At 44.5% G+C, this 72,089-nt stretch overlaps 1 protein-coding gene and 3 long non-coding RNA genes across 5 annotated transcripts; all 4 read left to right on the plus strand.

The window, feature by feature from the left end:
* Positions 1 to 26,351: 26,351 nt before the first annotated feature.
* LOC131402184 (ral-GDS-related protein-like) lies at positions 26,352 to 27,810 on the plus strand. The gene is made up of 3 exons (XM_058537066.1): positions 26,352 to 26,443; positions 27,211 to 27,440; positions 27,795 to 27,810. Exons 1-3 carry the CDS (start codon positions 26,435 to 26,437, stop codon positions 27,808 to 27,810), a joined length of 255 nt encoding a protein of 84 aa, XP_058393049.1. The 5' UTR covers positions 26,352 to 26,434.
* A 49-nt stretch (positions 27,811 to 27,859) lies between these two features.
* On the plus strand, positions 27,860 to 28,478 carry LOC131402180 (uncharacterized). The gene is made up of 3 exons (XR_009218343.1): positions 27,860 to 27,973; positions 28,079 to 28,193; positions 28,390 to 28,478. It is a non-coding gene; the product is annotated as an uncharacterized LOC131402180 (long non-coding RNA).
* A 2,653-nt stretch (positions 28,479 to 31,131) lies between these two features.
* LOC131402179 (uncharacterized) lies at positions 31,132 to 32,434 on the plus strand. 2 transcript variants are annotated; one of them, XR_009218341.1, is made up of 4 exons: positions 31,132 to 31,166; positions 31,509 to 31,630; positions 31,831 to 31,928; positions 32,217 to 32,434. It is a non-coding gene; the product is annotated as an uncharacterized LOC131402179 (long non-coding RNA). The 2 variants fall into 2 exon arrangements; XR_009218342.1 differs by having other exon boundaries at positions 32,235 to 32,434.
* A 14,501-nt stretch (positions 32,435 to 46,935) lies between these two features.
* Positions 46,936 to 50,971, plus strand: LOC131402181 (uncharacterized). The gene is made up of 3 exons (XR_009218344.1): positions 46,936 to 46,998; positions 49,370 to 49,405; positions 50,927 to 50,971. It is a non-coding gene; the product is annotated as an uncharacterized LOC131402181 (long non-coding RNA).
* The last annotated feature ends 21,118 nt before the right edge of the window (positions 50,972 to 72,089 follow it).

Genomic DNA, 72,089 nt, shown 5'->3' on the forward strand with positions numbered 1-72,089 from the left:
ATTGTTAAAGGATCACCCTGGTTCCTGGTTGGCGAATGGACCAGAGGGGACTAAGCAAGAAAACACATGGCTACTGAAATGATCCGGTCAAGCAATTCTGAATACAGGATTTTCTTTTTTTTTTTTAAGGCTGAATAATATTCCATTGTATGGATACCCTAGATTTTCTTCATCCTTTCACCCACAGATTCACAATTAGGTAGTTTCCATCTCTTGGCTATTGTGAATAATATTGCAGTGCATTTTCTCAAACGATTTCCTGGCACTTAGTGGGTTTGAAAAAATTCTTCTTATACACATTAGTTACTGTAATGAACTACCTTTCCAAATGTCTAAAGTTTAAATATTTGTCATTCTACAGAAATACCTTGCCTAATCATGATTTGTGTTGTTATCAGTTCATGAATGATCTAAGATTTTTGTTACAAAAATTTGCTATAATGCCTTTTTTGCATGTATTTAGGAACTTTGCGTAATATGGGTATTCCCTGATTCTTTATTTTTGGTAGAGTTTTCTAGTAAGCCTTTAGGATAGGAAGTGTCTTCATAGATGTGAGGCAGAGAGCAGAAAAATAATAAAGTGACTGCTATATTTTATTATATCAAAAGAAAACTGTCGTTTTGCTAAATTGTTTTTACACATCCTTTGCTTATTTGTAAGAATGGCAAATATCATTTTATTAATGAAAAGAAAATTCAATAAACAATTTTATCATAAAACAAGATCTATTGAGAACTTATATGAAAATTTTAGCAATATGCTGTCACCAATTTCCTCAACTGCAAAATGGAGATAGATAATACCATCTTCCTTATGGGTTGCTGTGAAATTACTCAAGAGTAATATATGTAAAATGCTTATCACCATGTCGGTGGGAAAGGGATGCCCCATTCATTTTTCCACCGGGATGATGACAGCTTTTTTTATGCTTGAAGTCTGTAGTTTTCAAAATACGTTCTACTGTTGTAAAGTGAATCCTTTTTACAAATTCTTTGTAGAGTTAAATCATCCCTTTGGAATACAAATTCAGGCTCCCCTGTGTGTGCGTGTATGTGTGTCTATAAGCACATCTCTCAAATAATACTTTAAGCCTTATAACGAAAAGCTACCTTCCCCACTCTTGACTCTGGTTCCAAAAACAACTTCTTTAATTTTCTGGTTGAAAATCTATATTTCTAAATTAGCTACTCGTACAGCTTTTTCATTTTTCAGCTTTTGACTATTTATAGTTTCTTCCTTCTCTGAAAAATCCGGCATGAAGTGTTCTTACATATGTTAAAAACAGAATTCAACTTGCCCAATATAACTATTTAATGAATTAGGATAAATCAAAATTCAATGTCTACTCTTTTATGACATAAGTGTTTACCATTTTATAGCATGCGAATTTTATCCAAAGATGTGCTACATCAGATTTTATGAATATGTTTTCTTTCTCACTTTTTCCTTTGACCGTTTAAATGGTAAAATTATCTTGTTTCTTTGTTGTCTTCCTATGGAGTCATCACTGGTTTATCTCCTTCCACCACAAACTTAATTCTCTTATCAGTAACTTCTGATGCATGAGACAATTCATGGGCTTCAGGTTTTGCTTGGGGACATCCCTCTTGGTTTTGAACATATACACAGGCCCATATATACACAGTATGTCTGGAAGGATAGAGGAGAAAAGGATGTTTATCTCTGTGAAAAAGGACTGGGAGACAGTGGTAGAGTGAGAATATTTTACTGACTTTGTACTACTCTTTGAAGTTTTCCTATACGTGCATCTTCGACGTAGTGGCCTCCCTCTCCCCAAATTTTTAAAATTAAAATAGCGTTATATCCTTATCTATTGGCTTGGGACTGCAAGTTGTAGAGAAATGTGAATATATGATCCAATTTTTAAACAAAATTAAGAACAACAAACACGCACAAAAATTTAGAATTCTAAATATGGGCACATCATTCTATTAGGCTGTATAAACTTAGGGAAAGGATTGAAGAACAGCTGTTCAACATCCAGCTACCTGTACAGTCTACTGGTCCACGGAAAGCCCCGCCTCCAGCCCCGCCCCTGGAGCTGATTTTCTCCCCCTGTGAAGTCAGCCTGACTTATTCCAGCCCAATCTCCGCCTCTTCCCGCCCCTGGAACTGGTCTACGCCCACAACATTCAGGCCTGGCTCCGCCCACAGCCTGGCCCACGCCCACATCCTGGTCCTGGTTCATTGCCCGGCCCTTACCCTTGTTCCCGCCCACAGAATCGGCCCCCCGGGCCTGGTGTCACTCACACATTTGTCCCCGCCCACAGCCCACCCTTAGAACTGGTTCCCGCACACAGCCCCGCCCCTAGATTTTGTCCCTGTCCCTGGTGCTCACCCAGCCCGCTTTTCAGCTTCGCACTCACTCTAGAAACTAGACAGCTCCCCCGAGGCTGGGGTGCTCGGCCGACCCGCCTGCCGCCTCAACTCGCAGCCCCCAAACTTTCGTCCTCCTGGAATGCCCGCCCGAGACCGGAAGCGGAAGCGCTGGCGGCGCCTTGGATGGATGGGGCGTGTTTGCACGGTGTGTCCTGTCTTCTGGGCTCGAACAGGATTCCCGTGGACGTTCGCCCTCAGGGGCGGGGCGCGATGAGCAGCGGGCGGTCCCGGCTGGGTAGGGGTCCAGAGAGGGGCCTGGGCCATGGGCAGCCCTGTCAGACCCCGGCGTCCCTCCGTCCCCCCGCAGCCCCGTTTGACACGGTCTGTTTTCTCAGGGCGCCCGAGGTTGCTGTTACTCCTGGCTCCGGGTGACGCCGTCCCCTCCTCAGAGTCCCCGTCACTGTCCTCCGTGTGATTTTGTCCCCAGGGGGCTTTAGCTGCTTCTGGAGGCGGTGTTTGGGTTGTTACTAATGGGGGCTCTCCTGGCGTCTAGAGGGGGAGGCAGGAATGCTGCTCAGCGTCCTCCAAGGCCCAGGACGGCCCGACAGAGAATTATCCGGCCCCAAATGTCAGTAGTGCCAAGGTTGGAAAATCTGCTCCAGGGCCTGAAAATCTGCAAAGCCCTGAATGAAGTGTGGAAATGTTGACAATCAGCGAGTCACTTACAGGGTCCCTAAATGACAAACTTGTTTAAAGGGTCCAGAGTCACCAAAAAGTCTCTGTCCAGCCAAGTGAGTTGAGCGACTCAAGTGCACACAGCACGAAGCTGCTTTCTCCCATCTTGGGCAGCAGGTGGCTGGATAGGAATCTGGAAAATCCAGTCACAGCCAACAGTTACAATTAAATCAGTAAATACAAAAAAAGAAGAGTGAATGGTGTGGCCTTTCCATCCAACACCCTATAAAAGGCCTCAAAAGCTTGTATGCGCTTTTTTTTCCCCACTCAGACATGAAAAGCATCCGTCGAGCTCAAGTTTGAGGTGAAACCAGGCTCAGGGTCCACCCGTCCTCGCTGATCCATGGATTTCTCTGTGACCAGCTGAGTACCCTGTGGACCTGGTACCAACAGGTTCTGGCAGCCTCCGCTGTGCAGAAGACCTGCCAGTGGGGTTTCCTGTGCTCAGGTTGTCACCACATGGAGTCACTGAGAGTGAGGTTATCATGAGAAAAATTATTGATGTTTGATGGATGGAAAGATGGTAAGCTGTGTGTGGTTCTGTGTGGTAAATATTTCAGTAAGTACAGTTATATGCAAATAAGAACACATGAAACAAACGTAAATAACTGCAAATGTGTATTATAGTAGAAAATATAGATTTACTTGCATAATACTCAAAAGTCAGAATTTATATATAATATAAATACAAAAATGTTTTGCTTGTGTATGTAGTATTAGAAGACATCCCATTAAATATTAGCAGGGATACTCAGCAACATTCCTTAGACCCATTCAATTTGACTTCTAAAGTCCTATAAATCCTCCACAAAAATTTGAATTAAAGGAGCATTCAGGGAAAAAGATGATTGGAACTTTGTATTAATAACAAATTTAAAATTGAATTTGCCAGTAGCCAGATTTATTTGGAGCATTTTTTCCTTTATGACATTTCAAATCATTTGGAGGAATACTAAGCTACACTGTAGATTGAAGGGAAGGGCACTAGTCTCCAAAAAGACTGTCCTCTCTACCTTGACTTCTAAAGGGAATTAACTTTGTTTCTTGAATCTTTTCTGGAAGAACAGTCTGGTGATTCATGTTGCAGAGAATCTTGTTAAATGATTTTGTATTTAGTTGTTGGCCTCTACTAATTGTGTTTGTGTGTGTGTGTGCCTTTTTCATTCTAGCTTTCCTGTGACGTTCTTGAGGGGAATGTGTGCTTGTCATGAAATAGATAGTCTTTGAGTGTATAATTTATGGTGACCCACCATCCTCATTTATTCAGAACGGATGGGTTTTCCAGGATACAGGATGTTTAGTGTTCAAACCGGGGCAGTCCTAGACAAACCAGGATGTTTCCTCATCTCATAAGCCAGGCCCTGGGCCACATGCATGGGTTCCTGGAGAACCAGAGAGACCTTGTCCCACCTCCATGGAATTTATATTGTATTTGGGAATTTGGATTTTAGACAGTTAATGATGAGATTGATGTGGGAGTTTGGCACAAGGTGACTCAACCTGAGGGGGCAGGGAAGCCCTCTTGAGAAGGACTGCTATTTAGCTTGAGAGCTAGAGTTGGGACTGGATTTAGCTGGTCTGAAGAGTAGTCTGGAGTGAGGGTGTGGGAGTGTGTTCAAGAGAGCGTTTCAGGCAGAGGGACCTGCATGAGGACACCCCTGAAGCAGAGAGCCTGTTGTGTCCATGAACTGAGAAGAGGGATGGATGAGCAGAGTCAACACAGGGGGAGAAGTGTGAGCCAAACCAGCGAGGGAAACAGGCTGGACCAGGTCAGGCGTGACTTGGGACTCTGTTCTAAGACCAGTGGGAACACTCTGGAGAGATGCGAACAGATGGCTGATGTGATTGGCGTTTGGTCTAAGAACTTTGGTTAAAATGGTCCTAATGGTTAAGATTGAATAATTAAGAGGCAGATAGGAGGTGTTGGGAAGAAGATTCGAGTAAGATGATTGTTCCCTAGGTCTGGGTGATGGCTGTGGAGTAGGAAAGAAATAGAAAGAAAAGACCTTGGAGTGTAGGACCGAGAGAATGTAACGGTAATATCATGCCTGCATGGTACAGATGGCACAGGGCACTGACTTTTCTCCTCGCTGCTGTCCGTGTAGAATGCAGGCGCCCCCTCACCCAGGTCTGCGTGTTCACCCCACTTGGCCAGTCACAGGACCCCTTCCGCATCCTAAAAGAAGTCAGGCCTTACTTGTGAGGGGGTTGTCTCAGACAGGAGACACCGAGGAGAGCCCCTCCACACATCAGAGCAGCCCATTCAGCCTCTCCCTCAGCCTCCTCCCTTCCACTCTCCCACTTTTCACAGCCAGAAGGACACCTGCTCAGTATTGCACAGCCCCATGTTCTTCCTCCATCAGGCTTGAGAAGGGTGGGGCAGCCAGCGGGGTGGACACCGACTGCACCTTCCACTCTGAGCCCCGCCGGTCCCGGGATGGACAGAGAGCGACTCTACTGGGAGCTGAGCCATGAGAACATGGGCGTCACCCACCTGGTTTCCCTCACCCTGGACAGGGACAGCATCTACGCCAGTGGTGAGGGGCTGGGCTACAGCCATTCTCTCTCTGCCAGTCAAAGTTCTGTGTTGTCTCCGTTGCTCTAAAGTGAGTTTTGATCCATCTCTCTCTCCTTCTGGTCGGGGTTCAGTCTTCTCATCACGGTGTGACCGCTGGGTTCAGCCACCTTCCACCTCGTTGCCACCCCCCTGAACACCCCTCCCCTCTTCCCTTCTGCTTTTCCTTCTGCTTTTCCCACAAATGTCCCTACATCCTCCCTCTCCCTTAATCCTTTATGTTCACCCCAACCCTCGTTCAGCTCCTCTCGCCTTCTCTCCACAGGTTACACTAATGGAGCCGCAGCCCCGACCTCCACCAGTGAGTATTCCTGGCCCTGATGTCCTGGGTCCCATCGCATTTGGGGTTGGAGAGCACTTGTTCTCCTTCACCCTCTGTCCTTGGTGAGGGAAGGACCTGGAATGGCCTTAACTCATCTCTTCTCTCTCTCGTGGGTTCTGGTGGCGAGTCCCAGCCCAGGGTGAGAAAGCCTTAGACACAGACATGTTCTCCACCACGTTCTGACCCCACATGGTTTTCATTTTTATTCTCCTGAACCCCACACTTGGTCCTCCTTGATCAGGTATCCCATCTGTCTGTCCAGTTTTCTGCCTGTCCATCTTTCTCTCCTCTGTGTTAAGTCTCTCTTATTCACCCATCTCACTCTCTTGGGCTCCTATCATCCACAGGCTTGCTCATCCCTCTACTCACACAGTGACCCGTCCCCTCACTCTCATTTATGCTTCACCTGTGAATGGTGGTTCTGGGACAGGCACTGCTGGAGCCTGGGTGAGTTTTGGAGCTCCTCCCACTCTGTCCCTCCCTGATGACAGCCCTCTCCACAGCTCCCTAGCCAGCTACCACAGCCCTGCATACTTGATCATCTCCTGTACAACCAGAAGCCACCACAGGTATGTGGGGGTGACTTTTCCTTCCCAAGAGAAGCTCTCCAGCCCCTACCAGCCGGTTGTGATCCAGGAGCTGGGAAGCCAGGGTGTGAAATTCTGGTTTTAGGACAATCATGCTGATCACAAAGATTATACCAATGATTCAGTCTAAGACCAGCCCTCAGAGACCCCCTAGTCTTGTGAATTAACACACCATTATAACACAATGTGGGAGGTTTCGGGGAGTGGCACCTGGCATAATTTGGAGGAGAAGAGCTTGCTAGAGAAAGTTTCACCTGAAAGGAGTCTTTAAGAATGAGTAGGACGGACTCTGGCAAATAGAGGATGAAGAGTTTTCCTGGCAGAGGGGATTCCATGAGCAAAAGCTCCAGCCAGAAACAACATGCCGTATGGGGAGAATTGAAATGAATTTGGGTTGCGTGAAGCATGAAGTTTAACTCCAAGTAGATGGATAAAATGAGACTGAAAAGTCAGCAGGAGCCAGATTGAGTAGAGCCTTGTGTGCCAGGTCAAGAAGGTTGAACTAAACACTGAAGGCCATAGGGAGCCATGGATGGTACTAGAGCAGTGGTGGCCCTATTGGGGTATTCATTTCAGAAAGATTCTTCTAGTAGTCCATGTAGAACATCCTTTAGACAGAGCATCCAGTGTGCCTGCTGGGGTGTTGGTCTGGGTGAAGGAAGTTAAGACTTGAGTTGGGACAAGGATGGAGAATATGTGAGGAGGAGTATGCAAAGTGAATGGATGTTACTGGGAGGGAGTAGGAGCTGAGCAGATATGCTGGTTCTGACTTGGGTGACCACACGGGTGGGTGGTGGTGCCACTGTGAGAGAAGACGACAGATGATAATGAGTGCAGGACTCTGGTGTGGTCTCAGGCTAGCTCTCAGTGATGGCCATCGCTCTCCCTCTCATCTTGCAGCTTTGGGGCACAACCTGAAGTCCCTCACAGTCAACGTCACCATCTCCACCTTCTGGTATTCATCAGACAGGAGCAACAGCTCAGCCACGTTCAACTCCACTGAGAGGGTCCTGCAGAGCCTGGTGAGACCCTGGTCCCAGCAGCTCCCGGTGGGTTAAATCCCACCCAGCCCCTCCCCCAACCCCTGTCCCTCCTGCTCATCCTCCTCCTCCTTCTTCCCCAGCTGGATCCTTGTTCAAGATGAGCAGCCTGGGCCCCTTCCCCTTGAGTGGCAGACTGGTCTACCTCAAGTAAGACCCTGCCTTGAGCACTTGCCCCTAATGACCACTTTTGTAACCACCCCTCTCTCAGTTTCCCCACTCACATCCCATTTCCTCCTTCCTGTTCTGGCCCAAACCCCAGAGGTTTCAGGACCTCTCTCTAGATTCGCCACGTCCCTCTCTCCCCAGGCCTGAGAAGGATGGGGCAGCCACCAGTGTGGACGCTGTCTGCACCCACCACCCTGACCCCGTGGTCCACCATGCCTCTGTGCTGAGAGCTGAGAGTCTCCAACTGTCTGCTCTTCCTCTCAGTGGCTCCAGGCTCTGCACCCTGGAGTTTATGCATGCAGAGAGAGCACCAGCTGCATTTCTGCAGCATCAGCTCGAACCTCAGCAACGCGGAGCCTGCAGCCTCGGAGTACACCGCCCTCCTGAAGGGACAGCCAGGACCAGGTTGGGTCTCCCCTTTCCCATCTCTCCTTGCCCTGAGAGCACCCTCATTCCTCTGCCTGACTTACATCTGTTACATTATTGTTTCAATCCTTCACTTTCCCTGCGTGTCTGGGTTCTCCCACTTTCCAGAGGTGATGTCCTAGCTGCCTTCCCCATTTCTCACGTGGGTAAACTGAAGCTCAGTAAGGGGAGTATTGTGCCTAAGGTCACACAATGAGTTAGGGGCAGAGCCAGGATTTGAAGTCAGGTCTCCCTTGCCCCAAGGTCTGTCATCTTTCACTGGCTCCAGTGGCGCCCTGCATCCCCAGGAGACATCCATCTCACCCACTCTCCCTCCCATTTGTTCTTGGTCACCAAGCTCTACAGAGGCAGCCAGCTGTGAGACATATTCCACTCCTGCCTGGTCACCGACTTGATGTAGGTTGAGGAGATTGGAAGCATTGGTTGAGCTGATGGCTGATGGCTCTGAGCTCCCATGACACATCCTTGATCTGGAAGTCACTTACATGGTGCCCATTCTCCACCACATCCCTGTCAGCTAATCCTACCATCTCCATCCATAGGTTTTTGGGGGTTGAGAAAAGCATTAACATTTGAGGCCACCAACCTCCAGCATCTTCCTCCTCCTCCTCTTCTGGAGACTTTCAACAAATATCAGCAGTCTAACTGTGCTTTCCAGTAGTGAAGCCACTAACCACACGGGGTAATTTAATTTTTTTATATACCTGTTGGGATACGATTCACATTTTTTGTGTGTGGAGGATTGTATTTTTTAGGTTTTTGTATATACAATATCTTCTCCTCTGCAAAATAAATAGTTTTACCTCTTCCCTTCCAATCTGGGTTTCTTTTATTCCTTTTTCTTGCCTAATTGTCCTCATTAGAACCTCTAGTACCTGTTATTAACATATGAGATGAGGGAATATATCATTGTCTTGTCCCTGGTCTTAGGGGGAAATTTTCAGTCTTTCACATTGAATATGGTGTTAGCCTTGAGTTTTTCATCGATGCTATTTATAAGTTGAGAAAGTTTTTTTCTATTCCTAATTTGTTGAGTGTTTTGTTTTTTAGGCATGAAGGGCCTTGTATTTTGTGAAATTCTTTTCTATATATATGGTTGAAAATACGTGGTATTGACCCTTATTCTATTAATATGGTGTATTACATAATCAAGTTTTCAGATATTAAGCCAACCCTTCAACTAGAGGTGACAGATTAAGATGTTCTCAAGTCTGTCCTGGGCCTGCCACACCCCTGAGCCTTTGTGGCTTTCTAGATGCCCACAAATACACTGCAGCTTTTCAAAGCCACCTGTGGACATCTCATTCCCCCAATTTTTCTTCTATGTTTTTGGCTCACCTCTTACCTGCCTCAGCTGGAATCACTCCCTCAGGCCACTAAAATAGAAAACAACTAACGCTGATTGTTAATTGTTAGACAAGTGCCTTGGGGACCGACTTTCCACCCTGGGCAAGTTCTGTGTCAAACAACGACAAGCCCTGAACATGGGTCTTTTTCAGGGAGCTGCCTGGCAGGTCAGCTAGTGACAGTTCAATGGGGATGGTTCTTTTCAGAGCTCCAAACCCATTATGGCTGCTTGGCTGCTGGTTGTCTCAGCTACCATGGTTCTTAGACTGATGGTTATCAAAGATATGGTGGATATTGTGAGCGCAGGATGGGAATAGTGAAAGTTATAGTGCCACAAAATTTGCTACCTTTATCAAGATTCCACCGTGTGTCTTCACTAAACCCTCCTCAGAGTCTTACAAGCTTTTGATTAATTTCTAGGCTTCTGAAAAGTTGATTTTGACCATTTTTACCAGTGTTCTCATTGTTTTTATGCATTTTCAAAAGTCCTTACTCCAAAGTTTCAAAAATGTTTTCCCTGTGGTTATTTATTTATAAATTACGTACTTGAAATTAAATTACATGAGAAATTCAGTTCCTCACTCACACACACTAGCCACATTTAAAGTGCTTGATAACAATATGGGGCTAATAATGAGTGTATTTGGTAGTACAGACAAATGTTTACATTACTGCAGAAAGTTCTCTTGGACAGGACCCAGAAGCAGGGTATCTAGAATCAGGGTAGAATTCCAGACACCCTTGTTCATCCTTTGTGCCCTTCCAGGTCTGTCCCCCACAGTAACCACACTGGAGTGGACTCCCTGTGTACCTTGCCACCTTGGCACAGAGGCTGGACAGAGTTGCCATCTATCAGGAATTCCTGTGGCTGACCCAGAATGGTACCCAGCTACAGAACTTGACCTTGGACAGGAAGAGTGTCCTTGGGGATGGTAAGGCTCCCTGGTCATTGTGAAGGGAAGTGAGGCCTTTCTGGGACTCTGGATGACTGGGGCTGAGAGAGCATTGAACTTTCTCAGGCTGGCATGTGGTGGCACAATCCTCCAGTCCTCCCCCACCATTGAGAGAGAGAAAAGGACACCAGTGTAATATAGGTGGTCCTCACCTTCTCCTAGACAGCTCTGTGACCTCAAGCTAGTCACTGCCCCTCTCTGGACATTTGTTTCCTTATCTCTGCACTGAAAGCCACTGGGCCAGATGGTCAGTGAGGGCCTCCAGCTGTGTGTGAAGCAGACTTACAGGTTTGGGGGTGGATGTGTTTCCTGATCCACAGGCTATAGTTTGCCAAGTCCCACTCTAGATGAGCACCAATGCTCTAGAACTTTCTGCAGTGGTGGAATGTTCTATATCTGTGCTGTCCAGTGCATAGTCACATGTGGCTGTTGAGTGCTCGAAGGATGGTATTGTGACTTGTCTTTATTGTTACTGATTTTTAATGTTACTGAGGTACTAGAATTTTTATTTTATTTAACTGAAGTTAATTTTAATTCAAAAAGAGACTTGTTGCTGCTGCATATCAGACAGCACACCTCTAAGTGGTTGTCTGGATAGAGGTACACATAGGGGGACCTGCACCCTTGCCCCCATGCCCACTGGGTGCTGTGTGTCCTACCCTCCTGGAATTTATGTTGTAGCTGGCAATAACAAGAATAGAGAATTGAAACTTATCAATTATTTTATGTGAACAAACTCATACTTGCAGGCGGAAATCAGGAAAGACTTCCTGCAGGAAATTACATTGTAGGTTAAACCTAGAAAATGAGTATTAAGCAAATAGACAAAGGAGAAGGGGATGATGTGTTTCTAGGCACGGAAGAACACTTTTCAGTGTGAATTTACAAATTTAGAGAGATCCCATATGCTTGCCAACTGTGATGACCCATTCTCCCCCCGGCCGTCAAAAGAAAGTCCATTCAAATCCAGTCCTCTGTGCCCAGAGGTATGAATTTGGTTTAATTTATTACACTTTTGTTCTGTGATAATGGCCTTGGATTTTGTAGCCAAGTGTGCTCACTTTTTAGAGATGGAACTAAAATGGGGTGAAACATCATGATGTCTACTTGACTTTAATATTTCACTGAATAAGTGGGATGAATAAAGTGTGGCAAGTGTTAATTTATACATTGATGAAATATTGTTTTAATTGGATGGAATATACATTGGTAAATCTAGATGATTGATGTTTATGAGACTGTTCCCTTTAGTTTTCTGTGTGTCTAAAAAGTTATATTAAAAAGTGTGAAACACTCACATGCATTCTCCATTTCATTCACTTCCAGAATATTCTACCAACAGAGATGACACCTTGATTGTGAAGCCTGGTAAGCCTGCAGGAAGCCCCAGCCCAGGGTAGGAGGCGAGTATCTTGATGCTGTGCCTCATCGAAGAGAACAAGGTGAACAGGTTTTTGGATGATGAGGAAAGTTGGCCAACCCTTGTCAAGGATGGTTGAGGCACAGTGGGGTCAGCAGGAACTCTGGGACGATGACAAGAGGTGGTTCACCCCACCACTTGTCTCCCCAGACCTCCTTTTCTGGGCCCTCATCCTCATCTTCTTGGCGGGACTCCTGGTGCTTATACAGGCCTGACCTGCTGTCTCCTGGTAAGCCGTGACGTGTTGCTTGTCTTCTTACTATTGGTTTGTAAGAGCTCTTTATATATTATAAATACACGTCCTTTTCTAGGGATATGTTTTGCAGATGTTTTCTCCCAGTCTGTGCGTGGCTTACCTTCTCCTTCACAACATGAGTCATTGGGGAAATGTAAGTGACAGTCATCATGAGATTCCACCACACTTGAGAATGGCTATAATTAAAAAAACTGACTATAGCAAGTGTTGTTGAAGATGTCAAGTCACTGAAACTCTCATCGAGTGCTGGTGAAAAATAGCTTGGATGCGTCTTTAATAATTCCATACGTCTACCCAGCCATTCCTCTCTTAGGTATCCATCTAAGGGAAATAAACCCATATGTCTATACACAGACTTGTACACACGTGTTGATAACAACCTATTTATAGTAGACAAAAACGGAAAACAACCCAAATGTCCATCTACTGGTGAACGGATATGCAAAGTGTGGTATATCCCCACCTTGGAATACTATTCAACGATAAAAAGAATGAATTATTTTTTTCTTTTTTAATTATTTTATTGAAATTATAAAGGGTTTTAACATTGTGTAATTTCGGGTGTTCATTATTATTTGTGAATTTCTGTATAGACTGCATCGTGCTCAGCACCAGTAGTCTAACTTTTATCCATCACCATGCATATGTGCCCATTTAACTCTTTCACTCAACACTCATCCCCCTTCCCCTCTGGAAACCACTAATCTGTTCTCTTTATTCCTGTGTATGTTTATCTTCTACATATGAGTTAAATCATGCATATTTGTCTTTGTCTGGCTTATTTCATTTAACATCATACCCTCAAGGTCCATCCAGGTTGTTGCAAACACGACGATCTTGTCTTTTTTTTCTGGCTGAGTAGTATTCCATTGTATATAATACATACCACATCTTCTTTATCTATTCATCTGTAGCAGGGCACTTGGGTTACTTCGATGTCTTGGCTATTGTGAATAATGCTGCAGTGAACGCAGGGGTGCATAAATCTCTTTGAATTGTTGATTTCAATTTCTACAGATAAATAGCCAGAAGAGGGATAGCTGGAAGGTATGGTATTTCTATTTTTATTTTTTTGAGAAATCTCCATACAGTTTTCCTTGGTGGCTGCACCAGTTTGCACTCCCACCAGCAGTGTGTGAGGGTGCGCTTTTCTCCTTATCCTCTCCAACATTTGTTATTTTTTGTCTTGGGAATTATGGCCATTCTGACAGGTGTAAGGTGAACTCTCATTGTAGTTTTGATTTGAATATCCCTAATAATAAGTGATGTTATACATCTTTTCATGTGTCTGATGGCCTTCCATATATCTTCTTTGGAAAAATGTCTGTTCATATGCTCAGACCATTTTTAGATTAGATTGTCTGTTTTTTTGTTGTTAGGTTGTATGAGTTGCTTATATATATTGGAGATTAACCCCTTGTCAGATATATGATTTGCAAATATTTTCGCCCAGTTGGTGGGTTGTCTTTTTGTGTTTTCTTTTTTTTTTTTACTTTTGAGGAAGATCAGCCCTGAACTAACATCCGAGCTAATCTTCCTCTTTTTTTCTGAGGAAGACCGGCTCTGAGCTAATATCTATTGCCAATCCTCCTCCTTTTTTTTCCCCCAAAAGTCCCAGTTGATAGTTGTATATCATGGTTGCAAATCCTTCTAGTTGCTGTATTTGGGACGTGGCCTCAGCATAGCCGGACAAGTGGTGAGTCTGTGCGTGTCCAGGATCCGAACCTGGGCCGCCAGTAGAGGAGCGCGCGCACTTAACTTTTAAGCCACGGGGCCGGCCCTGTCTTTTCGTTTTGTTCATCATTTCCTTTGCCTTGCAGAAGGCTTTTAGTCTCATGTAGTCCCATTTGTATATTTTTTCTTTTCTTTCCCTTGCCTGAGTAGACATGGTATTGGGAAGGGTGCAGCAAAGACCGATGTCAAAGACTGTACTGCGTATATTTTCTTCTAGGAGTTTTATGGTTTCAAGTGTTAGATTCAAGTTTTTTATCCATTTCGAGTTAATTTTTGTGTATGGTGGAAGATAATGATCTACTTATATTCTTTTGCACGTGTCTGTCCCGTTTTCCCAACAGCATTTATTGAAGAGACTTTCCTTTCTCCATTGTATGATCTTGGCTCCTTTGTGAGAAATTAACTGACTACAGATGTGTGGTTTTCTGTCTGGGCTTTCAGTTCTGTTCCATTCATCTATGAGTCTGTTTTTGTGCCAGTACCATGCAATTGTGATTACTATAGCTATGTAATATATTTTCAAGTTAGAATTGTGATGCCTCCAGCTTTGTTCTTTCTTCTCAGGATTACTTTGGCTATTTGAGGCCTTTTCTTGTTCCATATATATTTTAGTATTCTGTTTTCTATTTCTATGAAGAATGTCATTGGGATTCTGATAGGGATTACATTTGATCTGTAGATTACTTTAGGTAATATGGACATTTTAACTGTGTTTATTCTTCCAATCCATGTGCATGGAATATCTTCCCATTACTTCAGATCATCATTGATTTTTTTCAATAGTGTCTTATAGATTTCATTGTGTATGTCTTTAACCTCTTTGGTTAAATTTATCCCTAGACACTTTTTTCTTTTTGTTTCGATTGTATTCTTGAGTTCTCTTTCTGTTAGTTCATTATTAGAGTACAGAAATGCAACTGATTGGGGTAAGTTGATTTTGTACGCTGCAATTTTGCTGTAATTGTTGATTATTTCTAATAGTTTTCTAATGGATTCTTTAGGGTTTTCTATATTTACAATCATGTCATCTGCAAACAGCAAGAGTTTCCTTTCTTCCTTTCCAATTTGGATTTCTTTTTTTTTTCCAGCCTAATTGCTCTGGCCAAAACCTCCAGTATTATGTTGAATGGTAGTGGCTAGAGTGAGCACCTTTGTCTTCTTCCTGTTCTCAGATGAATGGATTTAAGTTTTTCACCATTTAGTATGATGTCGTCTGTGGGTTTGTGATATATGACCTTTGTTGTGTTGAGGTACTTTCCTTCTATACCTATTTTATTGAGAGTTTTTATCCTAAATGAATGTTGTATCTTGTCAAGTCCTTTCTCTGCATCTGTGGAGAGGATCATGTGATTTTTATTCCTCATTTTATTAATGTTGTGTATCACATTGATTTGCGGATGTTGAACCATCCCTGCATCCGTGGTATAAATTCCACTTGATCATCTAATATGATCCTTTTAATATATTGCTGTGTTCGATTTGCTGATATTTAGCTGAGGATTTTTGCATCTGTGTTCATCAGTGATATTGGCCTATACTACTCCTTCTTTATGCTATCCTTGCCTGCTTTTGCTGTCAAGGTGATGTTGGCCTCATAGAATGAATTAAGAAGCGTTACATCTTCTTCAACTGTTTCGAATAGTTTAAGAAGCATAGGTATTAAATCTTGTTTGAACATTGTGTAGAATTCTCCATAGAAGCCATTTGGTCCTGGATTTTTGTTTTTTGGGAGTTTTTTGATGACCATTTCGATGTCTTTACTTGTGATTGGTCTGTTCATTTATTCTATATCTTCTTGAGTCAGTTTTGGGAGGTTGTATGAATTTATCTATTTCTTTTATGTTATCCAATTTGGTGGCATGTAAGTTGTTCAGTGTATTCTCTTACTGTCCTTTGGATTTCTGTGGTATCTGTTGTAATTTCTCCTCTTTCATTTCTAATTTTATGTCTTTGAGCCTTCTCTCTTTTTTTCTTAGTGAGTCTGGCTAAGGGTCTGTCAATTTTGTTTCAATCTTCTCAAAGAACCAGCTCTTTGTTTCATTGATCCTTTCTACAGTTTTTTTTAGTCTCTATTTCATTTATTTCTGCTCTAATTTTTATTATTTCCCTCATTCTGCTGACTTGGGGCTTCATTTATTCTTCATTTTCTGGTTCTATTAGGTGTAGTTTAAGGTTACTTATTTGGTATTTTTCTTGTTTGTTGAGGTGCGCTTGTATTGCTATGAATTTCCTTCTTAGAACTGTTTTTGCTGCATCCCATAAGAGTTGTTTTGTTGTCTTTTCATTTTAATTGTCTTCAGGTATTTTTTGATTTCTCCTTTCATTTGTTCATTGATCCAATGTTTCTTCAGTCGTGTGTTCTTTAATCTCCACGTATTTGTGCCTTCCCCATCTTTTTTCTTGTAGTTGATTTCTAGTTTCATAGTATTGTGGTCAGAAAAGAATCTTGATATGATTTCAATCTTAAATTTATTCAGGCTTGCCTTGTTTCACAACATATGGTCTATCATTGAGAATGTTCCATGTGCACTTAAGAAGAATGTGTATTCTGCTGTTTTGGGAAGCTATGCTCTCTCTATATCGATTAAGATCATCTGATCATATGTTTCATTTAATTCCACTATTGTTGCCTTTCTCTGCATGATCTATCCATGGATGTAAGTGGGTTGTTCAGGTCCCCTGCTATTATTGTGTTGCTGTTAATTTCTCCCTTTAGGTCTATTAATAGTTGCTTTATATTCTTTTGTGCTGCTGTGTTAGGTGCATACATCTTTATAAGTGTTATGTCCTCTTGGTGGAAAGTCCCCTTTATCATTATATACCGCCCCTCTTTGTCTCTCATAGTCTATTTTATCTTGAAGTCTGCTTTGTCTGATATAAGTATGGCAACACCTACTTTGTTTTATTTTGCCATTTGCTTGGAGTATTGTCTCCCATCCCTTCATTCTGAGCCTGTTTGTTTTTAGAGCTGAGATGTGTTTCCTGGAGGCAGCATATTGTTGTGTCTTGTTTTCTAATCCACCCCACCACTCTGTGTCTGTTGATTGGAGAATTCAATCGATTTACATTTAGAGTGATTACTGATACATGAGGACTTAATCCCACCTAATCTATATTTCCATTGTTTCTCTTCCTTTGTGTTTCTGACTACCATTTCATTTTGGGGGTTTTCTGTGGAGGTTTTCTCTTTTTTTATGATCTATGGCTCTGCTCTGATTTTTTGTTTGCTGGTTACTGTGAGGTTTGTATGAAGATCTCATAGATAAGATAGTCTATCTTATGATAGCCTCTTATCTCCATTAGTCTAAACAGGCTCCATCCCTCTCCTCTTCTCCTTCTGCGTTATTGTTGTCACAAGTTATTCATTTTTGAGTTGTGCGTTTGTGACTAAGTTGAAGTGTTTATAGTTACTTTTGATGCTTTCCTTCCCTTCCTCTTTTAAGTTATAACTAAGTATTTGCTACCCTTTTGTGAAACACAGCTGTAGCTTTCTCATTTTGTCCGTCTATTTATCACTCTGGTCAAAGCTTTGTAGACATTTACCTTATTTTTGTTTCAGGTATGAGGCCATTCTTGATCATTGCTTGTATGGGAGATCTAGTGGCGATGAAATCCCTCAGCCTTTGTTTATCTGGGAAAACTTCCATTTCTCCATTGTATCATAAGGATCATTTCACTGGATACAGTATTCTTGGCTGAAAGTTTTTGTCTTTCAGTATTTTTAATATATCATTCCATTCTTTCCTTGCCTGTAAAGTTTCTGCCAAGAAATATGCTGAAATCCTGATAGGGGTTCCTATGTAGGTTATTTTCTTCTGTCTTGCTTCCCTTAATATTTTTTCCGTGTCATTGGCTTTTGTCAATTTTACTATTATATACCTTGGAGAAGGTCTTATAACATTGATGTAATTAGGCGTTCTCTTGGCTTCATGTACTTGTAGGTCCGGTTCTTCCCCAGGTTTGGGAAGTTCTCAGCTATTATTTCTTTGAACAAGCTCTCTGCTCGTTTCTCCCTCTTTTCTCCCTCTGGAATACGTATAATTCTTATGTTGCTTTTATAATTGAGTCATATATTTCTCCAAGAATTCCTTTATTTTTTAAAAATCTGAGTTCTCTCTCCTCGTCCACTGGAAGCATTTCTATATTTCTATCCTCTAAATCACTAATTCTTTCATCCATAATATCAGCTCTATTTTTTAAGGATTCTAGATTCTTTTTTATCTCATTAATTATGTTCTTCATATCCAGAATTTCTGCTTGTTTTTTTTAATAGTTTCAGTGGGTTTAATGAAGTATTCATTTTCCTCATTAATTTTATTCCTGAGTTCATTGAACTGTCTGAACATTCTTGTAACTTGGTGAGTTTCTTATTGACAGTTATTTTGAATTTTCTATCATTTAGATTGTAAATTTCTGTGATTTCAAGTTTCATTTCTGGAGATTTGTCATTTCCTTCTGCTCTGACTTGTTAGTGTAGTTTCTTATGGTGTTTGATGAACTAATCTTTTGCCTGCATATTTGTGGTAGTATCGGGTCACAGATTCCACCTGCTACCGCTGTGGGGGAGGCATGAGCTGTGTCTCTGATCCCACCCCATATGCTGGAAGTTGTGTGGGTACAATGGCTGTTCCCACCCGCTGGGAAAGCATTCCCAATGGGCTCAGAGCTGCCTCTACACAGAGACACATACCCAGTTGTGAGACCGCAGCACTACTATGGGTATTTGTGCCATCTCAGAAAGCATTTGCATGTGCACGTATATTTGCTGCTGCCTTTTCTTATGCTCATGCCAGCCTCTGTGCTCGGCGAGTGGGGCTTCTTCAAGGGTTCTGAGCATTCCCCAATCATTGGGACTGCAGTGGCACGGTGGGCCTTCCAACCATCCAGGAAAGCATACATGTGCAGGTCCAGGGCTGCTGCCAACCCCTCCTAGAGTTGCACCAAGATGCATTCCTTCTTTTGGGGATGCAGCAGTACTATTGGCTCTCATGCCAACCTGGGAAGCACTCAGGCGTGTGCACAGTGCTGCCAGGGAAGGGTTGGGGATAGGAATGAAGTCATAGTACATGCAATGACAAGCATAAATCTCAGAATAATTATGTTGAGTGAAAGAAGCCAGTAGAAAATGAGTACATAGTATATGATCCCATTTATAAAAATTCTTGGAAAATACAGGAAAATCTATAGGGACATATACTGGATCACTGGTTGCCTGGGAATGAGAATGTGTTTGCAAACGGCAGGGAAGGAGGAATTAAAATGAGCATGAGGAAATTTTGGATGGATGGGTGTTCCTTCTCCTGATTGTGGTGATGGTTCAATAAGTTATAATCAAAATGTATCAAATTGTTCACTTTAAATGTATGCAGTTTACTGTATGTCGTTAATACCTCAATTATGCTAGAACATGTAAGGGAAAGAGAGGGAGAGAGAGCCAAAAGAGGGAAAAGGGGAGGTAAAGAGTACTGAGGGTGAAAATTAAGTGAAAAAAAGGAAGAGGGGGACATAGGAGGCATCGGGTCTCTGTGGCTTTGGCATCTCCTTCCCCTGGATTCTCCCATACTGGGCAGCTGAATGGACCATTGTGATGCGCTCTCCTCACCTCACAAGTCACTGTCTGTCAGTGGAAGAAGGAGGGCAACTGTGAGGTCCAGGGACGACACCTGGGCTTTTACCTGCCTCATGGCGACCTATGGAAGCTGCGATGACTAGATGTGACTAGGTCTGATGTCCGCTTTTCCCAGCTGGTGTCCAGAGGAACTTGACTGGAACACAACGAACCTACATTGGACGGACACAGGCTCCGAGCCTTTCTAGACTTGGCCCCTAACTGGCTAACAGGGGACTATGCTGAAAGATTTCACCTTCCTTAAGTCCTGAAAATGACTAAAATTTCTGTCCTGTTGTGTCACACCAGTTCATCCTTCAGGGACACCAGAATTGGTGAAACCAGCACAGATATTGCCATCATGTAAAATCGATTCCCCACTTCAGTGCAAGGTTCCCTTTTTAGGAATCTTTGAAGCATCCCTCCCCTTGACTCTGTGCAGCCATCACACCCCTCTCAGTTCCTCCATTTTCCTCCCCCGCTGAAGGCCTGGCAGTCTCAGGTTCCCCTTTTCTGCTTCATTCTCTGAAGCTCAGATTCACCAGGACTTCCAGATCAATCTCCCTCGATGGCTTCTCTCCCCACTCATGGGTCCTCCATGATGGGAAACAGGCTAAGTTGGGAGAAGTGGGCGAGACATGACTCTGCAGTCACCTTGGGCCTTGGGAGCTGAAATGACTAGGTGTCTGGGAACCCTGAATCTCAGAGTAACACCAAGGGTCTAGGAAGAGAGTATCTGTTCTGGATGTAAAAGTGAATAAAACCCGGGGGGAGAAAACTGAGGGAAAAGAAAAAGTCTTTTTTCATCTTTCTCTGTACAGAGTCTAATTAGCCTCACAGCAGAGGCTCCCCAACAAGCAGTCTAGAGCATCCCAAGCATGAGGCAGGCTGCGCTGTTCTGCCGTGGGTCTGTGGGAACAGATTACATTATCTGTACACACTGTGCAGACGACCACAGCTGAAGATACCGAAGGGCTGAGTATTAAATTCACAGTGATGCCACTCTCTCATACTTTTTGTGTGTGAGCTTCACATTCTCAATCTTAAGCAGTGATTCTCTGAGAATTCACACTTGAAGATTATAATGATTAATAATATTATTAATTGTTGCATACATTATATGTTATACACTGTACATTATAATTATAAATTAATGTTTAATTATTATTATACATTAATATATTATTATATATTACATTATTATAATAATATCATTATAATTATTAATAATAGGTATCATTATTGACTAATTTCTGCTAAACAACATGACTGGCAAGCTCTGCGTGTATTATCTCAGTTACAGTCACAATTTTTAGAGTTTTATTCCCACTTTAAACTAAAGATATGGAGGCTCAGAAATATTAAATAACTCGACAAAGAAAGAAAATAATTACTACAAAGCTTAAATAAACTCCTATTCAAACTATTTGTCAAAGAAAGAAAGACGTTATCTGACCTACTAACAGACTCAAAGTTGGCCTCCCACAGACCTGCAGTGAAAGAAGCGGTAAAGAATGTACATCAGGAAGAAGAAATGTGAACCCAGGAAAACCTAACAGGAGTCACGAGGAAAAAAAAAAACAGTCTGTCTAATTTAGTATTAGTTTTAAAACAAGACATTAAAAACACATTCGAACCAAAATTCCAGATGATTACCACATGGAAGAATAGAGGAGAGAAGATTTAGCTAAAAAATAACTCATTTTTTAAGGAAGATATAAATACTAAGATACTCTATTATTGTTTAAGGCACTGCTCTCAGAAACTGATAAATCTGTGGGACAAAAGTAAGTAATGATAAAGAGGATTTGAAGAGTGCAACATACTCGATCAGGCAAATAGACAAATCCCAACACACTGGCTTATTGTGAGACTTGTGATGCTGAAAACAGTCGTTCTCCTGACAGCATGATACCGCAATGGCATATCAATTTTCATGAATCAAATTTCCAACACATATAAATCTAAAAAAAGGGAAAATCCAGTATTTCATTACGTGCGGCTGTGATTCAACATGCAACAAATACCAGAAAAATAGAGACCCAGAAGTAAGTGTCTTTTTTGAGAAGACAGATATAACAGCTCTTTAGTGAAATATTATGTTGGAATCTATTGGAGGAGGAAATCATGTAATGCTCTTCTGGATGTGATATTTGTGATGGTAGAGACTGTGCTAGGAGATTCTGAAAGGCTGCCCTGAGGCATTTCAGAAGTTTGCTGTGACCAGAATGACAAGTGTAAGCACCCCTGCGTATATCTGGGAAGAGTTAGTGTGTCAAGGAGAAGGCTCCCTGGTGCAGAGACTCACAGGAAGAAGCGAGTTTGACCAGGGAAGGTCAGAAATGTGGCCAGTGTGGCTGGAGGGAGCCTGAGAAGAGAGAGAAGTGGAGAGAGGAGGGTGATGAGGCTGGATCCTGGGACATGGTAGACTGTTACTTTCTGTTCCTCTGTGACAACATTACTCCAAAACATGCCACATATAAAGTACAAATATTTAACATCTCACAATTTCTCTGAGCCAAGCATCAGGCATGGCTTAGCTGGGTGCCTCTGTCTCAAAGTCTCTGTGAAGCAGGGGTTGTGGTCTCCACAGGGCTCCAATGGGGGAGGATTTCCACCCAAGATCCCTCACATGGGTTTTGTCAGCATCCATTTGGACCAAGAGTCTGAGCTCCTGTCTGTCTGTTGGCTGGACACTCCCTCAGTTCTCTCCTATGGAGATTCTACGTAGTGCAACTGAAAACATCAGCACTTGCATTCCCAGTTCTGGTGATTTCATAGAGAGTGAGAGAGAGAGAGAGAGATGGAAACAGAAGGAGGGAGGTAAGTAGGGACCCCAAGTAAGTCAGTAAGTGGGAAGTGACAGACGTTTTGTAATTAAAACTTGGAAGTGACATCCCATCACCTTGGCTGTGTTCTGTTGTTCAGAAGCCAGATACTGACCACTTAGTGGTCACACAATGATGTGCACTTCAGGAGGCAGGGAGCATTGGGAACGTTGTGGAGGCTCCCACCACACAGGTCAACATGAGGGTCTTGGGACTGATTCTGAGTAAAACAGGGGACCGTGGAAGGGTTAATGCCAGTGGATCACAATGTCTATATTTCCTCTAATTTCCACCCATTCAGGATGCAGACCTGAAAATGAGGCTCAGAGCGGCAGTGACTTACCAAAGATCACACATCTGGGACCCAGAGAAGTTCTGACTGGTATTCTATGTGATGTCCTATTCCTTGTACTTCCTCCATCTCTAAGTGAGTATATTAGACACATGTGACACCAGCCCACAGGTGTTGTAGGTATTATCGCATATACACCTGATGAGGTCCCTAGGAAGCTCTTTTTAGCGCAATCCTCATTGTGCAGCTTGGGAGACTGGGGAGATCTTGAGAGGCACAGAAGCTTTTCCAGGACACAGAACTGGTAGGAAAAATGAGGTCTGAACTCAGCTCTGTCTCATCAAAGCTGGGGCCTGGATCCACTCCCAACGAGCTGTGGGGAGGGTGGTGATGGGTATTTGTGTACAGTGATGGAGATGACATGGGCAAGGAGGGAGAGCAGCCAACAGCCTAGCGGGGGATTTGGGTGGGTCTCATTGAAGGAAGGGCCTAAGTAATAGAACCTTGATGAAGTGACCTCACTTCCTTGGTGACAGCCCCCAACAGATCTTAGAACTCTGGTTACCAGGCACCTACATTGTAATCACAGCCTCCTGTCGACTTCATTTGAGTGGAGACCCTCAACACAGCAGGATGTTCTTGTGTGGTCAGAGGCTCTGGCTCCCAGAAAGCCCAGAATGAGAGCGTGTTAAGTCACTTTAGACGTTGGCTCAGCCCTCACCTCGAATGTGTGTGGCCTTTTAGCAGGAGGAACCATGAGTTAACAGTTTAGGCCAGGGCAGGACACTCTAGGTCAGGCCAGAACTGTGATCCCAAAAGGACAGCCCCACACCCCTTGACCCTCATTGTGTGTTTTTGGGGGGGAGGTGGAGTTAGGGAAGTTGGGGATGAGGAGGATCCAGGCTGGGCAGGAGCAGGAAGCTAGATGGTGGAAGTCGGGCAGTGTGTCATGTTCGTACTCAAGATCTTGACTGCAGGAGAGGAAGGTGAGTGCTTGGGACCAAGCTCCTCTATCCGCATGTGAATCCAGGACCTCAAGGTGACTCGCATTCCTTCCCTGGTGGAGTCTGTGCAGATGCCGCTCTGTGCCTGATCTGTGTTGGGGTTTCCCACTGTGGCAAATTCCAGACAGGCCCCTGATCCCCCATGGCCTGACTGCTGCGCACTGTCACTTCAGAGCTGCACCCATGAGATGGTCGAGGAGATGGTGGATGCTTTCTAGTTTGCCATCTCCCTGGAGTGGACACAGGTGCACCAGTCCATCAATGACCAGGGCTGGTCTGAGGTGAGTGTGGGTGCAGAGGGTTCGTCGCATCCAGGACCCTGAGATGATCAAGGCAGTACTAGAATCCAGACTCAAATCTGAGATTCCGCTGGGAACCGCTGCCCGAGAATTTTCTCACTAGAGTGCCCCACAGTACCACTCCCAAAGGAATCCGGACATCCACTCCTCCCCACAAGCTTCACAGGAGGGTAGAAAGTCACCTCAGTCCTCCTGGTGGTTCACCATGATGTCGCTGACTGTATGTTCCTCCTCTTCTCCCCCAGTGTGAGCATGAGTCCACTGTGAATTTAAATGAAGCCTGCAGGATATGTGCCCTCCAGGCAGCATGATGAAGAATCTGACAGAGTCCACGGCACCAGCTTTCCTGAGTAGGAACATCTCCAGCTTCACCATCTTCATGGTCAACTAATCGGCCTCAAACACATCCCACTGGGTCCTGGACCAGCTGTTTACTAGGTGAGCAGCCACTCCCTCCTCAGCACAGTGGTGACTCTGCCCTCTGCCAGCTGTGTACCTTGGGCAAATCCCCGCATCTCTCGGAGCCTCAGTTTGCTCTTCTGAAAAGTGGGGGGGGGGTAAATTTCATGGTGATCTTGTAGGGACTAATGGGATGAGCAATGGCAGGTGCTTACCTGGTGCCTGGATCTGCAGAGAGGGCTGTAGACATGCTGTGGTTTTTCATGATTATTATTTCTCTCTTTGTCATGAAAAGTAGTCTGCCTCACCCTTTTCTGGGATGTGGCCTTTCTGAGTTTGGAAAAGCACATGGACACCACCCTGTCAAGGAGGTGGAGATTCTGTCCAGCTGGTCCTGGTCGTTTTCCCTGTGGTAGCCAATCAGGGATCTCTGTGGCAGCAGAGGGGCCCCAGTCCCACTCAGGTGTCTGGGATGGTTCTGGTTGGACTTCACTCATGCAACCATTTAGATTAAGCACCTACTACATGCAGGACTTTTGGAGACACTTAGTAAAACTCAGTGAATAAAGGAGATACAATCGCTGGGCCTCAATTGTTGTCTGAGAGTCAGACAGTCACATTGGACATCATTCGCAGGTCCTGTCCTCCATCGTACATCCCAAGTGGTGCCCTGATAGCCTCCTTTACATCTAGAGGCATCTTTCCTTATTCCAGCCAGGAGGGCAGAGCGCAGGACCATCTGAAAACGTGAGTGGTCTTTGGGTCCCGAAGAAGGGCTTCCTGTCTCTACAAAACAATGTGTGAAGGGAGAGATGGGGGCTGTGGCTGGGGCGGGCCTGTCAGAACACACATCTCACGCATCTTTTGATTTCCATGGGAAGGCCTAGGTCTGGTGGCTTCCAATCTAAGAGGACAGGACTCAAAGAGCTTGGATGGGTGTCAGGACCCCTGGGAATCAGAGCGGTGGCTTGTCTGAGTTGTCCCCAAGAGACCCATTCCCACCACAGACCCATCAAAATCTGCCTCACCACATCCACCGCTTCTGAAATCAACCTCCAGGCCCAAGATAGGAGATGTGTGAGCAACTTGCTCACAAATCTGCCTCAGTGCTCAGTCCAGTTGTACAAGTGCATGGAGGGCTGGGCTGGGCTGTGTCCCAGCCCTTTGGGAGAAGAGTGTCAGCGAGAAGAGAGTCACGACAGAATCTGTGTTCAACCTGCTGTATAAGCAGGCCTGCCACTTCCAGGATAACCTCACAGGAACCACTGCTGCTGTGGGTCTCTCCCTTGGATGGGAAGAGGCAGGCATAGGGGCCCAGTCCCAAGCCAGGTGCCTTGGGGGAGAAGTGTGGAGGGAAAGGCCAGGCCTCTGACTCTGTTGCCAAATTGCCTCCCCCAGTGCCATTTCTTCTCTGGTATGAACCTGCCTGGACCCAGGGCAGGATTTCTGGGAGCCCCTGCACTTTCCCTGCTTCAGGGTGAAGTTGGCCTCTCTGTGTGTCAGCTTGCGTGGCTCGGGGCTGCAGGGCCATGCCTACCTTCTCCAGGTCCAGCTGGAGCATCCACGGCCCATTGAGGCAGAGCTGGAAGGTGAGGTGACTGCAGTCTGGGAAGAAAATTTGCTGCGTGTTCAGAGGCTTTGTTCCCTTCAAGGCAGTGGGGTCTTTCCTGTCTTTGACAGGCACAGGGGAAGTCAGCTACTTGAGTGACACTGTTTCTTTCTCCTGCTGCAGTACCATCTCAAGAGCTCCCCACCGCTCCAGAGCCAGAGCAAGGGCCAGCTCCATGGCTAGATCCAGCTCCAGCTCTAGTTCTACCACCTGTGCTAGAGCTGGAGCCAGTGTCACCTCCATCAGTCCATCCAGGGCCAGAGCCACCACCAACATCAGCTCCAGCCCCAGTGCCATCTCCTCAGCAGGAGTCAGATGGACCATTGGCTCCAGGGAGAATCCTCCCTCCACCTGGAGAGATAACAGCAGAGCCAGATCCAGCCCTAGAACCCACCTGCCCCTGGTACGTGACCACCAAGAACCTTCTGTGGGAGGAGAAGCCTGACTTCTTGGAGTTCCCTCCCTGGCTGGTGGCAGATCAGTTGACACTGATGGATGTGGTGAGCAGTGGGGCTCTCAGGGCAGGTGGGGCCGGCCTTCCCTGTGCCATGAGCTTCCCCACATCTGCCATTTCCTGATCCAGAATCCCATGATCTCAGTCCAACTTCCCTGCTTACCCTCATGTAACCTGAGCAGCCTTCTTAACTCCCAAGCCTTTGCTGTCCTCATGTGGACAGTAGAGATGGACACTGAGAGCAGCTGCCATGCAGAGTGTCTGTACAGATGGATGAGGTGGAGCAGAGAGGAAGTTGGGCAGAGTCTGTGCTTTGCTGAGGGAGGGGTACACACTGAAGTGCTGTCTGGTCCTTGGGGAGTTTACTCATTTGCCCAGGAGGCCTCAACAGGCTCAGCACTTATTAGGCACCTCTTGTGTACATGACTGCATGGCAGACAAACAAAGCCCGTGGTTCTTGCTCCCTTGGGGGAATGTGCATCTGAAGGAGGAGTCAGACCCCAGGATGATCAGAATGGGTGGAAGCTGCCCCTAGAGACGGTCAAGCAGGAGCCGAGTTCTGGTGCTTGGATGAAGTGAGACTGGGCTGTGAGCAAATGCCACTTCCCTGGGCCACAGTATTGGGTCCTGGGTCATACTGTGCTGGGTACCCTCAGGGGACACAGGCAACACCCAGGGACTCCCACAAGCCTCAGGCCCACATTCTCAGCTTCCTGAACTCCAGCTCTCATCACTGACCCGGCATGGGACTGGGGGTTGTGGACGCTGAGCTGGGCTGTGTCAGGGCTGCGTGACACTCCCTGTCCTCCCCAGGAGCTCTTCAAGAAAGTGATACTCCATGATTTCCTGGACTCCATCTGGTCCCAGTGGGACAACAGGGCCAATGAGCACCTTACACCCACCATCCATGCCATCATGACCCACTTTAGCAGAGTGGTCAAATGTGTCATCACCACCTGCCTCGGGGACCCGAGCATGACGGCCCAGGACAGGGTCAGGGTGGTGGAGCTCTGGATCCAGGTGGCCAAGGTAAGATGTGGGAGGCCCTGAGAACCCCTCTCTGGAGTCATGGGAACCGTTCCTTCTCCTTACTCAGTTCTCAGGATTGAAGTTTGTGGTCTGAGCCTTCGCACAATCCTTAGGCTCCTCCTGCCAGGGCCTTGATGACCTGACTCATGGTCCCAGTGGTAGGAAGCTCACCCCATCCTGGGCTCCTTCCTTGGCTTGAGCTAAAATCCTCCTCCCTGGGAGTGTTCCTCATCAGGGTCCAGCTGTGCTCTTCCCGGGTTTCCTGAGCCTCTGTCTCATCCAGGACAGGAGACGTCCATGAGGGGACAGGAGCCAGAGGAAGCAGGGCTCCAGCTCCCAATCACAACACATTGTCTTCCCTTCCCCAGAAGTGCAAATGCCTGAGGAACCTGTCTTCACTCCATGCCATCCTCTGGGCAATTCAGAGCCCCTCCATTCAGCGTTTAAATAAGACATGGAGATGGGTGTCCAGGTGGGTAGGTCTCTCTCCATGAGAGCACCACCTGGGTGGACCAGACACCCCCCACAGGACTGCCATTGCCCTTCAGTAAGCTGGAACCTCCTGGGAGACAATGAACCCTGGGGACAGGGTCTGACCTGGTTGGGAGGCATGGAGTCTTTCTGGAAACTTAGGCCAGTGGTTCTGCTTCAGGAATCAGTTTCCCGAAGTGCCAGACCCTGACTTGAACTAAATTGAAGATTTTCAAGTGTTTGCTTTGCAGCAACAGAACTCTCTGTCCACCTGAAATCAAGAATCTTTAAAACAAGTTTGTTCAGTAGATAAGAGAATGAAGGCCCCAGGTGACAACAAGAGAGACCCCTCCCCAGTCCCAGAGACCTCTGGGCTCAGAGGACACACTGAAAACGCTCATCCATGCTGTCTGGATAATTCTGCGTTTTGAAACAAAAGGGATTTACCTTTAAACCATCCCACAGTGTTTCATTCCTTTTTTCCCTCCTCAGGAGGAACTGCAAAAAATTTAAAACCTTGTGCAGAATGGACCAGTGGGAGAGGAGGAAGCTGCTCACGGAGATGAGTGGAGGCTCGAGATCTGGAAGGAGAGAAAGTGAGGGGGGAGGAGGGACCAGGCAGGGTGTTCTTTGGTAAGATTTTGACTTAAGGTTCCCTGAGAAATAACGGTGTGTCTTGTCAAGCTTGACAGGCAGCGGGGGGTGTGAGCTGCAGGAGCAGGTGGGGACTGTTGGACGTAGGAAGTCGGTGTCATGGCGTAGAGTGGTGTTGGTTGGATTGTTCCAGGAGGTGAGGAGCTGGCAGAATGAGCAGGTCTCTAGCTTCCATGCGGGCCCATCAGTTGGCCCTCATCTTTCTCCAGGCTGGCGGGTGGATGGAGTGGGTGGGGTTTCTTTCTTCCTAAAGCAGCCCAGTCTGTCTTCAGGAAGCCAGGCCCCTGTTGCTCCTTCGGTCTTCACTGCACCTCGCAGGGAAAAGCACCTTGCCTGCCCCAGGGACGGGCACTGTGTGGTCACACGGTCCAGGTGCACACACGGGCTGCCCAGCCTTGGAAGTTATGGTGGATCTGGGACAGAACTGTGTGCTCTCTGGGACTCTGCACTCTATCCCGATAGTGGTCATTGCTGACAACCCAGTGAAAGTCTACCCCGGTGCCTTGTTGAAAAAGATACGCCCCAGATGGCAATGGGAATTATCGGGGAACCTACAGATTCTGAATGGACCTTCCTGGCAGGACATTAGAAGTTTCCAAGTAAAAAGGGATGCAAATGTCACCATTACACAGCGCCCTGGTCACCCCCTACACTGTCACTCAGATGTGGCAGAAGGGGATCCCCTTCCTGAGTGAATGAAGGAGGAGTTCTGTGCAGGGACAATCCTGGGGGGATCCTAAGGAGCTGAAGCATTTGGCATGACCTCAGGTCCAGCCTGGAGTCAGAAAATCCCAGGGGGCTGGGAAAGGCAGAATCCACTTGGATATGACCCTGGGACACCTTTTGCCTCCCCATCCATACCTCAGCCTGACTAAGGGCCTAGACACACCCCGAGAGTCCAGAGGAGAGGACTTTGGTCAGAGGTGTGTTTGGAGGAGGAGTGAAGGCCGGGGGACAGGGCCTCTGGCTGGGAGGGGGAGCGGTCTCTCCTCTGTGGGCCCCTGAGCAAGTCACCGCCCCTCTGTGGGCCTCGGTCTCCTCATCTGGGAAATGGAGGGAGATGATCTGTGGTGCAGGCCTCATAGGGGTGGGTGATGAGGTACAAGGGGGAGAGGAATGTGCAGGAGCTTTGTGCTCCTCCTCCTCGAGGGGCAAGGGGAGAGTACTTGTGACAGTCAGATGACACTGAGTCCTCAGGGGACCCTGAGAGACATGGGGAGTCCTCCTCACACTTTTCTGATGAGGAGAGAGGCTTAGGGGCCTGGGAAGGCCTGAGGGCACAGAGGAGGGAGTGTTGGAGCTGGGATTGACTAGAATCAGAGCACTCTAGAATGGGAACAGCCATAGACACCAGATGTCCAGGGTCCAAGTTCAGGGGCCTGGGAGACACGGGGAAGGGAGCATGGCCTCCGGAGCCTGTCCTTGACCCTGCAGGATGTGACCTCTGTGAGGGCCACCCTGGAGATGGACCCCCAGGGAGGCCAGGAGAGGCAACAGCAGGTGAGGGGGCCTGAGGGGGAGGGTCCAGGCATCAGAGGAGGGGGTCTCCTCCCTCACGGCTGGAGGCCTCCCAAAGAGAGGGGTCTCTCCTCCTCCAGCCCAGCTCCTGGAGCCCCAGAGCCTGAAATGCCTGCCCTGGAAGTGACCAGGAGGAGGCCTCCAATGACTGGGCCGAGGATGGATTTGTGGGGGGAGTGGCAGGGACCGCACAACCTGGGATTTGCCAAAAGCCACCCCTGGGAGCTGACGGGGGACGTTGGGTGGTCCTGGAGGCGGCAACTGGGAGGAGGCTGCTGAGGGTCCTAGGCTGCTCTCTGTGGGAGTCTGTGGTGGGCAGGAGGATGGGGTGAAGTGATTTGGGGGACGGTCCATGGGGGCATCTGAGAGCTGGGACTCATCACCCCTCCCACCCTGATTTCACAGGGTGTCGTCCCCTTCCTGGGCATGTACCTCTATCACCTGAAGCTGCTGAACATTGGGATGGAGGATGATCTGGAAGTGAGTGAACCTGGAGGTGGGGCCAGGGAACAGGAACCTGAGGTTTGGGAGGAGAAAGCCCTGCACTGGCCCCTGAGCTCTCAGTACCTGGCAAACCTCCTCTCATGAGAGCCCCATGGCCACCCCTGGGAGCTGGGGAGTCAGGCTCATCTTAGCGATGCGGGAACGGAGGCTCCACGTAAGCCCCCCACGAGGCTCCCTGGCCTGGGGAGTCTCAGAGCTGCCTGCCTGCAGAGCTGCAGGAGGCTGTGTCTGAGCTGCACTCAGCCTCCCCTGCCCATGGGGGAGTACCATCAGCTCCTGCAAGTCAGGAAGCACATCTGTGGTCCAGCTGTCCCTTCTTGCCTGAGGCCTCAGTCTTTCCGTCTGTCATCAGAAATGGGTGGGCTACAAGGTCTCTGGCTTCAGCTCCCCTGTCCCTTCTGCTCTGGAGCCCAGAGCCTGGCCCAGTGTCAAGTTCTGTTTGTGGAAGTTCTGCCCTCTGCTGGGCACTGACAATCCTGCAGCCTGAGAAGGAGTGGGATGGGGGTTGGTTATGGGCTTGGGGGGCTGTTTCTGATGGACATTCGCTGTCTTCTTTCCAAGGAAATCTGGTGAACCTCCAGAAATGGCGTGAGGTGAGCAGCTGTGGGGAGGGTGGGAAAGTGGAAATCACAGACCACACGTGGTAAGATGTTTCGTGTCCTCATCCCTCGGGTCTTACATTTATTGGATGAGTTAGATCCACAAAGCTGGGAATCCCATCACGTTGGCGGGTGCGGGAGGGGCTGGCATCAAGGACACCTTCCTGGATGAGGAACTAATTCAAGGCAACTGTGAGGACAGGCAAGTCCTGAATGGAGAGGGAAAGCAGGAGGGTTCCCGAGATAGCACAGACCCCAGACCGGATCCTCACTCCCCACAAGTTCCTGGCGGGGTTCCCCACCCAAGCCCTGTCTGCACCCTGTCCTTCCTCCCAGAAATGCAAAGTCATCAGGAGGATCCAGCTGCTCCAGCAGGCTGCAAATAAGTATGACCTGGAGCCCGAAGAGCGATTTGGGGCCTGGTTCCAGGCCATGGAACCCCTCAGTGTCGATGAGAGGTGAGGGCACAGGAGTTGGGTGAGGTCAGGCCAGACTCACTCTGATGGCTGGTTTCAGAGCGTGTGGCCTGGCTCCCTGATCAGCCACAGACCTCAATGCATGGTGACCCATGGAACACCGGGACTCAGCTGCTGGCAGACTCTGGGAGGGACACCTGAGGTGCGGCTCCTGGTAGCTCACAGGCCGCTCTGTCCTGTAGCTACTGCCTCTCCTGTGGGCTGGAGCCCACACACCATAAGGCGAGCAAAATGCGGCTCTTCAAGAGAAAGAACTGGCCATCCTCCAGTTAAGGGCCTAGTGAGTGTTGGGACCAGCAGCGACTGAATCCAGGGGCTCAGTATATCTTCGGGTTAAGCATGGGCCTGGATCCCAGCTCCACTGCTGATCAGGCTTGTGAAAGGGTGCTCCCCTCTTCTCTCTGGGACTCGGTTGCCTCCTCTGAAATGGGTGATGCTCAATGATGCCTCCCGCATCAGGGACAAACGGGGTGCTGTTGATGGACTGAGCACTCGGCACAGGGTTTGGATCAGAGTGAAGGGGAGCAGGGAGGTGTGCTGTGAATCCCAGGGAGGCACCCCAAAATAGTCTGTTTCTTCTCTTCAGCCACCGTGCCCTTGGCAAAGAGCCATAACACTCCGGAGACCACAAGTTCAGCTCCTCCTGAGCAGCGGGGACACTGACGCCCTCGGGGTGCACCGGGCCAGCTCTTCCCACCTGAGTGAAGGAAGACATCCTAAGACTTTCCCTGGTTTCCCCTAAAGCCCCAGAGGGAGGGCCCCACCCCTTCCAACTCCCTGACATCTGCACCCTGGCGACTGTTAACCCATTGGTGAGGAGCGATATTATTTCTTTAATAGTAAATGGTAGATTTGACTCTTACATTATATCCTGCTTCTGTCACAGCCTGGGTGTTGTGGTGTGGTTCTTTCACTGCTTATGCTCATGTAAACAAGACACAGAATCTCACTTTCCTCCTTGAATTAAGAACTCGTGTATGGTTACAGCTTATTGTATGTGGCAGAAGGGAGGGGGGAGGACCAGTCTCCTCCCTGGCTACTGAATGACACCCTCAAGTCCCCTTCCTCAGAAGACAGGTGCATTTCAGTGTGGTTCAGCTGGACCAGGAGCAGAGACAGCCCCTCAGATCTCCCTGGAAGTAGAGGTTGGAGGGACTTTCCCAGGCAGAGCAACAACCAGTGAAATGTGGGTGTTTTTCAAATAACACTTACCAGGACCATGTCCTTCCCTAGGATAGTGGCTGTCTTTCTACAGCTTGCAAGGAAGAATTAATGTTTTTACTTATCTTGTTGAGGTTTCTTTTGATCAGATTTTGGAACTTGCCATTTTCTAATCAGTCTCCGGATTTGCATCTACACTAAATGAGTAAAAAAAATAGAAAGAGAAAAGTTTGCCTGTGGAATGGACAAGGCCAGAGGAAGACCATGTGCAGATAGACTAAGGGCCGACAGGACATCCCCCTCAGGCCACCTCTAGAGCTCCCTGTTCACCCTTCGCCTCGATTGGAATCCTCCTAGGATCCTGCCCCATGCACTTGGAAGTCCTTTTCCTCCTTGTTTCATATCCAGAGGGAAAGATTGACGATGCAGATTTTAAAGGTACAATCAGACTTTGTTCCATAAACCTCACTGCTCTCTGTGAACTAGGATTTACAGCATCCCCGCACTTCCTTGTATGATTCTCTTTGCACAGAAATTCGCTAGAAGGCCCCCAGCCTCTCTGTCAGGTACATCGTGGCCATTCCTCACCTACTGTGCCTGACGGATCAGGGGTGAGCTCTGGTTTGCCAGGACAATAGACCTTAATCCTGTCCACTGAATGACCCACACCATCCCTTGCTGCCCAGGGTGACGTCTGGGCCCTTGTGCTTCTGAGGTCCATGGTCTCAGATCATCACTAGTTTACACACTCAGTCATGTTGTTGCTGACTTGTCCCAAAGGGGCAGTTGGGCCTGAGCGCATAGAGCACATAGCCCCTGGGACATCTGTGTTCTTTTCTCCAGTCTGTGCTGTGGTTATGAGGATTTGTGTTACAGGGATATGAAACTTTCCTGTTGGGAGTTTTGAAAGATGAGGCAGGAGAGGGGCAGGTATAGAAGTGGGTCCAGCAGGGGAATATCACCAATCTTAAACACCACAGACACAACAGACACAACATTACCAATTAAAATACTGAAATGCTCCCCACGTGGGTGATGAACAGACACTGCTCAGAGCTCACCCCAAGAACCCACCCCACGACCAGGAGCTAAAGTGTTACCACCCAGCATTTTGAACATCATGCCTGGAAACACCCTGTAAGACAAGGGCCATTGTATTGACTTCCTTGGTACCTCTTCCCCCTCCTTTCTGATGGCTGCAAGTGTCACCCAGGGAGGTCTTTTCAGTTCAGCCAGAAGCAGAGTAGAAATCCTGGTTCCCAGAGAGCAGGCTCTTCTTTCCAGGGCCCTGTCATCCGGGAAAGAAAGAATTCACACTTCGGTGTAGACACACAAACACACACACTCATATCCCATCCAAATCCCAAGATGCATGAACTACTAAGAGATTAAAAGTGACTTCAGAAACAGATCAACAAATTGCAAAAGAAGGGTTTCATTAAGATCCTGACTCAAATAAAATGTAAAACCAGGAAATAACCTTGACAAAACTGGGAGACTTTGGATACTGACTAGATAGTTGATTATCCGAATGACATTTTTATTTTTGTATGTGATAACTTTATTGTGTTTGTGTTCAAAAAATCCCTGAGCTGTAAGAGAAACTGAAATATTTACAGCTGAAATGATGTGCTCTCAGCCATCTCAGCTGGTTAATTCTTAGGGTCTTGGTGTGAGGATAAACAAAGTCAGATGGTATACGAGTTGACAATCTTTGAAGCAAGTAACAGGTTCACAGAGATTGATTTATCTCTACTCTGAGATTTCGAGATTTTTGAAAACCTTCAGAACACACTTTTGATAAAAGTAGTATACTTGGTGTTCACATTGCAATGTTAGAAACTAAACATCACAAATATAAAGGAATACTTCTCCATGCTGACATAAGGAAGTTCTCTCTCAGTCTGGCTTCTGTGAATGACCTGATGATGCCACCAATTTTTCACTTATCCCATGTTTGTTGAGTAATTCATATGTATTCTGTGCTGTGTGCAAGGCAAACTCATTTCCAGGACTCTGGATCTAATGTGGGAAGGAAGGCAATGAGCCTGCTGCAAGGTTCTCTGAGTGGAACATAATGTCCCCAGGGGGTATGCTCATTCTTTAGATTCCAAAATCAAAGCTACACAAATTTGCCAGGGAACAGAGAAGAGATACTTAATTCATGATATAGAAATCACCTATGTCTGAATTACCAGGTGACAATGAAGAAAAAGATTGACCGATTTTATGTTATAATTAGATGCAAAATCATAGTGCTGGCCCCTGGCCGAGGGGTTAAGTTTGGCATGTTGTGCTTTGGTGACCCAGGTCCAGTTACCAGGCACGGACATACAATACTCATTAGCAGCCACGCCGTGACGGTGACCTGTATAGAAATTAGAGGAAGACTGACAACAAATGTTATCTCGGTGAATCTTTCTCAGCAAAAAAAACAAAAAACAAAAAAAACAAAATCACAATAAAAATGTATGGAATCGGATTTAATATACATTAAAAGACAAATCTCATTCAAGTAGGTATCATCTCTTCATTGAGTGTAAGTTCTAGAAAAAAACAAATGTAAGTTCAAAACACTAATTCCTCAGCTTCAATTATCCTATAAATTTTAATATAAAAAGGAGAAAACTCAGCAAGTATACTCAAATAAATAAATATTGAGGTTTACCATGAAAGGTCAAAATCATGATGGACGTTACAAAGAGATGCTGTGAGAGTCAAGCCTGTCTCATGCGGAATTTCTCAACGGCACCACTCACCTTTTCTTCAGCACTGAAGCTGCTCTCCTTACTGTGTTTTCAGGATGCCTTTCTTGGCTCCTTGCTCTGTCTTCCTACCCGGCAGTCTCGTCTGTCCTCGAGACCACAGTCTCTCGCATGCTTTTCTTCACTTTCTGTGTCTGTCTCCTGATATCTCTAGAAGATGCCTGTTGCCTGCAGAGTGTCTGTGAGCGATCCAGACCCATTCTTGGACTTACCTCTGCCCAATATGGACAGTGGGCTGGGGTGGGATCAGGGCTGGTGTGCAGATCCCTTGGCCCCTACATGGTCCAAGGATTCACATGGACCAGCCTGTGTGACTGTTTCGAAGGTATTTGCGACTCCAAAGATCTTAAGAGTTCTCCTTCACTGCTGCAGGCCTGGAGTACCTTCAGTCTCCTGTATCCACAGACTTGCTGCGGCTTCTCCAAGGTCTCATCCCACTGACTCCCTCTGACCTCACCGCCAGGTTGGGAAGTTATTCCAGTAACTGGCCTCTGGAATATGCAGCTCCTTAGGCTTCAGGGTGCATAGAACTTCAGTTTTCTGATTGTGCTTAGTTTCATGGTCTTACCGTTTCCACTACGAAGTCGGGGCATATCTTTTGATCTTTCATTTTCAAAACAAAATAAAATGTGAAATTTGAACAAAATGGAGGATGAAGATTACCATCCACGGAGAATGTTCTCAGCTCAAGTGGATATTCCACTTTCTTTCTATCCCTGGAGACGTGTCTCAAATCACACTGTGCATCACAATCATTGGAGGGTTTTTAAAACTCAGATTGCTGGACATCAACCCTAGTAGGTCTGGGGAAGGAATGGAGCATTTTCATTTCTAAGAGGTGATGTTGATGCTGCTGGTACAGGGACCACACGTGGAGAACAGGATTCAGTGACACCATCAAGCTGATGTGAGACAAGGACAGAAAGCTCAAGGTCATTATCCAGTGTCAAATCCAGACCAGCTGCCGTCCGCCATCTTGCTTCAGTTCGTTCCTCTCCTCCTCTCTCTGTCATGGACAAATACACACATGCTGATGCCCCACAGCCCACTGTTATTGGGACACACGAGTTCCAAGGTCTCCATAGCTCCTTTTAGTGCCTCATCTCTAATGACATTATTCACTACTCCATCCCTAGTCATTCACTTCCACACCTCGAGCCTATCTTCACCCAAAATTCTCCTGCTTGCAAATCAGTAATTCTGAAACACCGTATTCCCAACACAAATTTCCACATTTCCAGTTTTTACACAAAGAACTCCACTCTAAATAATCATTCTTTAATAAACTAGATTACTCCAGCAGGAATATCTTCACAAGCCTCTCTTTCTTTTCTTCTTATACTCTTGTCTATTAAGCTCAGTTTCCACAGTCCATCATTTCAATCATCCACTGACCATACGCCCAGATTCCTTATTGCCATCATATCCACCCTGCACACTTCAGATGATTTCAAATACATGCCATGCCATGTTGACACTTGCACTGAACAGAGAATGCACCACAAGTCTGTGTATCCCAACAAAGAATCAACAGCAACCAATGGACCTATATGCATTTCTCTAATGCTTCCTGAATGCTCTACTCAATTCTTTCCATTTCTTGAGTTCCATAAATCTCTATAGTCCGACCTCCTCCATATTTCACAGATAAATTGTTAACCCTCAGACAAGAACTATTTCACTCTCTAGTCATCAGGTCTACAAATATTCCTCATGAGAAATTCATTTCTCACACCTTTTGTTATATGCAAAGAAATTGATTTCTTGGTTGAAACCACTCTGATTTTTATCTTTTCCTTCCATTTCAATGGCATTATGCCCTCAATATTTATTGTGCTTTCCATAACTTCCCTACTTGAATCATCCCTCAAGTTTCAAATATGCACAAATCTCTACCATCTACAAACCAATCTTTCATCCAGCATTCTTAATAGTACTCACCCTCCACACACCTCCTCTCCTCCTCCTGCCAGGGATCCATTGTGAAAAGTTCACATATATCCCAATGTCTCTGTTTCCACAGTGCCCACCCAATCCCACTCAGATTCTGCAGATGCTTCTCTTGCTAACCTCACAAGCCATGTCTCTTACTAATCCACTAGGGACTTTTGATGATTGATCTGACACGCTCTGCAGTAACACGTGATATTGCGGACTCCAATGTCCTTTTAAAAGACCATTTGTCCTTGGGCTTCACCACCCTACACTGTCCTGCTCTTGCCTGTCTCAACTTCCTGAGCAACTTCCTGGCTTCTCTTTATGACCACCCCACAACGACTGATGCTTCCCAGAAGTCAGCACTGCTCTGACAACTGTTCCCCATCTGCACCCTCCTTCTGGGGCAACCCCATCCATTTCTCTGGCTTCAAATACCACTAATGAGCCAAACATGTCCAAAGAATCAACAGAGACTTAACTCTGATCCCCAGACCCATTTATCTACCTGCCCACTCACCAAATCAGTGATGACACAACTCACAATGACCAGGTCCCAAGTTGAACAAATCGCTTCCCCAAATAATTTGCTTCTGTCTCGGTGTCCTCAAACTCACTTGTTTGTAGTAATAACCTGTCTACCCCTGGGTGTCACTCTGGACAACCTTCCACCCCACACTCACATATCAATGAACCATCCATCCACCCTTCTGAATCTACCTACAGGTCATCCACTTCTGATTTATTTCTAAACACCTTTCAGGTCTCCTATAAATTAGCATTTCCACACAGTGAACTCTCTTGCTCTAGTAACCTAAATTACAAAGCCCCATTTTTCCTCTTTGGTGATCTTTTTTCTGTTTTAGTTATATGTGCATTATTATCTATTTCTTTCAAGATTTGGTTCTTTCTCACTAAATTAGATATTCCATGATGACAAGACTAATATGGATTTTCCAAATTTTCCCACAATAGTGTTCACATATGGCTTTGCACACAAAAAGGGCTCACATATATTATGTGCACAATATATATTTTATATTTATATACATATAAAATTCAAACACTAAAACTTTGCTTCATGAAATATTTTAAATCCATCCACTTAACTAATCTTTTTTTTTTCCCAAGGTAGATCAGCCCTGAGCTAACATCCATGCTAATCCTCCTCTTTTTGCTGAGGAAGACTGGCTCTGAGCTGACATCTATTGCCAGTCCTCCTCCTTTTTTCCCCCAAAGCCCCAGCAGAGAGTTGTATGTCATAGTTGCACATCCTTCTAGTTGCTGTATGTGGGACACGGCCTCAGCATGGCCAGAGAAGCAGTGCATTGGTGTGCACCCAGGATCCGAACCCCAGCCACCAGCAGCAGAGCATGCACTTAACTGCTAAGCCACCATGGGGCCGGCCCCTCCACTTAACTACTCTTGTGCAAATATACCACCTTTATAGTGGTACACTGCAATAAATTAGCAAGAGTAGCTTAAGATTCCAAATCCTTTCCCCTGGTAATCCAATCACGAGACTCTAGTTTCAATGATCTGTTTAAAATGCAAAAGTGATCGGTTCATCTTAAATTTTAAATCCTCCATTTCTATTTTCAGCACATATTTCTCCTGGTGTCTTATCATAAATATTAATACTACCCTTTTCATTACCTGATATGTTCCAATTTGGAGGGAAAACTATTTGGTCATTCTATTTGTAAAGCACTTACTACATGCAAAGCTCTGGTATAAAACCCGTGATCTACAAAATAACTAAACAGACTGACTGCCCCTGTTTGATTTAGTCTTAGTGAGAGGAAAGAGATCATAAATGGCAAAGGATGTATAACATGCCATGTAGAAATCACTGCTGTGATGAACAATAAGGCAGAGACTGAGAGTTTAAGCTTGAGCACATTTTCAAATTACTTGTCTTTGTGTGTGTGTGTGTGTGTGTGTGTGTGTGCACGTGCTCATGCCTGTTGCCTAGATGGGATGAATTGCTTCCTCCTGGGGGTTGGGGGAGCCACCTATGCCTTGGGAAATTTCCTCCAGGTGCACTTAATATGCACTTTGTTATCCATGTGTGTTAGTCAGTATTCTCTAGAGAAATAGAATCACCAAGACACTCCCATAATCAAGGCCAATAATCGGACTCTCAGCTACATCCTGCTCATCTCCCTCACCCTCTGTTTCCTCTGCTCCTTACTCTTCATTTGTCGTCCCAAGACAGCCACCTGCAGTCTTCATCAAATCACATTTGGAGTTGTATTTACTGTGGCTGTTTCCACTGTCTTGGCCAAAACTATGAATGTGGCTGTGGCCTTCAAGGTCATTGCACCAGGGAGAAGGATGAGGCAGTGGTTGGTGGCAGAGGAACCTAACTTCATCATTCCCAGCTGCTCCTTTATCCAGCTGAGTCTCTGTGGAATCTGGCTGGGAACCTCTCCTCCCTTCATTGACACAGATGCACACACTGAACACCGCCACATCTTCATCGTGTGCAACAAGGGCTCGGTCACGGCTTTCTACTGTGTTCTGGGACACCTGGGCTCTTTGGCCCTGGGCAGCTTCACTGTGGCTTTCATGGCCCGGAACCTGCCTGACACCTTTAATGAAGCCAAGATCCTGACGTTCAGCATGCCGGTGTTCTGCAGTGTCTGGGTCACCTTCCTCCCCTTCTACCACAGCACCAAGGGCAAAGTCATGGTGGCCGTGAATGTCTGCTCCATCTTGGCCTCCAGTGTGGGGCTATTAGGCTGCATCTTTGGTCTCAAGTGCTACGTTATTTTCCTAAGGCCAGAGAGAAACACATCAAATATGTTAACGAATAAAATACATTCAGCGAGAAAATAATCGAAATGTAAGTTATTTTCATAGGTTACAAGAACTTGCCTACACTTGAAAAATAAACTATCACATTTTTGCAGATCCACTTTAAGTACCAACTAAACTTACCTTACATCTCCACTTAATTTTTTGCTTTACGTTTGTTTTGGCTTTGTACAATTTTCCTCGGGCATTCAAATGAACAAATACAAAAACATTCATACTAATTCTCCTCTAAAATTATGTGTGAAAGATTGCGAAAATGGCCACACATTAGTCTTCTCCCACTGTCTGTTTTGTCGTAGCATCCCACGTTGACTCTGGGTAGACTTGGCCTTGTAACTTGCTTTGGCCAATGGGACATTAACAAATGACATGAGCAAAGGCATGAAAAACACTTGCTCATTGTTGGTACTTGTCCTTCTCTGGCTGCCCTTGGGAAGCCTGAGGCCCTCAATATGTGAATGAGTCTAGATAGACTGCACATCTCCATTACTCCAGGTGACTTCAAGTCAACAATCAGATATGCGAGTAAGGCCGTCCTAGACCAGCCAATCCCAGCTGAGCCACCAATATGTCCAGATCAAAATAACTGCCCTGTTAGCCCACAGAATCTTGAGAAAAAATAAACTATTCTTATTTGTAGCCACCAAATTTTAGGTTGATTTTTTATACAGCAGAAGCTAACTGATACAGTATGCTACCATTTATATATGTCCACTCATTATTTGTGTAATTATCACAGATCTATTTCTTTATCCAATATCGTATACTGGAATATTTTTCTCTAGATTAAGTCTCTGAAAGAAAATCAGAGACCATATCACTTTCCATTTTACTTTTTCTCCTTCCTATTTTCAACCAGACATCTTTAAGCATATATATTAAGAATATCTTCACTAATTTTAAGATTATGGATAGTCTTCTATATTGTCATCCACCACTGTTATACGTGGGGGATTTTTACTTTTAATTTTAGCTCTTATAATCCATTTAGAATGATTTACTTGTGAATAATGTTAGTTGATGGTCCAGTGTTTTATTTTACAAATGGATATCTTTTAGTCTATAAAACAAACACTACATCATTTTAAAAGAAGATTTGAAGCACATGGAATCTGAATAATGTTTGGAAAATTGATATCTTTGAAACACTGTTTTCAATCACAAGTATAGTATATCTCTCCATTTAATCAGAGCTTTCACACGCTTTGTATCTCTCTATAATCTTCTTCATATAACTAATGTGTAGTTCCAATTATTTGAACTACTCATCTTAAATAATTCATTGCTCTTAGGAATGGAATAATTGTTTACATGTTTAAACTAATTCTTGCTCATGTAACAGTATTTTCGATGTTTCATATAGGAATCTAGCTTCCTTATACATTACTGCACTTATTTACCAGTTCTAAATTTTATAAGTTATGTCCCACTAAATAATAGATTTTCTCTTCTTCTCTAATATTATTTACCTCTTATTCATTTGATTCTCATTTTTTCATGACTGTGCTCTCCATTGCCACACTGAATCACAAGTGTTTTCCAGGAGCATTTTCCTCTTCTTAAGTTTAGCGTAAACATCAGATAAATGCCTTGTCAGGGCAGAGCAGGCATCTAAGCGAGAAAAAGTAAAAACGTGAAGGGGAATCATTTCTGCCTGGAAATCAACAGATTGCTTCTCTTGTCTGTTTGTAGCTGGAGATCTTATGACAATGTGGCCAGCTGAGAATCAGAGGATCTTTCTCTAGTCTCAGGAATTAGTCTTGGTCAAATCTCTCAACCTCTTTAGACCTCAGTTTCTTCACCTGTAACATGAAGAGTTGGACGAGTCTTTTTGAGTTCTGAAATCCAGTGACAACAAGATACCCTTCACCCAGATACACTTGACAAAGACCAGAGAGAATTTTTAGTTGTCTTCTTCTGCATCAACCTTATTATCCATATCACCTCTTAAAGATATATCAAATGTCTACTTTCGCATGACACTGATAAAACAGGTTCCATACCAAATCGCTGTTCATTGGGATAACAAATCTATAGTTAATTGTTTAGAGGTAAGTATAGAGATGGGCCCTGCTGGAAACAGCAATCAATGGGCCAAAAAATCTTGCTTTATGTTACAGCAAGGCTGTGGAAACACTCCCTAATACACCAGAATGCTTAAATACTTAGAAAGTATGAAATAAATGGGAGCCTTGTATCCATGGTTACTAGCTAATAAGGATATGATTTTTAAAATTTTGTTAATGATGCCATTTGCCTGCTATGGGGCTGTTCTCTGGTGAGTAAAGAGCAGATGTATTCAAGGCCACTTTCATTCCTTTAATAAATATTTACTCAGTGCCTACCACTTGCTGCACGATAGCAGTGATCTACCCTAAGAGCATTTATATTCTAGTAGGGTGACACAGACCATAAACAAAAAGAGAATCTTGAGGTGATCAATAAAGTTACATATACGTCAAACTTTTTTCATTCTGGACTATTCTTCACCCTTTCCCTTCTTTGACTGTTTACCAGAAGTCTAATCATGGACTTGAAAACCCAGAAAACATGGGTCCCAAGTTTCTTCTCATAACACCCCTGTTTCAAAGACATAGTGTTTATCATCTGAGAGTATGTCTCTTTAAGACTAAGTTCATATGAATCAGCATTATTTCATCACTTTCTTGAGAGGACCAATGATATTATGAAGGGGAAAAAATATCATATGGGATTTATACTTGAAATGATGTTTCCCCTCTAATTGTGTTATTTAATGTGGTGTGATTTGGGGAAAGTCAGTTACTCCTTCAGAGACACTGGTAATAATACCCTGAAAAGCATTCTATAGAGATTAAATGAAACAAAGTATGAGAAACTGCTTTGTAATTTGCAAAGCAATCCATTTCAGCTCATTTTTTCTAATAATATTTTCATTTATCCAATCCTTTTTGACTCTAACAAACCTGCCTAGACTTTTATCATTTATTCAACAATAATAATGGGTCAAAATGGTTGAATATTAGAAATTTCATATGGTTCAACTTAATTAATAGGCCATCACAATATTTAATTTGGTTATAATTACAGTTAAATTTTTCATGATGCCTTATCATGTGCCAGGCACTTTCTAGGCATCTGACATGTATTCACTCATTTAATCCTCACAACAATGCCATTGGGACAATACTATTAACCTCTATTGTATGGATGAGGAACATTAGAGGTTATATAAATGACCAAGGTCACACAGCTGGTACCCAGGCATTCCACCTCCAAAATCTCTTTTAGGGATCCATTAGAGGTTGTGGCACTTACATTGTAAAAGGATCACCCTGGTTCCTGGTTGACGAATGGATCAGAGGGGACTAAGGATGAAACCACATGGCTACTGAAATGATCCAGGCAAGCAATTCTGAATACAGGATTTCCTTTCTTTTTAAGGCTGAATAATATTTCATTGTATAGATGCCTCAGATTTTCTTCATCCTTTCACCCACGGGTGCACAATTAGGTAGTTTCCATCTCTTGATTATTGTGAATAATATTGCAGTGAATTTTGTCAAAGGATTTCCTGGAACTAAGTGAGTTTGAAAAAATTCTTATACACATTAGTTACTGTAATGAAATACCTTTCTAAATGTCTAAATTTTAAATATTTGTCATTCTACAGAAATAACTTGCCTAATCATGATTTGTGTCGCTATCAGTTCATGAATGATCTAAGATTTTTGTACAAAAAATTGTTATAATGGCTTTTTTTGCATGTATTCAGGAAGCTTGCATAATGTGGGTATTCCCTGATCCTTGATTTTTAGTCGAGTTTTCTAGTAAGTCTTTGGGATAGGAAGCATCTTCGTAGATGTGAGGCAGACAGCAGAAAAATAATAAAGTGACTGTTATATTTAATTATATCAAAAGAAAACTAGTTTTGGTAAATTGTTTTTACACAGTCTTTGCTTATTTGTAAGAGTGACACATATCATTTTATTAATGAAAAGAAAATTCAATAAACAATTTTAACATAAAACAAGATCTATTGAGAACTTATATGAAAATTTTAGCAATATGCTGTCATCAATTTCCTCATCTGCAAAATGGAGATAGATAATACCATCTTCCTTATGGGTTGCTGTGAGAATACTCAAGAGTAATGTATGTAAAAGGCTTATCAACATGTGAGTTGGAAAGTGATGCCCCATTCATTTTTCCACCGGGATGATGACAGCTTTTTTAATGCTTGAAGTCTGTAGTTTTCAAAATATGTTCTACTCTTGTAAAGTGAATCCTTTTTACAAATATTTGTAGAGTTAGATGATCCCTTTGGAATACAAATTCAGGCTTCTGTGTGTGTGCGTGTGTGTGTATGCATACGCACATCTCTCAAATAATACTCCAAGGCTTATAATGAAAAGCTACCTTCCCCACTCTTGACTCTGGTTCCAAAAACAACTTAATTTTCTGATTTAAAATCTATATTTCTAAATTAGCTACTCATACAGCTTTTTCATTTTTCAGCTTTTGACTATTTATATTTTATTTCTTCTCTGAAAAAATCAGCACGAAGAGTTCTTACATATGTTAAAAACATAATTCCCCTTGCCCAATATAACTATTTAATGAATTAGAATAAATCAAAATTCAATGTCTACTGTTTTATGACATCAGTGTTTACCATTTTATAGCATACGAATCTTATCCAGAGATGTGCTACGTCAGATAGTATGAATACATTTTCTTTCTCACTTTTTCCTTTGACGTTTTTAACGGTAAAATTCTCTTGTTTCTTTGTTGTCTTCCTATGGATTCATCACTGGTTCATCTCCTTCCACCAGAAAATTAAATCTCTTCTCATTAACTTCTGATGCATGAGACAATTCATGGGTTTCAGGTTTTGCTTGGGGACACCCCTCTTGGTCTTGAACATATACACAGTCCCACATATACACAGTATGTCTGGAAGGATAGAGGAGGAAAGAATGTTTATCTCTGTGCAAAAGTACCGGGAGACAGTGGTAGAGTGAGAATATTTGAAGTTTTCCTATACGTGCACCTACGACGTAGGCCTGCCTCCCCCCAGATTTTTAAAATTAAAATAGCGTTATATCCTTATCTACTGGTTTGGAACAGCAAGTTGTAGAGAAATGTGAATATATGATCCAATTTTTTAACGAAATTAAGAACAGCAAACGCACAAAAAATTTAGAATTCTAAATATGGGAACATCATTCTATGAGGCTGTGTAAAGGTGGGGAAAGGAATGAAGAACAGCTGTTCAACATCCAGCTACCTGTACAATGTAGGGGTCCACGGAAAGCCTCGCCTCCAGCCACGCCCCTGGAGCTGATTTCCTCCCCCTGTGAAGTCTGCCTGAATTATTCCAGCCACACCCCACCTCTTCCCGCCCCTGGAACTGGTCTCCGCCCACAACATTCGGGCCTGTCTCCGCCCACAGCCTGGTCCCGGCTCATTGCCCTGCCTGCACCCTTGTTCCCGCCCATAGAACTGCCTTCCCGGCCTGCTGTCACTCACAGAATTGTCCCCGCCCACAGCAACGCCCCTAGATTTTGTCCCTGTCCCTGATGCAGCCCCCAAACGTTCGTCCTCCCCGAACGCCCGCCCAAGACCGGAACCGGAAGCGCAGGCGGCGCCGTGGATGGAGCGGGCGTTCTGCGCAGTGTGTTCCATCTTCTCGGTGCGGATCGCATTCCTGTGGATGTTCACCCTCAGAGGCGGGGCTCGGTGAGCGGCGGGCTGTCCGGGCTCCAGTCGCGGTCCAGGGAGTGGGCTTGGCCGTGGGCAGCCCCGTCAGGGCTCCGCGTCTCTCCATCCCCCTGCAGCCCCGTTTCCCCCGGGCTGTTCGCTCAGGGCCCCAGAGGCTGCTGTTCCTCCTGGATCTGGGCGCCGCCGTCCCCTCCTCAGAGTCCCCGTCAACGTCCTCCGTGTGATTTTGTCCCCAGGGGGCTTTAGCCGCTTCTGGAGGCGATGTTTGGGTCGTTACAAGTGGGGCGCTCCTGGCATCTAGGGGGGAGGCAGGGATGCTGCTCAGCATCCTCCAGGGCCCAGCACAGCCCCACAGAGAATTATCCGGCCCCAAATGTCAGTTGTGCCAAGGTTGGGAAACCTGCTCCAGGGCCTGAAAATCTCCCGAGCCCTGAATGAAGTGTGGAAATTGTTGAGAAGTCAGCGAGTCACTTACAGGGTCCCTAAATGACAAGCTTGTTTAAAGGGTCCAGAGTCACGAAAAAGTCTCTGTCCAGCCAAGTGAGTTGAGCGACTCAAGTGCACACAGCACAAAGCTGCTTTCTCCCATCTCGGGGAGCAGCAGGTGGCTGGATAGGAATCTGGAAAATCCAGCCACAGCCAACAGTTACAGTTAAATCAGTAAGTAAAAATAAAGAAAAGTGAATGGGGTTGGCCTTTCCATCCAACAACCTATAAAAGGCCTCAAAAGCTTGTTTGCACTTTTTTCCCCCCTCAGACACGAAAAGCATCCGTGGAGCTCAAGTTTCAGGTGAAACCAGGCTCAGGGTCCACCTGTTCTTGCTGATCCATGGATTTCGTTGTGACCAGATGAGTACCCTGTGGACCTGGTACCAACAGGTTCCAGCAGCCTTTGCTGTGCAGAAGACCTGCTAGTGAGCTTTCCTGGGCTCAGGTTGTCACCACCTGGAGTCACTGAGAGTGAAGGTATCTTGAGGAAAATTATTGATGTTTGATGGATGGAAAGATGGTAAGCTGTGTGTGGTTCTGTGTGGTAAATATTTCAGTAAGTACAGTTATATGCAAATAAGAACATATGAAAGAAACGTAAATAACTGCAAATGTGGATTATAGTAGAAAATATAGATTTACTTGCATTGCATTATAGTCAAAAGTCAGGATTTATATATAATATGAATACAGAAATGTTTTGCGTGTGTATGTAGTATTAGAAGACATCCCATGAAATATTAGCAGGGATACTCAGCAACATTCCTTAGACCCATTCAATTTGACTTCTAAAGTCCTATAAATCCTCCACAAAAATTTGAAATAAAGGAACATTCAAGGAAAAAGATGATTGGAACTTCTTTGTATTAATAACAAATTTAAAAATTAATTTGCCAGTAGCCAGATTTATTTTGAGCATTTTTTTCTTTATGACATTTCAAATCATTTGAAGGAGTACTAAGCAACACTGTAGATTGAAGGGAAGGGCGCTAGTCTCCAAAAAGACTGTCCTCTCCACCTTGCCTTCTAAAGGGAATTAACTTTGTTTCTTGAAATTTTTCTGAAATAATGGTCTGGTGATTCACGTTGCAGAGAATCTTGTTAAGTAATTTTGTATTTAGTTGTTGGCCTCTACTAATTGTGTGTGTACGTGTGTCTGTGCCTTTTTCATTTTAGATTTCCTGTGATGTTCTTGAGGGGAATTTGTGCTTGTCATACAATAGACAGACTCTGAGTGTATAATTAATGGTGACCAACCATCCTCGTTTATTCAGGACAGTGGGGTTTTCCAGGACACAGGACATTTAGTGTTCAAACCAGGGCAGTCCTAGACAAACCGGGATGGTTCCTGATCTCATAAGCCAGGCCCTGGGACACATGCATGGGGACCTGGAGAACCAGAGAGACCTTGTTCCACCTCCATGGAATTTACATTGTATTTGGGAATTTGGATTTTGAAAAGTTAATGATGAGAGTGATGTGGGAGTTTGGCACAAGGGGAATCAACATGAGGAGGCAGAGAAGCCCTCTTGAGAAGGACTGATATTTATCTTGAGAGCTGGAGTTGGGACTGGATTTAGCTGGTAGGAGTGTTAGACTGGAGTGAGGGTGTGGGATTGTGTTCAAGAGAGTTTTTCAGGCAGAGGGACCGCATGAGGACACCCCTGAAGCAGAGAGCCTGGTGTGTCCATGAACTGAGAAGAAGGATGGCTGAGCCGAGTCAACAGAGGGGGAGGAGTGTGAGCCACACCGGCGAGGGGAGACAGGCAGGACCAGATGAGGGGTGATTGGGACTCTGTTCTAAGACCAGTGGGAACACTCTGGAGAGATGCGAGTAGAAGGATGATGTGATTAGCGTTTGGTCTAAGCATGTGGGTTAAAATGGACTTCATGGTTAAGAATGAAGACTTAATATGCAAGATGGGAGGTGCTGGGAATAAGATTAGGAATAAGATGATTGTTCCCTATGCCTGAGTGATGGCTGTGGAGTAGGAAAGAAGTAGAAAGAAAAGACCATGGAGTGTAGAACCGAGAGAACATAACGGTACTTTCTTGCCTGCATGTGTCAGATGGCACAGGGCACTGACTGTTCTCGCTGCTGTCTGTGCAGACCTGCAGGTGCCCCCTCACCCAGGTGTGTGTGTTCACCCCTCTTTTCCACTCACAGGCCCCCCCTTCCACATCCTAAAAGAAGTCAGGCCTTACTTGTGAGGGTGTTGTCTCACACGGGAGACACGTAGGAGAGCCCCTGCAGGCTTCAGAGCAGCCCCTTCAGCATCTCCATCACCTTCCTTCCTTCCCCTCTCTCGCTTTCCACACCCAGAATGACCCCTGCTCAGTATTCCACAGCTCCATGATCTTCCTCCCCCAGGCTTGAGAAGGGTGGGGTAGCCACTGGGGTGGACATCATCTGCACCTTCCACTCTGACCCCCGCAGGTCCCGGGCTGGACAGAGAGTGACTCTACTGGGAGCTGAGCCATGAGACTCAGTGCATCACCCACCTGGGCTCCTTCACCCTGGACTGAGAGAACTTCTACGTCAGTGGTGAGGGGCTGTGCTACAGCCATGCTGTCTCTCCCAGTCAGAGTTCTGTGTTCCCTCCGTTGCTCTAAAGTGAGCTATGATCCATCTCTCTATCCTCCTGGTCTGGGTTCAGTCTTCTCATCACTGTGTGATCACTGGGTCCAGCCACCTTCCATCTCAATTCCTTCCCCCTGAACACCCCTCCACTCGTCCCCTCTGCTTTCCCCTCTGTTTTTCCCACAAAGGTCCCTACATCCTTCCTCTCCCTTAATGTTTTATGTTCACCCCAACTCTTGCTGAGCTCCTCTCGCCTTCTCTCCACAGGTTACACCTATGGAGCCGTGGCCCCGACTACCAACAGTGAGTATTCCTGGCTCTGATCTCCTGTGTCCCATCTGCATTTGGGGTTTGGGAGCACTTGTTCTCCTTCACCTGCTGTCCTTGGTGAGGGAAGGACCTGGAAGGGCCCTAATTCATCCCTTCTCTCCCTCCCGGGTTCTGGTGGAGAGTCCCAGCCCAGTGTGAGAAAGCCTAAGACACAGACATGTTCTCCACCACATTCTGACCCCATGTGGTTTTCACTTTAATTCTCCTAAAGCCCTGCCCTTGGTCCTCCTTTTCCAGGTATCCCATCCATCTGCCCATTTTTCTGCCTATCTGCCTCTCCTCCGAGTTCAGTCACTCTTGTTCACCTCTCTGTCTCTCTTGGGCTCCTCTCATCCACAGGCTTACTCATCCCGCTACTCACACAATCATTCATCCCATCACTCTCATTTATGCTTCACCTGTGAATGGTGGTCCTGAGACAGCCTGTGCTTTAGCCCGTGTGAGCCTGGGGGCTACTCCCACTCTGTCCCTCCTTGATGACAGACTTATCCACAGCTCCCGAGCCGGCCAACACGTCCCTGCCTACTTGATCATCACCTGTGCCACCAGAAGCCACCACAGGTATCTGGGGGTCCCTTTTCCTTCCCAAGAGAAGCACTCTGGCCCCACTCCCCATGAGCCAGGTGTGATCCAGGAGCTGGGAAGCCAGGGTGTGAAATTCTGGTTTTAGGGCAATCATGCTGATCACAAAGATTATACCAAACATTCAGTCTAAGGTCAGCCATCAGAGAGTCCCTAGTCTTGTGAAATTAACACAACATTACAATACAATGTGGGATATTTCGGGGAGAGGCACCTGGCATAATTTGGAGGGGAGGAGCTTGCTAGAGAAAGTTTCACCAGAATGAAGTCTTTAAGAATGAGTAGGAGGGACCCTGGCAAATAGAGGATGAAGGGTTTTCCTGGCAGAGAGGATTCCATGAGCAAAGGCTCCGGCCAGAAACAACATGCCGTATGGGGAGAATTGAAACGAATTTGGGTTGCATGCAGCATAATGTTTAACCCGCAGTAGATGGATAAAATGAGACTGAAAGGTCAGCAGGAGCCAGATTGAGTAGAGCCTTGAGTGCCAGGTCACGAAGGTTGAACTAAACACTGAAGGCCAAAGGGAGCCATGGGTTGTACTAGAGAAGTGGTGGCCCTAGTGAGGTATTCATTTCAGAAAGATTCTTCTAGTAGTCCATGTAGAACATCCTTTAGACACAGCATCCAGTGAGCCTGCTGGGGTGTTGGTCCGGGTGAAGGAAGTTAAGACCTGAGCTAGGACAGGGAGGGAGAGAGGGAGTGTATGTGAGGACCAGTGTGCAAGGTGAATGGGTGTTACTGGGAGGGAGGAGGAGCTGAGCTGATATGCTGGTTCTGACTTGGGTGACTCCACGGTTGGGTGGTGGTGCCACTGGGACAGAAGACGACAGATTATAATGAGTGCAGGACTCTGGTCTGGTCTCAGACCAGCTTTCAGAGATGGCCATCGCTCTCCCTCTCGTCTTGCAGCTTTGGGGCACAACCTGAAGACCCTCACAGTCAACGTCACCATCTCTACCCTCCGGTATTTATCAGACATGAGCAACGGCTAGACCACGTTCAACTTCACTGAGAGGGTCTTGCAGAGCCTGGTGAGACCCTGGTCCCAGCAGCTCCTGGTAGTTAAATCCCATCCAGCCCCTCCCCCAACCCCTGTCCCTCCTGCTCCTCCTCCTCCTCCTTCCTCCCCAGCTGTATCCTTGTTCAAGAAGAGCAGCCTGCGCCCCTTCTACTCAAGTTGCAGACTGGTCTCCCTCAGGTGAGACCCTCCCCTCAGCATTTGCCCCTAATGACCTCTTTTGTGACCACCCCTATCTGTCTCCCCAGTGTCCTCCCATTTCCTCCTTCCTTTTCTGTCCCCCACCCCCAGAGGTTTCAGGAACTCTCTCTAGAGTCCCCACATCCCTCTCTCCCCAGGCCTGAGAAGGATGGGCCAGCCACCTGTGTGGACGCTGTCTGCACCCACCACCTTGACCCCGTGGGCCACCATGCCTTTGTGCTGGGAGCTGAGTGTCTCCACCTGTCTGCTCTTCCTCTCGGTGGCTCCAGGCTCTGCAGCCCAGAGTTTATCCATCCAGAGAGAGTATCAGCTACATTTCCGCATCATCAGCTGGAACCTCAGCAACTCGGAGCCCACATCCTCGGAGTACACCGCCATGCTGAGAGACACCCAGGACCAGGTGGGTTCTCCCTCTCCCGTCTCTCCTTGCCCTGAGGGCACCGTCATTCCTCCATCTGACTTACATCTGTTATGTGATTGTTTCAACCCTTCACTTTCCCTGCATGTCTGGGTTTTCTCAGTGTCCAGAGGTGATGTCCTATATGCCTTCCCCATTTCTCACATGGGTAAACTGAAGCTCAGAGAGGGGAGTATTGTGCCTAATGTCACACAGTGAGTTAGGGGCAGAGCCAGGATTTGAAGTCAGGTCTCCCTTGCCCCAAGTTCTGTGATCTTTCACTGGCACCAGTGGCCCCCTGCGTCCCCAGGAGACCTCCATCTCACCCACTCTCCCTCGCGTTTGTTCTAGGTCACCAAGGTCTACAGAGGCAGCCAGCTTTGAGACATATTCCACTCCTGCCTGGTCACCGACTTGATGTATGTTGAGGAGATTGGAAGCATTGGCTGAGCTGGGTGGCTGATGACTCTGAGCTTCCGTGACACATCATTGATCTGGAAGTCACTTACATCGTGCCCAGTCTGCCCCACATCCCTGTCAGCTAATCCTAACATCCCCTTCCATAGGTTTTCGAGGGATGAGAAAAGCATTAACATTTGGTGCCACCAACCTCCAGCATCCTGCTCCTCCTCCTCTTCTGGAGACTTTCAACAAATATCAGCAGTCTAACTGTGCTCTCCAATAGTGGATCCGCTAATCACATGGGGCAATTTAAATTTTTTATACACCTGTTAGGATACGATTCACATATTGTGTGTGGAGAGGAGTGTATTTTTTAGGTTTTTCTATATACAATATATTCTCATCTGCAAAACTAATAGTTTTACCTCTTCCCTTCCAATCTGGGTTTCTTTTATTCCTTTTTCTTGCCTAATTGCCCTCATTAGAACCTCTAGTACCTGTGATTAACATACGAGATATGGGAAGACATCGTTGTCTTGTCCCTGGTCTTAGGGGGAAATTTTCAGTCTTTCACCATTGACTATGGTGTTAGCCGTGGGTTTTTCATTGATGCTGTTTATAGGTTGAGAAAGTTTTTTTGTATTCCTAATTTGTTGAGTGTTTTCTTTTTTAGACATGAAGGGCGTTGTATTTTGTCAAATTCTTTTCTGTGTATGTGGTCGAGATTGCGTGATATTGGCCCTTATTCTATTAATAAAGTTTTCAGATATTAAGCCAACCCTTCAACTAGAGGTGAGAGATTAAGATGTTCTCAAGTCTTTCCTGGGCATGCCACAGCCCTGAGCACTTGTGGCCCTCTAGATGCCCACAAATACACTGGAGCTTTTCAAAACCCCCTGTGGACATCTCATTCCCCCAATTGTTCTAAGTTTTTGGCTCACCTCTTGCCTGCCTCAGCTAGTATCACTCCCTCAGGCAACTATAATAGAAAACAATTAGCCCTGAATATTTTTAGCAAGTGCCCTGGGGACAGACTTTCCTCCCTGGGCAAGCTCTGAGTCAAGTAACGTCAAGCCCTGAACATGGGGCTTTTTCGGGAAGCTGCCAGGAAGGTCAGCTAGTGACAGTTCGATGGGGATGGGTCTTTTCAGAGCTCCAAACCCATTATGGCTGCTTGGCTGCTGGTTGTCTCAACTACCATGGTTCTGAGACTGATGGTTTTCAAAGTTATGGAGGATACTGTGAGAGCAGGATGGGAGTAGTGCAAGTTATAATGCCACAAAGTTTGCTCCCGTTATCAAGATTCCACCATGTTTCTTCACTAAACCCTCCTCAGATTCTTACAAACCGTTGATTAATTTCTAGACTTCTGAAAAGTTGATTTTGACCATTTTTACCAGTGTTCTCATTGTTTTTATGCATTTGCAGAAGTCCTTTCTCAAATGTTTCAGAAATGTTCTCCCTGTGGTTATTTATTTATAAATTAATTACTTAAAATGAAATTACATGAGAAATTCAGTTCCTCACTCACAAACACTAGCCACATTTTAAGTGCTTGATAACAACATGGGGCTAATAATTAGTGTATTTAATTGTGCAGACAAATGTTTACAGTATTGCAGAAAGTTATCTTGGACAGGACACAGAAGCAGGGAATCTAGAATCAGGGTAGAATTCTAGACACACTTGTTCATCCCTTGTGCCCTTCCAGGTCTGTCCCCCACAGTAACCACACTGGAGTGGACTCCCTGTGTACCTTGCCGCCTTGGCACAAAGACTGGAGAGAGTTGCCAGCTAGGAGGAATTCTTGTGGCTGACCCAGAATGTACCCAGCTGCAGAACTTGACTGTGGACAGGAAGAGTGTCCTTGGTGATGGTAAGGGTCCCTGGTCATTGGGAAAGGAAGTGAGGCCATTCTGGGGACTCTGGATGCCTGGGGCTGAGAGAGCATTGAACTTTCTCAGGCTGGCAAGAGGTGGCATATTCCCCCAGTCTTTACCCACCATTGAGAGAGAGAAAAGGACACCAGTGTAATATAGGAGGCCGTCACCTTCTCCTAGACAGCTCTGTGACCTCAAGCTAGTCACCTCCCCTTTCTGGACTTTTGTTTCCTTATCTTTGCAATGAAAGCCACTGGGCCAGATGGTCAGTGAGGGCCTCCAGCTGTGTGTGAAGCAGACTTACAGGTTTGGGGGTCATGTGGTTTCTGATCCACAGGCTATAGTTTGCCAATTCCCTCTCTAGATGAGCAGAAATGCACTAAAACTTTTTGCAGTGGTGGAAGTGTTCTATATCTGTGCTCTCCAGTACATGGCCATATGTGGCTGTTGAGTACTCGAAGGACGGTATTGTGACTGGTCTTTATTGTTACTGATTTTTAATGTTACTGAGGTACTAGATTTTTTATTTTATTTAACTAAAATTAATTTTAATTCAAAAAGAGACTTGTTGCTGCTCCATATCAGACAGTACACCTCTAAGAGTTTGTCTGGATAGAGGTACAAGTAGGGGGAACTGCACCCATCACCCCATGCCCACTGTGTGCTGTGTGTCCTCCTTTCCTGGAGTTTATGTTGTAGCTGGCAATAACAAGAATAGAGAATTGAAACTTATCAATTATTTGATGTGAACAAACTCATACTTGGAGGCGGTATTCAGAGAAGACTTCCTGCGGCATATTACACTGTAGGTTAATCCTAGAAAATGAATATTTTGCAAATAGATAAAGTAGAAGGGGATGATGTGTTTCCAGGCATGGAAGAACACTTTTGAGCGGGATTTTACAAATTTAGAGAGATCCCATAGGCTTGCCATCTATGATGACCCATTCTCCCCCCAACCGTCATAAGAAAATCCAGCCCAAATTCAGTCCTCTGTGCCCAGAGGTATGAATTTGGTTTAATTTATTACACTTTTGTTCTGTGATAATGGTCTTGGATTTTGTAGCAAAGTGTGTTCACATTTTAGAGATGGAAACTAAAATGGGGTGAAACATCATGATGTCTACTTGACTTTAATATTTCATTGAAAACATGGGATGAATCAAGAGTGGCATGTGTTAATAATTTATACATTGATGAATTATTGTTTTAATTGGATTGAATATACATTTTTAAATCTAGATGATGGATGTTTATGAGACTGTTCCCTTCATTTTTCTGTGTCTAAAAAGTTTTATTAAAAAGAGTGAAACACACTCACATGCATTCTCCATTTCATTCACTTCCAGAATATTCTCCCAATAGAGATGACACCTTGACTGAGAAGCCTGGTAAACCTGCAGGAAGCCCCAGCCCATGGTAGGGGACGAGTATGTTGATGCTGTGTCTCATTGAAGAGAACCGTGCGCACAGTGTCTTGGATGATGAAGAATTTTGGCCAACCTTTGTCAAGGAGGGTTGAGGCACAGTGGGGTCACCAGGAGCCCTTGGGCGATGACAGGATGTGGCTCACCCCACCACTTGTCTCCCCAGACCTCCCCTTCTGGGCCCTTATCCTCATCTTCTTGGCGGGACTCCTGGTGCTCATCACAGGCCTGATCTACTGTCTCCTAGTAAGCCATGACGTGTTGATTGTCTTCTTCTTATTGCGTTGTAAGAGCTCTTTATATATTATAAATACACATCCTTTTCTAGGGATATATTTTGGAGATGTTTTCTCCCAGTCTGTGCGTGGCTTGCCTTCTCCTTCACCACATGAGTCATTGGGGGAATGTAAGTGACAGTCATCATGAGTTTCCACTACACTTGAGAATGGCTAACATTAAAATAACTGACTAAAGCAAGTGTTGTTGAAGATGTCAAGTCACTGAAACTCTCATCGAGTGCTGATGAAAAATAGCTTGGATGCGTCTTTAATAATTACATACGTCTACCCAGCCATTCCTCTCCTAGCAATCCATCTAAGGGAAATAAACACATATGTCTATACACAGACTTGTACACACATGTTGATAACAACCTATTTATAGTAGACGAAAACGGAAAACAACCCAAATGTCCATCTACTGGTGAACGGATACACAAAGTGTGGTAAATCCCCACAGTGGAATACTATTCAATCATAAAAAGGAATGAATTATTTTTTTTTCTTTTTTAATTATTTTATTGAAATTATAAAGGGTTTTACATTGTGTAATTTTGAGTGTTCATTATTATATGTGAATATCTGTATAGACTGCATTGTTCTTACCACCAGTAGTCTGACTTTTATCCATACCATACACATGTACCCCTTTAACTCTTTCACACAACCGCCAGCCCTCTTCCCCTCTGGTAAGCACTAATCTGCTCTCTTTATCCCTGTGTATGTTTATCTTCTACATATGAGTGAAATCATGCATAGTTCTTTGTCTGGCTTATTTCATATAACATCATACCCTCAAGGTCCATCCAAGTTGTTGCAAACAGGATGATCTTGTCTTTTTTTTCTGGCTGAGTAGTATTCCATTGTATATAATACATACCACATCTTCTTTATCCCTTCGTCTGTAGCAGGGCACTTGGGGTGCTTCCATATCTTAGCTATTGTGAATAATGTCGCAGTGAAAACAGGGGTGAGTAAATCTCTTTGAATTGTTGATTTCAATTTCTTTGAATAAATACCCAGTAGTGGGATAGCTGGAATGTATGGTATTTCTATTTTTAACTTTTTGAGAAATCTCCATACTGTTTTCCTTGGTGGCTGCACCAGTTTGCATTCCTACCAGCAGTGTGTGAGGGTTCTCTTTTCTCCTTATCCTCTCCAACATTTGTTATTTTTTGTCTTGGGAGTTATAGACATTCTGACAGGTGTAATGTGATCACCCATTGTAGTTTTGATTTGAATATCCCTAATAATTAGTGATGTTATACATCTTTTCATGTGCCTGTTGGGCTTCTGTATATCTTCTTTGGAAAAATGTCTGTTCATATCCTCTGCCCATTTTTAGATTGGATTATATTTTTTATTGTTGTTGGGTGTATGAGTTGTTTATATATTTTGGAGATTAACCCCTTGTCAGATATATGATTTGCAAATATTTTTTATTAGTTCGTGGGTAGTCTTTTCGTTTTTTTTTTTGAGGAACATCAGCCCTGAGCTAACATCCGTGCTAATCCTCCTCTTTTTTTCTGAGGAAGACCAGCTCTGAGCTAACATTTATTGTTAATCCTTCTCCTTTTATTTTTTTCCCCAAAGTCCCAGTTGATAGTTGTATTTCATAGTTGCACATCCTTCTAGCTGCTGTATTTGGGACGCGGCCTCATCTTGGCCGGACAAGCGGTGCGTCTGTGCGTGTCTGGGATCCGAACCTGGGCCGCCAGTAGTGGTGCTTGCCCACTTAACCACTAAGCCACGGGGCTGGCCCTGTCTTTCCGTTTTTTTCATCATTTCCTTTGCCTTGCAGAAGCCGTTTAGTCTCATCTAGTCCCATTTGTATATTTTTTCTTTTCTTTCCCTTGCCTGAGTAGACATGGTATTGGAAGGGTGCAGCTAAGACCAATGACAAAGACTGTACTGCGTATATTTTCTTCTAGGAGTTTTATGGTTTCAAGTGTTAGATTCAAGTCTTTTATCCATTTCGAGTTAATTTTTGTGTATGGTGGAATATAATGATCTACTTTCATTCATTTGCATGTGGGTGTCCAGTTTTCCCAACAGCATTTATTGAAGAGACTTTCTTTTCTCCATTGTGTGATCTTGGCTCCTTTGTCAGAGATTAACTGACCACAGATGTGTGGTTTTGTTTCTGGGCTTTCAGTTCTGCTCCATTGAGCTATGAGTCTGTTTTTGTCCCAGTACCATGCCATTTTGATTACTATAGCTATGTAATATATTTTCAAGTTAGGATTGTGATGCCTCCAGCTTTGTTCTTTCTTCTCAGGATTTCTTTGTCTATTTGAGGTCTTTTGTTATTCCATATATATTTTAGGATTCTGTGTTCTGTTTCTATGAAGAATGTCATTGGGATTCTGATTGGGATTGCATTGAATCTGTAGATTACTTTAAGTAATATGGACATTTTAACTGTGTTTATTCTTCCAATCCATGTGCGTGGAATATCTTCCCATTACTTCAGGTTATCATTGATTTCTTTCAATAAAGTCTTATAGTTTTCATGTATAGTTCTTTAACCTCTTTGGTTAAATTTATCCCTAGACACTTTTTTCTTTTTGTAGCAATTGTAAATGGGATTGTATTCTTGAGTTCTCTTTCTGTTAGTTCATTATTAGAGTATAGAAATGCAAGTGATTTTTGTAAGTTGATTTTGTACGCTGTAACCTTGGTATAGTTGTTGATTATTACTAATAGTTTTCTGTTGGATTGTTTAGGGTTTTCTATATTTACAATCATGTCATCTGCAAACAGCAAGAGTTTCATTTCTTCCTTTCCAATTTGGATTCCTTTTATTTCTTTTTCCAGCCTAATTGCTCTGGCCAAAACCTCCAGTACTATGTTGAATGGGAGTGGCCAGAGTGGGCACCTTTGTCTTCTTCCTATACTCAGAGGAATGGCTTTAAGTTTTTCGCCATTAAATATGATGTTGGCTGTGGGTTTGTGATATATGGCCTTTATTGTGTTGGGGTACTTTCCTTCTATACCCATTTTATTGAGAGTTTTTATCATAAATGGATGTTGGATCTTGTCAAATCCTTTCTCTGCATCTGTGGAGAGGACCATGTGATTTTTATTCCTCATTTTATTAATGTGGTGTATCACATTGATTGATTTGCGGATGTTGAACAATCCCTGCATCCCTGGTATAAATTTCACTTGATCATGGTATGTGATCCTTTTAATACATTGCTGTGTTCCATTTGGTGATATTTAGTTGAGGATTTTTGCATCTGTGTTCATCAGCGATATTGGCCTGTAATATAACTTCTTTGTGCTGTCCTAGGCCGCTTTTGCTGTCAGGGTGATGTTAGCCTCATAGAATGAATTAGGAAGTGTTCCATCTTCTTCAACTGTTTGGAATAGTTTGAGAAGCATGGGTATTAAATCTTGTTTGAATATTTGGTAGAATTCTCCAGAGAAGACATCTGCTCCTGGACTTTTGTTTTTTGGGAAGGTTTTTGATGACCATTTGAATCTCTTTACTTGTGATTGGTCTGTTCATTTTCTCTATTTCTTCTTGAATCAGTTTTGGGAGGTTGTACGAATCTAATAATTTATCTATTTCTTTTAGGTTATCCAATTTGGTGGCATGTAAGTTGTTCAGTGTATTCTCTTATTGTCCTTTGGATTTCTGTGGTAACTGTTGTAGTTTCTCCTCTTTCATTTCTAATTTTATGTCTTTGAGCTTTCTCTCTTTTTTTCTTAGTGAGTCTGGCTAAGGGTCTGTCAGATTTGTTTCAATCTTCACAAAGAACCAGCTCTTTGTTTCATTGATCCTTTCTACTGTTTTTTTAGTCTCTATTTCATTTATTTCTGCTTTAATTTTTATTATTTCCCTCATTCTGCTGACTTTGGGCTTCATTTGTTCTTCATTTTCTGTTCCCATTAGGTGTAGTTTAAGGTTACTTATTTGGTGTTTTTCTTGTTTGTTGAGATGTGCTTGTATTGCTATGAATTTCCTTCTTAGAACTGCTTTTGCTGCATCCCATAAGAGTTGTTTTGTTGTCTTTTCATTTTCATTTGTCTTCAGGTATTTTTTGATTTCTCCTTTGATTTGTTCATTTATCCAATGGTTCTTCAGTCTTGTGTTCTTTAGTCTCCACTTATTTGTAACTTCCCCATGTTTTGTTTTGTAGTTGATTTCTAGTGTCATAGCATTGTGGTCAGAAAAGAAGCTTGATATGATTTCAATCTTAAATTTATTCAGGCTTGCCTTGTTTCACAACATATGGTATATCTTTGAGAAGGTTCCATGTGCACTTAAGAAGAATGTGTATTCCGCTTTTTTGGAAGGGTATGCTCTATATATATCGATTAAGTTCATCTGATCATATGTTTCATTTAATGCCACTATTTACTTGTTGACTTTCTCTGCATGATCTATCCATGGATGTAAGTGGGTTATTCAGGTCCCCTGCTATTATTGTGTTGCTGTTAATTTCTCCCTTTAGGTCTATTGATAGTTGCTTTATATTGTTTTGTGCTGCTGTGTTAGGTGCATATATCTTTATAAGTGTTATGTCCTCTTGGTGGAAAGTCCCCTTTATCATTATATACCGCCCCTCTTTGTCTCTCATAAACTTTTTTATCTTGAAGTCTGCTTTGTCTGATATAAGTATGGAAACACCTACTTTCTTTTATTTGCCATTTGCTTGCAGTATTGTCTCCCAACCATTCATTCTGAGGCTGTTTGTTTTTAGTGCTGAGATGTGTTTCCTGGAGGCAGCGTATTGTTGGGTCTTGTTTTCTAATCTACCCCACCACTCTGTGTCAGTTGATTGGAGAATTCAATCGATTTACATTTAGAGTGATTATAGATACATGAGGGCTTAATCCCACCTAATCTATATTTCCATTGTTTCTCTTCCTTTGTGTTTCTCACTACCATTTCATTTTGGGGGTTTTCTGTGGAGGTGTTCTCTTTTTTTATGATCTATGGCTCTGCTCTGATTTTTTGTTTGCTGGTTACTGTGAGGTTTGTACGAAGATCTCATAGATGACATAGTCCATCCTCTGAGAGCCTCTTATCTCCATTAGCCTAAGCAGGTTCGATCCCTTTCCTCTTCTTCTTCTGAGTTATTGTTGTCACAAGTTATTCAATTTTGTGTTGTGCATTTGTGACTAAGCTGAAGTGTTTATAATTACTTTTGATGCTTTCCTTCCTTTCCTCTTTTAAGTTATAATTAAGTATTTGCTACCCTGTTGTGAAACAGAGCTGTAGCTTTCTGATTTTGTCTTTCTATTTATCTCTTTGCTCAAAGCTTTGTAGACATTTGCCTTCTTTTTGTTTCTGGTATGAGGGTGTTCTTGATCATTGCTTGCATGGGAGATCTAGTGGCGTGGAACTCCCTCAGCCTTTGTTTATCTGGGAAAACTTTTATTTCTCCATTTTATTGTTGGGGGAAGAGTGAGAATCTCCCTCTGCCCTTTCCCTTAAGGTTCTTCTGGCTGGCCAAATAATCAACAAGACAGGTTAGCAGGAGAAAATAATACCAAGTTTAATAACATGTATACATGGGAGAAACTCAGAAATGAGCAACTCGTCCCTCTGTCTAAGCTGCTTGTTTAAGTATTGCAGCTAAAGGCAAAGGACCGTGTTGGGGTTGGGTAGTGGCCTGGGACTTCAGAGGGCAGAAGGACAATTCTTTTCAGGGTCAGCTATTGATAATTTGGTCAGGGATAGATAGAGTTTTTTGATAAAAGGGGCTTGGTGTCCCTCCCATTGCAACATCTATTTTACATTATCTTTATAGCCATCATGATAGAAGATCTGTTCCAGGAATGAGCCACTATGCCAGATTCTCTAGGCAGTTAGTGGGGGAGGTCAAATATCCTTATTGTCTTCCGTTCGAAATAATCCACATACCAGAGTGGTGCTTCCTGGAGCAACTTGCCCTGAGCACCATCAGTATCATAAGGATCATTTCACTGGATAGAGTATTCTTGGCTGAAAGTTTTTGTCTTTCAGTATTTTTAATATATCATTCCATTCTTTCCTTGCCTGTAAAGTTTCTGCCAAGAAATATGCTGAAAGCTTGGTAGGTGTTCCTTTGTAGGTTATTTTCTTCTGTCTTGCTTCCCTTTATATTTTTTCTTTGTCATTGGCTTTTGCCAATTTTACTATTATATGCTTTGGAGAAGGTCTTTTAGCATTGATGTAATTAGGCGTTCTGTTGGCTTCATGTATTTGTAAGTCCGGTTCTTCCCCAGGGTTAGGAAGTTCTCAGCTATTATTTCTTTGAACAAGCTCTCTACTCCTTTCTCCCTCTTTTCTCCCTCTGGGATACGTATAATTCTTAGGTTGCTTTTATAATTGAGTCATATATTTCTCCAAGAATTCCTGCATTTTTTAAAAATCTGAGTCCTCTCTCCTCATCCACTGGAAGCATTTCTATATTTCTATCCTCTAAATCACTAATTCTTTCATCCATAATATCAGCTCTATTTTTTAAGGATTCTAGATTCTTTTTTATCTCATTAGTTATGTTCTTCATATCCAGAATTTCTGCTTGTCTTTTTTTAAAGAGTTTCAGTCTCTTTGATGAAGTATTCCTTTTCCTCATTAATTTTATTCCTGAGTTCATCGAACTGTCTGAACATTGTTTTAACTTGGTGAGTTTCTTTAATGACAGTTATTTTGAATTCTCTGTCATTTAGATTGTAAATTTCTGTGACTTCAAAGTTCGTTTCTGAAGATTTGTCATTTCCTTCTGCTCTTAATTGTTACTGTAGATTCGTATGGTGTTGGATGAACTAATCTTTTGCTTGCGTATTTAGGGTAGTATCAGTTCACAGATGCCGCCTGCTACAGCTTTGGGGGAAGCATGAGCTGTGTTTCTGATCCCATTCCATATGCTGGAAGTTGCATGGGTACAATGGGTGTTCCCATACGCTGGGAAAGCATTCACACTGGGCTCAGAGCTGCCACCACATGGAGGCACGTACCCAGTTGTGAGACCGCAGCACTACTATGGGTATTTGTGCAATCTGGGAAAGCATTTGCATGTGCGCATATACCTGCTGCTGCCTTTTCTTATGCTCATGCCAGCCTCTGTGCTTGGTGGGTGGGACTTCTTCATGGGTTCTGAGCATTGGTCAATCATTGGGACTGCAGTGGCACAGTGGGGTTTCCAATAATCCAGGAAAGCATTCATTTGAGGGTCCAGGGCTTCCGTCAAGCCCTCCCAGAGTTGCACCAAGGCGCATTCCTACTTTTGGGGATGCAGCAGTACTATTGGCTCTCACTCCAACCTGGGAAGCAATCGGGTGTGTGCACAGTGCTGCCAGGGAAGTGTTGGGGATAAGAATGAATTCATAGTACATGCGATGTCAAGCATAAATCTCAAAATAATTATGCTGAGTGAAAGAAGCTAGTAAAAAATGAGTACATAGTATATGATCCCATTTATAAAAATCCTTGGAAAATACAGGAAAATCTATAGGAACATATACCGGATCACTGGTTGCCTGGGAATGAGAATGTGTTTGCAAAAGGCAGGGAAGGAGGAATTAAAATGAACATGAGGAAATTTGGGGAGATGGGCATTCCTTTTCTTGATTGAGGTGATGGTTCAATAAGTTATAATCAAAATGTATCAAATTGTTCACTTTAAATGTATACAGTTTACTGTATGTCGTTAATACCTCAATTAAACTAGAACATGTAGTGGAGAGAGAGCCTAAAGAGGGAAAAGGAAAGGAAAAGAAGGACTGAGGGTGAAAATTAAATGGACAAAAGGAAGAGGGCGACACAGGATGCATCAGGTCTCTGTGGCTTTGGCATCTCCTTACCCTGGGGTCTCCCATACTGGGCAGCTGACTAGACCATTCTGATGCACACTCCTCACCTCACAAGTCACTGTCTGCCAGCGGAAGAAGGAGGGCGACTATGAGCTCCAGAGATGACGCCTGGGCTATTACCTGCCTCATGGCGACCTATGGAAGCTGCGATGACTAGATCTGACTAGATCTGAGGTACCCTTTTCCCAGCTGTGGTCCAGAGGAGCTTGGCTGGAACAGAGCGCAACCATATTGGATGGCCACAGGCTCCGAGCTTTTCTAGACTTGGCCCCTGACTGGCTCACAGGGGTCTAAGCTGAAAGGTTTCACATTCCTTAAGTCCTGAAAGTGACTTCAACTTCTGTCACACCAGTTCATCCCTCAGGGACACAAGAATTGGTGAAAACAGCACAGACGTTGCCATCATGTAAAATCGAATCCCCACTTCAGTGCAAGGTTTTCCTTCTTAGGGAAATTGGGACAACCCTCCCCTTCACTCTGTGCAGCCATCACACCCTTCTAAGTTCCTCTATATTTCTCCCCCACTGAAGGCCTGGCAGTCTCAGGTTCCCCTTTTCTGCTTCATTCTCTGAAGCTCAGATTCATCAGGACTTCCAGATCAATCTCCCTCAATGGCTCCTCTCCCCACTCATGGGTCCTCCATGACCGGAAACAGGCCAAGATGGGAAGAGTGGGTGAGACATGACTCTGCAGTCACCTTGGGCCTTGGGAGCTGAAATGACTAGGTGTCTGGGAAGACTGAATCCCAGAGAAACACCAAGGCTCTGGGAAGAGAGTATCTGCTCTGGATGTAAAAGTGAATAATACTCAGCAGGAGAAATCTGAGGGAAAAGAAAGAGTCTTTTTTCATCTTTATCTGTACAGAGTCCATCTAGCCTTAAAGCAGAGGTTCCCCAACAAGCAGCACAGAGCATCCCAGGAATGAGGCAGGCTGCGCTGTTCTGCTGTGGGTCTGTGGGTACAGATTACATTATCTGTACACACTGTGCAGACGACCACAGCTGACGATACTAAAGGGCAGAGAATTAAAGTCACAGTCATGGCACTCTCTCAGACTTTTTGTGTGTGAGTTTCACATTCTCAATCTTAAGCAGTGCTTCTCTGAGAATTCACACTCAGAAGATTAAAATGATTAATAATATAAATGTATTATTATACATTGCATACATTATACACTGTACATTATAATTATAAATTAATGTATAATTATTATACATTAATATATTATTGTTATATATTACATTATTATAATATCATTATAATGGTTAATAATCGTTATCATTATTTACTATTTAATTTCTCCTAAGCAACATGACTGGCAAGCTCTGCGTGTATTATCTCAGTTACGGTCACAATATTTAGGGTTTTATTCCCATTTTAAGTTAAAGATGTGGAAGCTCAGAAATATTAAATAACTTGACAAAGAAGGAAAACAATTACTACAAACCTAAATTAAACAGCTATTCAAACTATGTGTCAAAGAAAAAAAGACGTTTTCTGACTTACAAACAGACTCAAAGTTGACCTCCCACAGGCCTGCAGTGAAAGAACAGGTAAAGAATGTACATCAGAAAGAAGAAATGTGAACCCAGGAAAACATAACAGGAGTCATGAGGAAAGGAAAATACCGTCTGTCTAATTTAGTATTAGTTTTAAAACAAGACATTAAAAACACATTCGAACCAAAATTCCAGATGATTACCACATGGAAGAATAGAGGAGAGAAGATTTAGGTAAAAAATAACTCATATTTTAGGGAAGATATAAATACTAAGATACTCTATTATTGTTTAACACATTGCTCTCAGAAACTGATAACTCTGAGGGACAAAAGTAAGTAACGATAAAGAGGATTTGAAGAGTGCAACATACTCGATCAGACAAATAGACAAATCCCAACACACTGGCTTATTGTGAGACTTGTGATGCTGAAAACCGTCGTTCTTCTGACAGCATGATACCGCAATGGCATATCAATTTTCATGAATCAAATTTCCAACACATATAAATCTAAAAAAATGGAAAATCCAGTATTTCATTGTATGCAACTAGTGATTCAACATGCAACAAATGCCAGAAAAATAGAGACCCAGAAGTAGGGGTCTTTTTTGAGAAGACATATATAACAGCTCTTTAGTGAAATGTTATGTTGGAATCTATTGCAATATTACACAAAAAGGACAATCCATTTGGACTAGGTATGTTTTCTCTGTGACTGTGAGGGTAAAACTCTAAAGAATCCCCTGACTGTGATAACTCTCTGTTGCTCTTAAAATACAAATACATAACACTCAGGAAAGGAAAGGAAGAAAAGATCTCCTTTCTCTCCTCACCTGAAACTCAATCTCCCACCTCAGAAGGATCACTGTCCGTATCTTCTCTGTCTTGTAAAGGAATCAATGAAAAGAAAAGTATTGGTATATATTAAAGTTTCAAGAGCTCAAAGCAAGAAAACCTAATGACCCCTGCAGAGGCATTGATGTAGTGTGAGCTCCATGTCATCTGCACCGTCTTGTCTTTTATCATCACGTTTGTCGGGACGTCCTTCTTGGCCCCTCACTCTCCCTGCCTCGCTAATGAGTCTGTCTGCATCAGTGCTACCGCCAGTCTCTCTCTTGCCCTCTTCACTTTCTCTTCTTGTCTCCTGATATCTTCCTGAGTCACCTGAAGTTGTTTGCAAAGGAGCTGTGGGATGTACAGACCAGCTCCTGGGATCGTCTCTGCTGAATCTGAAGACCAGGCAGGGGTGGGCATGGGACTGTAGTTCGGATCACCTGTGAGCACACCTGGCAGGAATGCACCTATGCAACTAGGTGCAAGATTCAGCAGGGCTTTGGCAAGGTCCAAAGGACTTAACGGTTCTTCTGCACTCTGCAGTCCTGGAGACGTTGCAGTCTCTTCTGCCAGCAGAGTTGCTGGGGCTGCTCCAAGTTTTCCTCCCCTGGATGGCAACTGACATCTTTGCCAGGATAGGATGTGATTCTAGTAACTGGCCTCTTGAATATGTAACTGGACATCCTCAAAGGGAAAGAGATGCTCAAACCAGGCTTGGGTTGGATTGGTTTCCACAATCATGTCGCTTCTTCTGTGATGATTTGACCATCATACTTCTTTTCCTCTTACCATATAAAAATAAATTGGGAATGTGGATCACAGTGATAAATGAAGCCTGCCTTCCCAGGAGAATTATGTCATATGCCTTGTACTTCTACCCTCCCTCTCTCCCTGTGGGGATTAATCTGACCTGTGTCCTGGGACATCATCAAAGAGATTTGGGTCAAGAACAGAAAGCTCGAGATCAAAACTCGGGACTACGGCAGGCCATTTCTTCTCCCCCATGTTGTTAGACACTTATGAGTATGACTTTATTCTCTTTTTGTCCTTGTCATTCTCAACAACAAAATCCCTGGTGCTCCCTGTCAGGACCCACTTTCCCCAGTCTTTTTCTAAATCCCAATCATAGTATTCTTCTGTACTATATGACTATTCATTTGATTAACCCATTGACTAGTTGGTGTTCATAGCTCCCTTAGAGCTTAAATCAGTAGTGAAATTATCATCCACCCCACTCCTAGTGACTCTTATTTGACAACTGTGAACATTAAATCTCAATACAGAGAATCTATGTCTGAAAAAACTCAACTTACAAATGGAGAATGTGCTGTAAGTGGGAAGTACACACTGGATTTATGGAACCCAGGAAAAAAATGTAAACTCTCTCATTATTAAGTTTTGTATAGACTGCACCCACATTGATGATATCTTGGTTATAGTGTGTAAAAATATACTATTAAAATTAGTTTCACTTGTTTGCTTTCATTTTTTAAAATGTGGCTACTAAGAAAAAAAATAAATTCTATAATATACAGTGCTTAATGTTACTATTGGACAGTGCCGATGAAGCCATCAATGAAAATAAATACTAGAGAAAGTGGTTAGGGAAATTTTTTTCCCTAGAAAAGGCGTCTACACTGGCCCACACTGCAAGATGCTGCAAAAACTGTCATATACACACACACACACACACACACACACACACACACACACACACACACTGACAGAATGAAACTAAGGTCTTCCTAGAGTCACCACTTCTCACATGGCATGAGGTTGCACTCTTACTTAGTCCTAAGTGGACTAATATCAAGAAAGAAGGCAGAAGTCAAGGTAATTTACCAATTAGGAAGATCTAAAACCAGAAACTAAAGCTCAAGATATGTGGTGAATTTCCTGTTGTGGCTTCTGTTATTAATTCAATATGTTAGGGAGACTTTTCCAAGGAGGGTTGTTTTAAAACTCACTTTTTCTTTACTATGTAAAAATAGACAGGCTATGTAAAGTATAATTACTCTAGCCAATCAATGAAAAGGAGATGATAGAACACTACTGGATTACAGAGTCAGGGAACAGCTGACATTGGGTTAATTTGGCCTTAATTAGGCTGATTCTGATTTCATGACCGTCATATTGATTGTATTATACTAGAACCTAAGAAACTTCCCAGCCCCACCTACTATGTAACCACCAAGGCCCACCAACCAGACCAGTCCTTGCTGACACATCCCCTGCCTCCATCCCTTCTGACAACACCTGGAGGATTTTCCCCATATCCCACACTGTCCCTGTGCTCTTCTACCTGCCCCAGGGCAAGGGAATCATTTTCTCCATGGCTCAGGGTCTGTGTGTGCCCAGCTCTGAGGATGGCACTTCTCCCTCCAGTGAAGACAAGGATCAGAGCGCAGACCTTGTGAGCTGCAGCAATTGGACAAAGACTGGGGTTTGCTGACAGAAAAGAACCTTTAGTGGGCACGGTTACCAGGGTCCAAGAAGCCCCAGTGATTCCTCCAGGGAATGTGATGCAGGACAGAGCAGGAATGTCTGCCTGTGGTTCGGCTTGGGAATGCTTGTAGTGTGACATAGGTGACATTGGTAATGCATTCGCCAATGTTGTTCACTCATTTATTCATCGTATGTCATGGAGTGCATTCTACATACATCCAGGCAACAGTCTCACCCTTTGGGGCGACACAGGCAGTGTCAGAAGACTTTCTAATATATAGGCACAATGCTGGCAATACACTAGGTGTTCCAAACATTTTTCAAACATTAACTCCTTTAATACTCTCCATAAACCTACAAAGTAAGTATGCTGATCATTATTGCCAATTGAGTGATGAAGAATCTGAAGCACCAATCAGGTAAAGAACTCAGTCAATACAAACATCTAGTAAGGGATTGAGCTGGAATATGTACATGAGGAGTTAGCTCCATACTCTGTGCTCTTAACCACGACATTTACTGTCTAAAGACTTCACATCATGAAAAAATTTGAACAGTTATTCATTTTCTTGGTAAATTGATTAGCCCCACTATTTTATCTGTGTCTGAAAAATAGAATACCTGCGTAGAAACTACTGCACATACACACTCAAATTACATCTACCAATGTCCCCAGTCCCTGAAAATTAATACAGAGAATATTTCAGAATGTTTCTTGCCCAGGTTGGGAGGACTCTGAGGAAATCTCAGTGTTACTTTAAGAAGCTGAGTACAGGCTGGGACTGGATCTCAGGGGAAATGTGTCCTCAGGAGTCACCATTGAGTGACAACATTGATGGGAGGGTCTCAGCAGTGACTGAATTCAAGATCTGGTGGTGTTTTAACCTGGTGCTTATCTTCTGGCTGTGGGTTTATGGTGATGCAGCACAGGGAGAGGGGCTGGTTCACTGTGTTCTTGGGGAAACCAGACCCATGAAAGAGAGGAAATGAGGGTTTCCTTAAACAATGGACTCATGTTGGGAAAAATTCGGCCTGGAAGAGACAGTCGTGTGCCTGCTATAACCAGAAGGAGTTGCCTCTGCATCAGCCAAAGCAGGCAGCCCTTCCCCGTGCACTCATTTTATCTCAATGGGAGGAAGGAGGAGGAAATCATGTAATGCTCTTCTGGATGTAAGATCTGTGATGGTAGCGACTGTGCTAGGAGGTTCTGAAAGGCCTCTCTGAGGCATTTCAGACCTTTGCTGTGACCAGAATGACAAGTGTAAGCACCCCTGCGTATGTCTGGGAAGAGTTAGTGTGTCAAGGAGAAGGCTCCCTGATGCAGAGACTCACATGAAGAAGCGAGTTTGACTAGGGCAGGTCAGAAATGTGGCCAGTGTGGCTGGAGGGAGCCTGAGAAGGGAGAGTGAGGGGAGAGAGGAGGGTGATCAGGCTGGATCCTGGGACATGGTAGACTGTTACTTTCTGTTCCTCTGTGACAACATTGCTCCAAAACCTACCAGCTATACAGTACAAATATATAACATCACATAATTTCTGTGAGCCAAGCATCTGGCATGGCTTAGCTGGGTGCCTCTGCCTCAAAGTCTCTGTGAAGCAGGGTTGTGGTAACAACAGGGCTCAAATGGGGGGGGATTCCCACCCAAGATCACTCACATGGGTTTTGTCAGGATCCACTTGGACTGAGAGTCTGAGCTCCTGTCTGTCTGTTGGCTGGACACTCTCTCAGTTCTCTCCTATGGAGCCTATACATAGTGCAACTAAATACATCAGCACTTGCATTCCCAGTTCTGCTGATTTGATAGAGAGCGAGAGTGAGAGTAAGAGCGAGAGAGAGCGAGAGAGAGAGAGAGCGAGAGAGAGAGAGAGAGAGAGAGATTGAAACAGAAGGAGGGAGGTAAGTAGGGAACCCAAGTAAGCCAGTAAGCAGGAAGTGACAGATGTTTTGTAATTAAAACTTGGAAGTGACACCCCATCACCTTGGTTGTGTTCTGTTGTTCAGAAGCCAGATACTGACCACTTAGTGATGACAAAAGGCTGTGCACTTCAGGAGGCAGGGAGCATTGGGACCATTGTGGAGGCTGCCCACCAAATAGGCCAACGTGAGGCACTTGGGACTGATTCTGAGTAAAACAGGGGACCGTGGAAGGGTTAATGCCAGTGGATCACGATGTCTGAATTTCCTCTAATTTCAACTCCTTCAGGATGCAGATCTGAAAATGAGGCCCAGAGGGGCAGTGACTTTCCCGAGATCACACATCTGGAACCCAGAGAAGTTCTGACTGGTATTCTATGTGATGTCCTACTCCTTCTTGTACTTCCTCCATCTCTAAGTGTGTACATTAGACACTTGTGACACCAGCCCTCTGGTGTTGTACGTATTATCACATGTACCCTAACAAGGTCCCTAGGAAGCTGTTTTTAGCCCAATCCTCATTGTGCAGCTTGGGAGACTGGGGAGATCTTGAGAGGCACAGCAGCTTTTCCAGGACACAGAATTGGTAGGAGAAAAGAGGTCTGACTTCAGCTCTGTCTCCTCAAAGCTGGGCCCCTGGATCCACTCCAAAGGAGCTGTGGGGAGGGTGGTGATGGGTATTTGTGTACAGTGATGGAGAGGACACGAGCAAGGAGGGAGAGCACCCAACAGCCTAAAGGGGCTTTGGGTGGGTCTGATTGAATGAAGGGGCCAAGTATTGGAACCTTGAAGAAATGACCTCATTTCCTTGGTGACAGCCCCCAACAGAACTTAGAACTCTGGTTACCAGGCATCCACATTGTAATCATAGCCTCCTGTCCAGTCATTTGAGTGGAGACACTCTACACAGCAGGACGTTCTCATGTTGTCCCGTGACTTTCCGAAGCTCTGGCCCCCAGAAAGCCCAGAATTAGAGCATGTTAAGTCACTTTAAACATTGGCTCAGCCCTCACCTAGAATGTCTGTGGCCTTTTGGCAGGAAGAACCATCAGGGATCAGTGTGGGCAAGGGCAGGCCACTCTAAGTCAGGCCAGAACTGTGATCCCAGAAGGACAGCCCCACACCCCTTGACACTCATTGTGTGTGTGTGTGGGCGGGGGGGGAGGTGGAGTTAGGGAAGCTGGGGATGAGGAGGACCCAGCCTGGGCAGGAGCAGGAAGCTAGATGGTGGGAGTCGAGCAGTGTGTCATGTTCATACTCAAGACCTTTGTTTCAGGAGAGGAAGGTGAGTTTTGGGGACCAACCTCCTCTATCTGCATGTGAATCCCGGGCCCTCAAAGTGTCCTCGCATTCCTTCCCTGGTGGAGTCTATGCAGATTCCCCTCTGTGCCTGATCTGTGGGGGTGTTTCCCCCTGTGGCAAACTCCAGGCAGGCCCCTGATCCCTCCTGGCCTGACTGCTGGGCACTGTCACTGCAGAGCTGCACCCAAGAGATGGTCGAGGAGCTGGTGGATGGTTTCCAGTTCACCCTCTCCCTGGAGAGAACACAAGTGCACCAGTCCATCAATGACCAGGGCTGGTTAGAGGTGAGTGTGGGTGCAGACGGGTCTTCACACGCAGGACTCTGAGATGACCAAGGCAGTACTAGAATGCAGACTCAAATCTGAGAACCCTCTGGACTCCCCACCTCCAGAATTTTCTCACTAGAGTACCCCACAGTCCCACTGTCAAAGGAATCTGGACCTCCACTCCTCCCTACCAGCTACACAGGAGGGTAGAAAGTCACCTCAGTCCTCCTGGTGGTTCACTGAGATATCACTGACTGTATGTCCCTCCTCCTCTCTCCCAGTGTAAGGATGAGTTCACTGTGAATTTAAATGAGGCCTGCAGGATGCGTGCCCTCCAGGCAGGCATGATGGAGAATCTGACAGAGTCCATGGCACAAGCTTTCCTGAGTAGGAAC

The sequence above is a fragment of the Diceros bicornis genome (genome assembly GCF_020826845.1).
Source record: "Diceros bicornis minor isolate mBicDic1 chromosome 30 unlocalized genomic scaffold, mDicBic1.mat.cur SUPER_30_unloc_5, whole genome shotgun sequence".
Taxonomy (NCBI): domain Eukaryota; kingdom Metazoa; phylum Chordata; class Mammalia; order Perissodactyla; family Rhinocerotidae; genus Diceros; species Diceros bicornis.